This window comes from Pinus tabuliformis, chromosome 5_1 (assembly GCF_031772625.1).
Source record: "Pinus tabuliformis cultivar Carrire ecotype Pingquan chromosome 5_1, CPIR1, whole genome shotgun sequence".
NCBI lineage: Eukaryota > Viridiplantae > Streptophyta > Pinopsida > Pinales > Pinaceae > Pinus > Pinus tabuliformis.
In genome coordinates, this window is record NC_142305.1 from 341427592 (window position 1) to 341499680 (window position 72089).

The window sequence follows — 72089 nt, forward strand, 5'->3', positions numbered from 1 at the left end:
TGAAGTTGCAATCTTTGATTCTCCTCAATTCAACATTCTCTGCTTGAAGTCTCTCGTTAATTTCTTCATTTGAATGATGAGAAGACGAAGAAGAAGAAGAAGAAGAATATTCTCCCAAAGATGGAGATGGAGCATCGACCTCTGCTCTCTCTTTCTCCTCTTCCTTTTTTTCCATTTTATCCTCATATTTTGCATACATTATATGTACCATGCTTTCCATATTATTGAAGGCATCGTAGAGATCTATGTGATCCTCCATCTTCTTTTTTGCACATTCAATCTCTTATTATCATTCACACTCACTATTCGCATCAATAAGAAGACCGCTCTAATACAAACAATGATCTAGGTTCTCTCAACTACCAAAATTAACCAAGATCTTTTGCTTCTATGATGTTAAGAAAATTGCATGTGAAATATTACGAAAAACCACATGTGCATACTTTAAAGGAGACGAAACATAAAGGAAACCATCAAATCAAAAAACACACACAACTTGATAATGAAGTTTACCGAGTGTGGGTTACGTCTTTGGGCCCGGTGTTAATAGGGGGGAGGTCACTTCATTAATTTCTGCAAGATGATGAATAAATAATGTGTTCTTTGTCAATACAAGGAAGAACAACCTTAAATAGAGTGGCATGTCTCTCCATGAGACACTCTCTATAATAACTCTAACTCATAAAAACTCTCATTCAACATGAAAAAATAACAAACTCTCACATGAAGTGGCATACAAGGATCCTCCAACAAGGTAGAAAATAAGGATCTCAATATCAAATCTTCATCTCAACAAAAATCAAAAGAAGACATGGCATTAATGCATCTTATACCTCCACTTTTGGGGATGGCCTGAAAATGCACACCTTTGTTAAAGAAATAGACCACACGGTTGAATTCCTAGTGAAAAATCATGAAATATGACTCTAAACTTTATCCCTTTCTAACTCAGTCAATTTTGGGCTCCCCAAGAATCTCAAAGGTTCCTCAAAGATTCTCTTCTGCGGGCTAACTGAAATTTGGCTACTTAGACAAAGAATTTGATCACATCATCGCGTTCCATACGAAAAAATGAGAAAAATGAGTATAACATCGGTCTAGTTTTGAAACTGTCATTTTCGAGCCTTCAAGGAATCTCAAAGATTCCTCAAGATTCAACAAATCTTCTTTTCTTCACGTTGAATGAAATTTTGCTGCTCAGATAAGGAAACGGATTACTCCATCAAACTCCTTACGATATTTCAGTTAATATGAGTATAAACTTGGCATGATTCTACCATTGTCAAAAATCAACTCCAAAGAAATCTAAAGATTCCTTAAAGGTTCCAGATCATGGTTTCAACACTCCAGGTTCCCTCACTAGGAAAGGTTCTTCCCTTGATCTAATGTCAGCGTTATGGTTTTATTCACTATTTTGTAGCTCGTGGTTCCTCCATTGATTCTCAATTCAGCCTCCGTTATGGGGCGAATGGAAAATTTCGGATTTGTATGAGATTTGGTGGGTGGACTTTACAAAGCTAGACTAGTTGGTGTATTGGTGAAACTTGGTAAATGGTTGGGGGTGGCTTGGGCTCCAACCTTTGGCCCACCCGTTTCATTAAAAATGGTGTATTTGTTTTATTTAGTAGTGGTGTTTGTTTTGGTGTCGTTTTCTAATTTATTGAAAATGGTGTATTTGTTTTATTTAGTAGCGGTGTTTGTTTTGGTGTCGTTTTTTAATTTATTGAGGGGGCTTCTTGTGGGACGGGCCAACCTACGCGGTCGAATGGGTTCGATCTCCGCTAGCCGCATTAATAATAATAGATGGTTGCCCATTATAATTCATAACCATCAACATATAAATTTAAAGTTGTGTTTTATAGAACTATAGATCATATCAGCCAACCAACCGTTTATAATATACATATGGGTAGCCATAATAGTCATATGGTTATAACTATTTTGTATACATATGGTATAACACCCACCATTTTTGAAAAATGTACGTTATTAGTTTGACCATTTTAATATATGGTTAATCATATGGTTTGAAAACTATATTTTATTATATGATTTGTTTTTTTATTATATGGCTTGTGTTTTTTTATTTTTTATGATATTGTTATTGGTTTGAAACCCATATTTTGTTATATGATTTGTATTTTTCTTTTATGATATGGTTATTTTAATAATTATAATTTTGTTTTATTATAATTTTTTTAATATATGTTTTGTTTTATACAAGATTTAATATCATATTTTTTGTGTTTTCTGTAGGGGAAAGGAACCAATAATTAAGTTTTAAGTGTTAATGTTTGATGGGATTCCATATTCGCCGTGGGTCCCACCTGTTGACTGGGGTGCGATGTGGCAAATTGTGAGCTCATGTTGTTGTTTGCCTTGTCAAACTTCAAACTGCAATAAATTTCTCATACAAACTTGGATTAAGGTTCCATTTGCGTCATCGGAAAGCTCTCTCTGAGCTCTATGACTTGGTCCTTGTTTCATAACTTGTGAACACTTCAATTTTTGAGCCTTTCTTGAACCCTCTTTGGTTTTTGAGCCTTTCTTGAGCCACTTGGATCATTCCTAGTTGTTAATTTTTTTAATACATTTTTTATTTCGAGCTTCATTTTCTACCTCAAAGTTCCTCTATTTCATAAAATGATTGGTTACATATTCAAATCCATGATAAGAAAATGTCAAAACTAATGGAAATTTGCATTCATGGGATCATTAAGAGTTATATACAATTTATTGATATTATGTCCAAACTTTGCTTGAGATATTTAATTCAAGATTCCAAAATATTTGTCTTTAATAACAAGTTTTTTTTAGTCCTTTCCATTATACACTTAATATTTATGTGATAGAAAATAATGTAATGCATTGAGTTGAAAGACATTTTTTTGCATTTAAAACATAACACATTTAAGGAAAGTGAAATGTGCGCATGCTTGATAATTCTATCTCGTAAAAGAAAGCTCCTGATAATTCTATCTTGTAAAAGAAAACTATATGAATTTATTGATGTTATTTATTTTAATTAAAATTGATTATTAACAAAAGATGCATGGATAATGTTTTCAAACAAAATATTGATATTTTACTTATCTACATATGTTAAAATAAGCAAATGTTTTTTAAACAAATCCTATTGAAATTATAAAGTGAAAAAACTATCATATAACATATTTGATATATTAATACATGCATTATTAATATTTATTATTATATAGATCAAGTGGTAACGATTTTATGAGATTTGACACAAGAAAAAGGAAATAAAACTGTTTGAGATGTGAGAATTACCAAATTCTATTTTTTTCCCTTCTCTTTTTGTATACATTTTATAAATACATGTAATTTTATAATATTTATCATTTTTTATTAAAACTTTCAATTTTAGGCATGTATATGCTTGCATTCTAATACTTTTGTATATTGATGGGATGAGGAATAAATTTGTTATTAATTAAATGGTTGCGACAAGAAAGATTCTCTTCTCGCAACTTAAACAATAGAATCAAGTGTATCATTTGAAAGGGTTTTGATATATGATATATTACAATTTCATGAATCTTTACTATGATTTTGGGTTAGTATTTCAATTTCTCTATTTTTAACATTTTGATTCACATTTTGTATTTTTATAATAATTTTGAATATTTATTTAGGGTCAAAATTTGAAGTCTTTATACATTGATGTGATGCCCACATTTATAATAACAATTTCTTCTATTAAATTGAAATTATACAACACTTTTAATATATAATATAGTATATTACATTAATATAATTTTTTATATAAATATTTATATTTTTAATTATTTTTTATATAAATATTCATATTTTTTTAATTATTCCTCATTATAGATGTTTTTCTAACTATTCTTTTCTAATATTATTTGTTGGCACGAGTATGACATGTATTTTTAATCTTAATTTTAAAGAAAAAAAATAGAATGATGCATGCATAGTGTTCATAAGTCACGCATAGTGGTATAGTAAAATACATTATTAAAAAGTAGTGTGTCCACTTTAAAATGTTTTAATGCGGTGATTATGTTTTTCTCTACTTTCAATAATAAATTATTGAAAAATAATTTTTGATTAAAATTTCAAAGGTATGTTTTAATGTGGTGGTATTTTTTTAACTCGAATAACAATTTTATTATTAAAAAATAATTTTTTAATAAAACTTAAAAGATTAAAAACTATTTGTAAAAATAATACAAAATCCAATCCTAAACATTTTATTATTGAGAATAATTTTTTAATAAAACTTGAAAGATAAAAAACTATTTGTAAAAATAATACAAAATCCAATCCGTACTGTTTGGGTTCATGTATAATATTAAATAAATATTAGTAAAAAACCACATAACTTCATTAAAGATAGCTTTATCAATAATCATAATAATTATATTATAAACAATATTTATCAATAATCTAATAATTATATCATAAACAATATTTATATTAAGATAGCCCTTTAATCACTAAACCTATTTTTAAAACAAAGACTCAAAAACATTTTACCAGAAATGAAAATATGACGTGAGAAATAGAAAACAATTTATTTAAATCGGACGAATTATCTTGAGTAAGGTGATTTACCGAAACATAAAACACAAAACATCATAGCCTCCTCAATTATCAACAAGTTAAATCATCAACCATTTTTTTTAACGCGAACGAGGCAGAGGAGTTTGGAGAGTTATGGGAATTTCGGTTATATTTAGAGAAAATCCAGTAAGGATTTTTGTAAATCTAAGTTATAGTTGTTTCAAAATTTTAGGTGTTTTAGACGTTTTCGATGGTAATAAATCCATTTCCACCATCAAAAACACGATTAAAACATTAACTCTGTAAGATTTTTTAAAATTTTTTTACTCAAATTCCGACGACTTTTGGCTGTGCAATTCTTCCGCCTCGTTATACAACTCCTTTTCTTTAATAACTCCAGATTACCAAAACACAGAACATCATCTTTTGATGGAAAATTTAATGACGGTAAAATTTCCACACGTAAACTAAATTCGCAGATTGACCGCAGCAGGTGGTGAGTTTTATCTTTCTGAGCTCACCGCCGGCATTAGAAAGGGATAGGGATATTTCTTGAGTTATCGACTCGCCATCGGCCTTTAAAGCCAGGAAAGAACAAGAAACGCAAACACTACGGCCTCCACGTGTGGCCGCCCATCGATATGAAAGGGAAAGAGCGATAAAAGTTAACAGTAGGGTTCCTCTTTCTGCGGCCGTTTTGTACGTTTGGTGCAGAATGAGGAAAATAGACACCACGCCCTCCTGATCCGGCCGTGCGCCTGGTCGACTACTGAGGGACGTTAAAGCAGTTGAGCGTGACTGGTTCTTATCTATATGCTCTGCATTTGCGATTTCCGTCCCTTGGAAAATAAGTAAAACCTTACATATTTGTTTTATTCAAATGTCTGCCTCCTAACTTTTTGACCGTCTACATAATTTAAAACAATTCCACCCAATTTCAAGCATAGATACCTCGAAGCACATGCGTGTCACATCGACGCACAGTTTGAGAAAAGAAGTAAGTTCGTAGAATGTTTTAGCAAACAAAACATGCGGGAGCGAAAATATAACGTGAAATAGCCCGAACCTTTGAGGCCTTAACTTCTGGTTTATAGTATGGACAGACCCGACGGACCACCTTCATTATCGCAAAATTTGGTTGATTTTAAACACCCCATGTGCAGATGGCCCCATCACAAGAAACGAATACATCCACCGATCGCTTGAAAGTCCGTTGCATGTGCAGGCTATCATCTATTCCGGGCAAAGTCTTATTAATGTCCACATATTCTGGTAGTTACGGCTGGAAGAAAATTGACATTTTTGGAAGCAATAATAAGCATCCTCCACCGTCGATTCTATATATTTGGAGGTCTCTTACACTCAAGTATCAAGTATCAATTCAGATATCAATTCGGATTTCTTTACTAGTTAGTTTTCATGTTAGATATTAAATTCAGGTGAAGTCTACATGTCCTTGAGCGACCATTGCTTTCGGTTCTCTTTCTTTATACACTTCGCTGTGAGATTACGCTTAGTATTCTTATAACGTTTATGGCTCTTGTTGAGTTTTTAATTTTGAATAATCTGCAGTGAAATGGCGCTTGTTCAACTGGCCTCGGTGTTTTGTTTCTTGTGGATAGTTGCAGCTTATGCAATAGATAGCAGCTGGCAATCCGCGCATGCTACGTTTTATGGTGGCAGCGATGCTTCGGGCACAATGGGTAAGTCCACGGGGCAGCAAAACTCTAGTCGAATGAAAGTCTAGAAGGGAATAGTTAGAAAGACATAAATTTTCCATTGAAGTTGCCGGTTTTTCAGTTTCAGAGTTAGAGACTTTTCTTAATGCCCTATGTTTTCTAAGTAATTACATTCTTATTGATTTGACAGGAGGTGCGTGCGGCTACGGTAACTTGTACAGTCAAGGGTACGGGACAAACACCGCTGCTCTGAGCACCGCGCTTTTCAACAATGGGCTTACTTGCGGTGCCTGCTACGAAATGAAATGCAACGATGAGACGGATCCTCGGTGGTGTTTACCTGGCACTGTCACTGTTACGGCTACCAACTTTTGCCCACCGAATTATGCACTTGCCAATGATAACGGAGGATGGTGCAATCCACCTCTCCAACACTTCGACATGGCTCAACCTGCTTTTCAACAGATTGGCATTTACAAGGGTGGAATTATTCCCATAATGTTCCGAAGGTAATTAATTACTACTCTCATTAATCCTTCAACTCTGTATTCATCTTCTTCAATCCTGAAAAGCTATTCTCACTTCGCGGTAATTTGGATAAAATCCTATTTAAAAGGCTTATATATATGTATGCAGAGTACCATGTGTGAGGAAGGGAGGAGTTCGATTCACAATCAATGGGCACTCCTACTTCAATTTGGTACTCATTACCAACGTAGGAGGTGCAGGCGATGTGGAGGCCGTTTCCATAAAAGGTTCCAACACTGGTTGGCAGGAAATGTCACGCAACTGGGGACAGAATTGGCAGAGCAACTCCTATTTGAATGGGCAGAGTCTTTCCTTCCGAGTCACCACCAGCGATGGCAGGACTGTCACTTCCTATAACGTCGCCCCTACAAATTGGCAATTCGGGCAGACATTTGAAGGATTACAAATATAAACTATGCTGACTAAAATGTCCATGTTTAACGTAGTAGTAACGAAGCCGAGGTGATGCAATAATGTCTAGTTTTTGCCACGGTTATTATTCCGAGGGTTTCTTACGGTTGAATGCCATGGCGATCCGCAGGTTGTCGCCCGCTACTTATCGGTGCCGCTGAATATAATTTGTATATCAACTTCTCAATTAGGTGGAAGGTGGCCTATAATTGTATTTTTAGTCTGTAAAGCGAAGTTAAAAGATCGGTCGTCTTATAGGTACGTTAATCTGGGACGGTGATATAATGTATCAGGACATTCTTCGTTGCAAATATGGGATTTTCCCTCATTGTTAGATTATCATTAATGTTAGTGGCAGATTTTTGTGACAGAGCTGCGTTATCAATATAGAATGATCAAACTCATTGGTTTCGGAAGATGCATCGTAATTAATCTTGCTGTCGCTGAAATTGTTGCATCGTCTTCTGCGTTAAACACCATCCAATATCTCTTCCCTCTGGTGTATTTTAAGAGAAGAGGGGAAAACGATCTCATAATGTAGCTCCGCTTTACAAAGACTAATCTCTCTGTTATTCACAATTGGGAAATTAAAGTTTGTGATTGCTTTAGGAAGATGACAGGGCCGTCCGTAAATGCATTTTAATAAACGTTGTCGTTTTTATTTAAGGCAGCAAGATGCATAGATGTATATGCAGTGACATTTAGGTCCAAAATGTTTACACTCTGAATACTTAATAGCAATTGAAGGGTTCACTTTGATTCCATTGCACATAATTTTTGAAACTCCCGTAAGTAGAATTATTTCAAATATGTTGCGCTCTTTAGTAAAAACATCCGTAGTGTCAAAGCAATTGGGCAGAAAATATTTATCGAGACAAGTATGAGCCTGATCCTTCAGTTATATCCTTTAAACACGTGTACATATGGTTTCTAACAAAGTATAATATACAGTTTTGCTTTCCAGATGGACCAATGGGTATAAACTCAAAATACAAGGAATTCCAGAGGTGATTGGAGACCGGGCATACAGAGTTACATAGAAGAAATAAGGGTAGTAGATAGGATAAATAAACGGTTGTTTATATGTATATGGGTTGGTTAGAAGAATATGATGGAAATATGGATCTATGAAAATGTATTTTTTATAGTGATAAAAAGTGTTTTTTCCCTTGGAATTTTTTTTCTTTCTCCTTTGGAAATTTGGAGTTTCGATGCTGAATGCAAAAATTACAGCAAAAAAAAGTGCGATAGCCACTCTAGCAACAAATATTATAGCAAACAAAAGTGCGATTTCCACTCTAGCAACTGCAACTGGCCGCATAAGATCGTATCTATCTCCAAAGATCTCCATAAGCATTTCCTCACTTCTTGTCTCCCGGCATCAGCCATCAGCAATTCATGCGAAATATCCGCGAACTAGAACGCTATCCGAACACGGAGAGGGTAAAGCCAGTCACACCATCCCCACCACACCGGAATCCGCTGCAACGCTAAAACTACTCACCATCCAGCTGAATAAACGTAAGCGATTGGTTTTTGTCTATATGGACATGCATAGTTACCAAATTCGGCCGAATATAAACGAAAAATTCGTAAATTCAACGGTTAGATTCGATTCGGTCATTCAATTGGGTACATACGATCTACCCATTGTTGACCATTGTTCTCACAGCTGTCTCTTTGATGATGTTAAAGTCGGCGGGGTCCATTTCCTGAGGTGGAATCCTGTAACGCAGCTCTGTCGTGCCCTGGCATGTAGGATCGTCCCCACTGGTTGTCCAGCTGCAGCTGCTACTGACTCTAACGAAAGCTGAAACTGTTGCTGCCTTTGTCTACATATGAAATAGTGAAACGTCAACGATAACCATTATTATGTATGTTTGCCCTGGATCATTGCAACCAAAAGGATATAGTGCCCTGCGAAAAGGGGAGAGAAAAGTGACTGTGGAGACAGGAGTGGGTTTTGTTAATTTATTAAAATTTGTCGTCAAATAGTTTAGACAGTTGTCCTCCATTTTTCCAAAGCAAGTTCAATTTTGCATTTAGAAATGTGCATAGTGATTCGTGGAATTTCCTTCTACTTGTGTTTAATCAATCATAAGTCACTTAAACTTTTATCATGTTTAAAGTTAACAAATGTTTTAGTTTTCTACAATTTTCAAATCCAAATAACTTAAGTCATCCTTATTTTTGACCAAGGATTTTGTGTATAATATTTTATATGTTAGATTAGATAATTTTAAGCAGTTTTGTCATTCTTTTACCCTTTTCGAACAACCCAAAAATCCATCAAAATCACTATTATTAACGGGATTTGTTTCCTTCATCGCTTCTTGTTTACTGGCATTAAAAAGTACTTATATGTATTTAATTCGATTTGCAATGATTATAACATAATTGAAAATAATTTCTAAAAGATCTTTAAAATTTTGAGTATCAAAATTTTCAAATTCAATTTTCTAAAATTTTAGTATAATATATTTTTTTTTGTTAATGAGATATATACGCTCAAATTTTGTCCATAATGAATTTTTGGTAAACTAATTTTTGTCCGTACTGAACTTTTGATAAACAGCTTTTCTCTCCATATAATTGAATTCAAACTCGAATTTGAACTTGTGCTCCATTGTACTCAAACAAGAGTTTAATTAAGTTGTTTTTATTTCAGGGTGTACAAATCTCATAGTACCGTAGTGATGAAACGACCAAAATGTTTGAAAATTTTTTAGTTGTTTTATTCCGGGTGTACAAATCTCATAGTACCGTTGTGATGAAACGACGGAAATGTTTGAAAATTTTAAAATAAATACATTTTACTCCAGACGTGGATGAATAGAGACTTTGCTCACGTTGAAAGCAAGCCAGGAATTTCGCATTTGTTCTATTTGTCATTTCAAGCTGTACTCATATTCATGAGTATCCTTTCTTCTCTTAGTTTTGTTGGGTTACATGTCAAGTTCCAAGTAACAACTTTCCATATTTATTATGAAAGGTTGTGGTTATTTAATGTAAAATGTTTGGGAAAGAAGGCCAGGAATTTCGCATTTGTTCTATTTGTCATTTTAAGTTGTACTCATATTCATGAGTGTCCTTTCTTCTCTTATTTTTGCTGGGTTACACGTCAAGTTACAAGTAATACTGTTTCATATTTAATATGAAAGGTTTGTGGTTATTTAATGTAAGAGGTTTGGGGTTATTTAATGTTTAGGTTAAGTGAAATAAATTTATTTTGTTTCGGAACTCATTATCATATTTTTTCATTTTAAAGTGTCTAAGTTTTATTGTAAAGTAAGATTAAGATACTTCGGTAGAATTGGAACATCAAGAGTTAATTAAATACACTTCAAAATAAATTAATGAAAAATTTAAATTTATATTAAAACAAAATAATTGCACACAATTTTTTTTCCATATTTCATGCACAAATATGATATATATATATATATATAAAGGATTGAGATCCAATGAATTCTAATCATGGATAAGGAAGTTGAAATATTCTTTCAAAAAATTCAATCAGCGCAACTGAGCATGGAAGCATTATCTTCAAATTACTAGAGTTTTGTATTAATATCCAAGAGATTTCCCTTGGGTTTCTTAGTGGTAATTGAGAGACAAAGCTTGAGAACCGACATTGGAAAGAAGATAATAAGCAATCCTCGCATAACCACTCCTTATCATAACAAGATACAATTCTTAGCTCAGTTGAGGAGAGGAAACTTGCCTTTTTGTTCTTCTTTATTCTTTGCTGGACAAGCAATTAGATATTCAGTGAATAATTAATAGATGGGACAACTTGCTTCTTTAAAGTTTAATCCTCCTCTACACGTAAAGAGGATCCAATTCAAGTTGAATTGCAAACCCATTAAGAAGAGGCCTCTCTATAAACAATGTCAATCTATTTTTTGTGCCAGATAAAATTTTAGCTCTTTCTTTTTGTGTTCATAGAAAACTAATGGCTAATGGCCGTTAACTAGAGTTATGGCAGGCCCACAACTTTTAACTTTTTGCATTGACTTGTCAACACACTACCATACCTTCCTTTTCCTCACTCTCACGGTTGTCCATTGAGTTATTCTCTTCCATGGCCACTTATTTAAAGATGGAATGGGATGGGAGAGATAATCAGTTAAGTCATAGGAATGATATTGTGGAGTTACGGGCATCTGAGCATTTAAAAATTAAGACTTAGGAAAAGGAACAGAGAAATGCCTCACTTGATTATGACAATTTCACTTGATTATGACAATTTTTTCGACTAAGCTTACGTATTTACAACGACCATTAAAATTGATGAAATTTAATTGAAACATATGCATGTCATACAGTTTAAATTTTTCTTTAGCTATCTCAATTGAGATTGTAAAAAAATTATTAACCATAATACTTTAAATGTCAAATTCCAAACCTCGTGGAAAGGCACACAGGAGCTTCACATAACGAATCTATGACATATCATGTGTGTTCATGGCATACTAAACAATACGCCTAATTTAATTACATATTGGAAAAAACCTCTAAAAATCACATTATTTAACCCCCTACCAATATGAACCCACTACACCTTCATAATTTGAAAAACCCCTAATTTCACTAGATATTTCACGTATCCATTTTTTCATTAACATTTTTTATATCCCTTGATATTTTTTTTATTAACTTTGAGCTCCATTTTTTAAAGCTTCCAATATAAAAACCCTCTACCCCTTATTATATACTCAATATATTATGTCATTTTTCCTCAATATATATCCCCAAATATGAATGTGTGTGGTACGATATTGCTCCCTAGTGAAGCCCCCATGGAAAGGCACAGATATACCGTATATGCTACATTAATAATGTGGAAATGGTAAAAGTTTATCATCAGGCAGTATTAAAACAAATCAAGTTGCAAATATGAAAACAAAATAATTTTGGTGTACAATGGGAATGACGAATTCTTACATTTATAGTCATAGAAGAAGAACAAGAAATTATTTTAATGTCCACAAGGCTAAAGATAGCCTATGGGACGAATTTCTTCACCATCTGATTCTTATATTCAACCATTTTCCTTTGAAGTCTTACAATAAACGCTCCCAACTTCTTGACAAACCCCTCGTTGAATAGTTTATCTGAAGAGCTAGCTGCGAGAATATCTTCATAACTTTCCCTATTGTCTTAGAAGGCCTCATGTTCTAAACAAAAATCTTTTTTGTTTCCACCTTTTTGAAAGAGAAAAAAGTACACTCTTTCTTCCCACACTTTTTTTAGCCTTTTCTAGTGCCCTTTTCATAACGAAGTTGATAATAATTAGTCGTTAACTGAGAAATACGAATATTGGCTCTCCAAGAAATATTGGCCCGTATGTATGCTTTTTGTTGATGATTATGAGTGGGATTAAACTCTTCAAAATAGTACTTTTTATTTCTCCCTAGCTCTTTATCCCAAATACACTTGTGGAACTTATCCATAACAAAAGATTTTATCACTTTATTGTTTGTTGGACACATGTTCAAGCAAATAACCGAGTTACTAAACCATTTGTTACTTTTCCGCATCCAAGTCTTTGTTATTTTTCACAGTATGTCAATATAGGCAACTTTAGGCCATCTTCCCTCATCCATTTGATCATTATTTTTAAATATCTTATGACTCGCACCATGGAAATTGCTTCAATACAAACAGACCATGTTTCACTTAACAAGATAGCATAAGGAATTGCACTTTAATTTTGAATTTGTTTGTAATCAAGCACTTTTGCTTTTCTCAATTTGTTTCAACTGCATTTCAGATGTATTTCTGGTCCACAGTTCACAACCGTAAAGAATAATCAGAATCACTAAAAGCCCTAAAAGAGTTTGAGTGATTTTCCAGTCCCATAACTCTGTCTATCTACACCTATTTTGAAAAGCGCAAAATGTTTTCCAACCCCCCAAAATTCTTTTCTTTCTACATTTGTCCTAGCTTAGACTATTGAACTCAATTATGAGGTATTTGTAATCAACAACTTCTTCCACAATGTTTCCTTCAATGTATAACTTATGCTGGTTATGTTTTCTTTTGTTAGAGAAAGCCATTGCTTTCAATTTTCTAATGTTGACTTGCATCCCCAAACTTCTACAAAACTTCTCAAGGGAAATTAAGAGGCCTTGCAAATGAAGAGCAGATTTAGAAATCAAACTAAGGTCATCTGGATAAAAAAGAAGTCTTAAAACAAACTCACCCAAATGGATATCATCACCCCATTGCAATTTTAGCCACTCTTCACGTGTGTCGATATATAAACCAAAAAGGGTAGGAGACAATGGGAAACCTTGCTTGACCCCAATATCACTTCTTGAGCTTTTGGAACTGACTGCTGAAGTTCTAATTTTGACTTTCACCTCTTCATACAGCCTATGCACAACTTCTCTCAAATTCCTAGGAGCCCCAAGTTCCTCCATTATGTGCCAAAGCTTATCCTTAGGAACCATGTCAAAGAATTTTCTGAAATCAACAAAGAAACAAAAAGCTTCTTCCTTTTTCTCCCAAAATTTTTCAATGATGTGCCTTAAAGTTATACCAGGATAAATTGTGGAATGTTTAGGTATAAAACTTGCTTTCCCTTTAGCACGTTTATCTCTTTCTTCCATCCACTTGTTGATTTTATTTTCTAGAATACTTCCAAAGAACTTTGCAAAAAATGGGCTTATCATTATGGTCCTATAATTGGAGGGATTATTGACATCACCACTCTTGAAAAGAGGTATTTCAAAACTAGCTATCCAATCTTTCAAGAAACTCTATTATAATGACCCCATATAGTGATGACTTAAGACCACCATGGGTGATGTGTGGCACTGACGATATTTCATCCCAGTTATAAAATTACTCTAACCTGAATTACTCTTAACTTCAATACTTAGTCAATTTTCCAATTTCAATATTATTGATTCAATTACTTCATTCAACATTTATTCAAATATGCACTATCGTAACTTCAATACAAGCAGTAGAATAAAAATTCATTTTAACAACTTGCGATATCGTAAAGAAAAATATGAACACAAGTATATTCAATGGGAGGTGACAACTCCAAAAATAATTTTACCCTTGATTTTATTAAACTTCAAAGTAATGTTACAAAAGAGTTATAAATGGCCAGCAATGTCAAACTAATGTGCTACCCAAGTACAAAGAGTGGCATCATTGGCCTAGCCCAATGCACTTGCCCAAAATGTCAAGTTCACAACCCAGGGCATGCCCAATCTAAGCTTGGCACCTTTGCTAACCGAAACCCCAAACTTGGTGCCACAAACAACTTATAAATCTAACTCTTTCGACCTCTACTAGAAACAAACTTACTTGGGCAAGCCCCACCTCATTATGTGATATGCATCAGTTGTGATCCATTTCTGGAATGTGTGCCCCTACCCGCAGTTTTGTAATATCACACTGCTTGCAACTCTATGATATCACACTTTATATGGTTCTATGATATCACACTTTCTATGGTTCTATGATATCACACTTTTTGTAGTTTTGCGATATGACACTTTATGTGATCTTGCGATCTCACACAAACATAAACCTCTATGATTTTGGTGATGCCTCCTCCAAGTGTCTGTCTCCCTTCATTTATATGTGTCGTTTCTATATGTGCTTCAATGACCCTTCACAAAGTTTATCCAACCTTTCACTTTTGTGCAGATGTCCCTCCATGGGTGGGTGCACCCTGGGCTGACATGCCTATGGCCGGGCGAGCGCCCCTTCATTGGGTGGGTGTGCCACTACTTGGGTGTTCTACTTGCCATGTTTCCCACATCAGCTTTTGTCATAATTGCCATGTCGCACACTCCATATCGTACTCCACACTCACTTACTTGTCACGTTGCACTTTCCTTGGCTGCTACATCTTATCCATCATGTTGCACTTCCCATGATCGCTACATCCTATCGGTCATGGAGCCTGGGTGCCCCTCCATAGGGTGGGTGCACTCGTAGAAACAGGTCCACTGAGTTAGGATTACTCTATGTATTAATGTGTGTGTGGATTCTCTCCCACACTAACTCTCCTCTATGTCGTCACCAAATCATTCCTCATTGCATGGGTGGATGTCATACATTGTGTGGTTGTGCACTATCATGCAATCTACCCAACTCAGTTCCAAAATTCGTTTTTTCGACACTCCAAGTGAGAATGGCCCATCATGGATGCCCATTGGCCTTGGTGCTGACTCGAGGCTCTGACATCCTCGCCCACTTCAAAATGGTTGTTTCCCTCGACAAAAATATCTTAGAAAACTATATCACCAAGACCAATTATCGCAAAGTTCCATTAGCTCAAACGTTGATCCTTCTTACTACATGAACTCCTTGCCTTCATCACACGAACCCTCATGAAGTTTCATGACTCAATGTGGGTAAGACTGCTCAATCTCACGGTCATCAACCATAACTTGACACGATCATCCACATTGCCTCTACTCATGGAACGATGCTCCCTCCTACTCATTTGCATGCTTTGGTCACAACTCATATCATGCTAATCCATCACATATCATCATAATGTGAATTGTTGTTGCCATACTCCAACTCAAATCAAACACATATCGACACATTTCGTGACCCCATGACTCCAACTAGTTGGGTGATTAGTCCAACAATCATGTCCAAATCCATAAGAATGCACCTCCTCATGCCATAATTAGTTGTCTCTCCAACACTTCGTCACATCTTTAACTTTGATCAAGAAATCTTCCCATCTGCTTGCGTCAATCCTTCAACCAATGCTCATTGTGCCATATCTAGGTCCATGGAGAAAACTCCATCTCATCTGTGATATGTTCGTCATCAATGCTATCAAAGGGGGAAGTATTCACTTTCATCATAATATCGTCCATGTTCTTACCATGTTCATAGACCAACAACCTCCATATCCACGAAAATGTTTAGCTCTCATCAGAATCAACCCATGCCTAAATGCTCCCATGAAGGAATCTCCATTGTTGCAACTCCATCCAACTCCAAGGTGTCTCATTCCTATTGCATCCATCAAGTCACTGCTCACGAACACAACCCATATTGTGCCCAAGGTATGTCTCCCATACCGCATCAAAGTCAAGTTAAAATTGAACCCACCTCCTCAATGAATCAGATACTCCAAGGTTGCCATCATACAAATTCTTCATCAACTACAACATCCTTCTAATTATCATAGGATCCTTTTAACCATCTTCATTCAACACTTCAGGAAAGCACACTTGTCTCTATCGTAAGTCCCATCACAAGTTTCCTCTACCTTCTTCGTTGCATGAATTCTCTCATAGGTTGCCCATGTCTTCCTTCAAAATGAAAATGGCTTTATTGTTCGAATATGACCAACATCCCCATCGGCCCACCTGCAAAACATCATCATGTCACATTGGAAATTCCATCATGCATAACATTCTCACTTGTCACTTCTACTTGATGCCCATATGTGACATCTCTACAATTTCCCTTGCTTGATGTCCCTACATGAAGTCTAAAATGCCCTTCTCTTCTACTCAATGCACACAACTTTAGTTTCCTAACTCATCTACTTCAACAAAACCAATGCAACTTCATTCACCACATCCTTGCCTTTAGTCAGGTTAGCTCCCTCAGTTTCCCTACCCTCGTATCGTCATTTCAGGTTCCTTCTATCATCACTCCCTCCCCCACTAAATTTTCACCAAGGACTTCTCCTTGTCCCAATGAGGCTTTAATGATGAATTCCACCCAAGTATGTGTTGTATTTCCTTCCACTTCAGTGTTCCCTTTCTTCCATCTTTCCATGAGTCATGTCGGGCACTTATCCAGTTCTCCACTCGACTAAGAATGACTCACCAATCACATAGGTTCATCACGTTCCACCCTTGTCTCGGGAACTCACACTTTATTCTCTAGAGTCACATACCACCCAAACAAGTCTTGCAAAATCTAAAATAATCCATCGCAAAACTAAACATAAACATTCATTAACCTTGTAATTGAAAGTCATCCATCGAACGTTCCTCTAAATCAACATAATGGGAATCATAACATGAATTCCATCAACAACTTATTTTTTCTTCCAAGGTTTTGATATCAACGAATCTAGGCCAACCTCTGCAAGATCGACCTCACCAAGTTCTCATTATTTCATTATTAATCTCGCAACACTTTTCTCTTCATGATCGTCCCTATGACCAACTTTTTCCATCAATCGACTCGACATGCCCAAATATGGTTTAGCTATGGTAGGAATCATCCCACCAAACTCCTCCTCTTTTGGCTCCTTGTTCATAGTACTTACTTTAGACTTGAACATCGAGCCAACTCTTTTTCATGCATAACAACATCTTCTACATCATCACGACTAACATCCGCAACCTGCCCAACCACCCAACTAAGTCAAAGAATCTCAACACTAATCTTATCTTACAAAACATCAAGTTCATTTCACAATCGTGGCCTCTCTTCATTCATGCGACCCAGTCTTTCCATGAATTGAATAAGTCTATTGTGACCCTCTTGAAAACCTACCATTGTACTACAAAAGTCTTAACAAGCTCACAACCTTGATCATAGTTCTCCTTCCAAACTTTAACTTCGCCAAATGACGACCTTTGCAAAGTAGGTTCTAATACCATCTACTCATGGCTTTAGAGCCTACTTTGCAAACATATGTGTCACTGACTTCTGTCAGTGCCCTCTTTCTTCAAAAAAAAGGCTCTGATACTATATGTCATGATCCCACGTTGTGATGTCTTAAGACCATCGTGGGCGTTGTGCAACACCAATGATATTTCATTGTAGTTATACAACTACTCTAAATTGGACTATGCCTAACTTCAATGCTTAGTCAATTTTCCAATTCCAATCTTCTTTATTCAATTATTTCATTCAATAGGTATTTAATTATGCAATATTGTAACTTCAATATAAGAAACGAAATAAAACTTCATTAATAGTCTGCGATATGTTAAGAAATTATTCAAGAACATAAATTAATTACGGAGAATTACTGAGAGGAACAAATATAAAAAATAACCAGCAACAACCATAATCACATAAACACAGATGTTTATCTGGGAAAACCCCAAATCTGGGGAAAAACCCAACCCAATAAGATATCTCATTAGCATTGGCCAAAAAAAACCTTAGCCAATCTGATCAAGTGAGCCTTCACCACTCACCTCCAGGCCTTACATTACAATGAAGTCCTTCCAGCCTTTTATAAGCTCCATTACATATAATACCATGGGCAGAATACTATGGGTGCACAATACCATGTGCCCCAAAACCATCACTGTTTAACCTGGTCAACTTTGACTCTATCCTGAGTCAAGTTTACCTAACAATTCACCCCTTAAACTTGACTTGGGGTTCCTTGACTAACTCTAGCCAAACCTGCTAAGTGAGACAATCCCGCTCACTCTAGCCCTTACCCCCTCAGAGTTTTTACCCAGGGTATTGTTAACCCAACATCCCCCCCCTATCACCTAGCTCTAACCCAAACTTTACCAGTGATTACCCAGGGGTACACATGCCTTACCAAGCCATACAGTAGTATGCCCATTTACATGCAATAATTTTGACTTCATTAATTTTTATTTTTTTTAATTATTATTGCTGCTGCTATTCTGACCCATCCTCTTTCAATTTGATTTTCTCAAAAAACTTCTATCAAACTGCTGGATAGAAGCATCTTTTATCAGGGCATCACCGCCTCTCTCCAATTTAGCTGAGGAACAAGCTCAACATTGGTAACATCAATTCCAGGCCTGTATACATTTGTCTGCTTCATCGCCTCGGCCTCTTTCTTAACCTCGACATTATTCGTCTCATCCCCCTGGTTCGATATCCCATGCGGCACAGGTGCTACCGCCCACATGGCCGCCGCCGGCATTGACATAGACATTCCTATTCCTATACCTGAGGGGCTCGACATCATCTCAAACTATCTCTGCACAATGCCCTCAGTGGCTTTGCAGAGGCTTCTTGACCAGTCTTGTTCCTGAGCTTAGCAAAATACTGACAAAACAACTAGAACTGATAAATAAACTCATTGATCATATCCCAGAGCCATTGATTCGGCAAATGCATGTTAACCACACTGTGAACAATGACATGAAATAGACTACAATAATTGTCCCATGATTCGACCTGCTGCTTCAGATTTTGGGACAGCCTCGCATAAAGATGGCTGAACCACATTTCTCTGTAAAGAAAATAGAATACATGATCGTTGTCGACAAATGGAGCAATGGCCTCCACTGAGGGCCACGAATATTCCTTTGAACATTCGTTCGCTCAGCTTCTCGAAGCTACCCTCGTACATCTGGCGGATTTCGTAGACATTTTTTTTCTCTGATATCTCTGTAGAGAAATAGCACGAAGGTCCTCATAGCATCTGGAACGAATAGAGGATCGTAGGTGGATTCCTACTGCTCCACACCGTCGTCGTAAGTCTCCTCGTAGTCGCGCCCATAGCTTTCATACGCCATGAATATATGAAACTAAGCAAGTGGTTTACCTGTCACTGTTGAAAAACGAAATGGGTTGTGCCTTGTCTCTCAAGCTTGAGGAACTACCATGGGGGCTAAACAATACCAGGGTTTGAACGATGTGCCTTCAAACACTATATTGAGGTTTCGTTGTGTTTGGGTGTACCTGTTTCAACAACCATTCAATGGTTTCTCCATTCGACTTATGCCCCAGTTCCCGCGTGAGCTAAAAAACCCTCACCACATAGGTCGCAGGCATACAAATCTTCCTCCCTCAACCATCAACCTTAGTGTGTTGATCTTTGGTGGACGATTTCTTCGTCGATGGTTTTTTATTGGGATCCACTACGCTTCCACTCTCGCATTGGGAAGTCCTCGCGACCACAACCATGCTCGATCCCTCAGTCATTAGCAATTATCTCCACCCGATCTTGCTGCCACACTCCCACGCAACTATATGTGGTGCCCAGATCGATTCCAATGGCCTTGCCTTTAGTCTTCTTCAAATACAAATCTTGTACCATTATTTTCTAGACCTAGATCTGTAAAAGGCTGCATTGATCTCATCAGGCCCTATAAACCCCTGGCATCAAATATTTCCTTTGAAGCCAATATCTAGCTATGATACCAATTGTTAAGAAATTATTCAGAGAACATAAATTAATTACAGAGAATTACTGAGAGGAACAAATATAAAAAATAACCAGAAAAACCATAATCACATAAACACACATGTTTATCTGAGAAAACCCCAAATCTAGGGAAAAACCCAACCCAATAAGGTATCTCATTAATATTGGCCAAAAAAAACCTTGGCCAATCTGACCAAGTGAGCCTTCACCGCTCACCTCCAGGCCTTACATTTTAATGAAGTCCTTCTAGTCTTTTATAAGCTCCATTACATATAATACCACGGGCAAAATACTATGGTTGAACAATACCATGTGCCCCAAAACCTGTTGGCATTATGATTCAAGTGTTGTCCTTGATGGCAACTCACTCAGAGGTTGGTACAGGTGCTCAGAGGTTGGTACAGGTGATGGCAACTTAATCAGGAGACAGATCTTAGTACAGCATGCTAAGGAAGTTCATATACGCAGGTTCGTTAAGCCCAAGTCGCGTGTACACGCAAGTTGGATTCAGAAAAAACGCGTGTATGTGGAAAAGTACCTTTGGTCCATGGTGGTTAGTCCTTGGAAGTTGTGCCTATGGTTTCGGACCATTGTGTCTCGACGGGCGTGTCGATCCCTAGTTTTGAAGTTGATGGTATTGTGTTACTATGGTTTTGGCTCTTGGTATTGAGCAAGGCCTAAGGCTATATAAGGAGAAGAAGATCATTAGGCAAAATAATCTTTCGACAAGGCTTGAATATCTAAGAGAGAAAGAGATCTGATGTGCAGGGTCTGGGTTGCTTGATATGAGCTAAGGAGAAATCACATCGGTGGATGGAAGACTTGATCTAAGGATAAATCGGGATCTAACGGTTTGAAATGCTCTATTATGATATGGTTGATTATGCGTATTTCTAGATCTGCATACTGTCGCAATATTATGTTCTGGATCTAACTGATGTCTGGTACAGCTGCAAGTTGAGAGAATCTATTTTTAGATCTGTACGCAGGTTGGCTTAGGTAAAAGCGCGTGTATACGCGGGTTTCGCTCATTGAAGTAGTGTATATCTCTTAAAGCTTGATTTTTGGGTTTGCAGTTGGATCTGACTGTTATTGCAGAGTTCTGTAGACTGCTCTGTGTTCTGGTATCTGGTGATTGACAGGGTTCAGTGGTTCAGTGATTCAAAGTTTGATAATACTAGTATTGGTTGTTTTATGCTTCATTGATCTGTTGTGAAAGTTGAATGAATTGGGGTCTACAGATTGTAATGTTGTGCTTCAGGAATATCCAGTCTGAAAATGTATGAAAGGTGGTACCTGAAGGAAAGAAGATTGTAGGTCAGCACCTACGTACTAGTATCTTGACTAGTACAAGAGCAAAGGGGGTTGGAGCTCCCTTCCAAGGAAGTTTGGAGAACGAGAGAAGGTTGTAGCTTTCTGCAGGTTGTAGCCTGCGTACTGGTATAAGGCTGCACCAGTACAAAAGATTGTAAACTGAAGTTTCATATTAAAGAAAGATAGAGACAACTTGCAGCAGGTGGTTTTCATGTGTGTGGCTTTTGATCTGTTCTGTTATACTGCATCTGTTTACTGTTAATGTGGTGAATAATGTCCTGATGAACTTAACTGAAGAATAAGCTAACTAAATTATGAGTTTTCTTCTTATACGCTATTTTATTTAATCACAGTAGCGTGTACACGCTGGTTCACCTAACTGAAGTAGCGTATATGTTTCTGAGCATTGAAAAAGTTTGATTGATCTGATAATACTGATTCACCCCCCCTCTCAGTATTATTTCCAACAATTGGTATCAGAGCAGGTCCTTCAGAGAAGCTTGATCGCTTGAAGGTAGATCATTCATCATGAGCAACTACGAGAAAGAAGCATCAATCAGGCCACCGATTTTTGATGGGACAAATTTCAATTATTGGAAGGTAAGAGTTACTGCATATCTTCAATCTCTTGGTACAGAAGTTTGGAACATTGTAGAAACAGGCTATGCTTTTCCTTCAGCTACTCCTACAGATCCAGCTGAGAAAAAGCAGTATGAAACAAATGCAAAAGCAGTCAGTACTCTATTAGGAAGTATATCCCAAACAGAATTCATGAAGGTCATGCACTTCAAATCAGCAAAAGAGATATGGGACAAAATGATCACTAGCTATGAAGGAGATGAACAGGTAAAGCAAGCTAAACTTCAAACTCTCAGGATTCAATATGAGACTCTCAAGATGTATAATGATGAAAGTGTGGCTAATTATTTTCTTCGGGTAGATGAGATTGTTAATTGTATGAAAAATTTGGGTGAAGAAATAAAAGAGACTATAGTAGTTCAAAAGATTCTAAGATCATTATCCCCCAAGTTTGAATCTAAAGTATCTGCAATAGAAGAAAAAGAAAATCTCCGTGTTCTCACTATGTCTCAGCTACATGGAATTCTAACCGCTTATGAAATGAGAAAGGGAGGTCCATCTGACAGAAGGGAAGCTGCTTTTAAGGCATCAGGAAAAGAAGATTACTATGAAGCAAGCCATGTTCCAGAAGAAGAGGAAGAAGAATCAAATTTTGTCAGAAATCTTCAAAGGGGTTCTGGAAGGTTCAGAGGTAAGCTACCTTTCAAATGCTTTGCTTGTGGAAGAGTAGGTCATTATGCTGCAAAATGTCCTTATAAGGATAAAGGAAAAGAACCTGCTAGATGGAACAAGAAACAAAGTGCAAATAAGAAAAGCTACTACACCCATGAAGATAGTGATGGCTTATCAAACAGTGATGAAGATGAACAAGGTAATAAATATAAGCTGTTAATGGCATTTGAAGATGATGATTATGAGGATGCTGTAGATGTGGATAATCTCTATAATGAAATTACTAGACTCAAGAGATGCATAGAATAAAAGAATGTGATCATTGATACTTTGCAATTTCAAATTGATGAAAAGGAAAAACATCTTGAAAAACTAGAAGGTGAAATTGTTGGTCTCAGAAAAGAAATTGAGAAAACAAAAGCTATTAATCTTAAGTTTGTCAAAGGATCTGAAACTTTGGATGAGATTATCAATGTGCAGTGGTCTCCTCTAAACAAGACAAGTTTGGGCTATAATGGAGAAACCTCTCAAGCATCCACCTCAAAAAGTTATCTTGATGCAGCAAGAAGAAATGAGCAGAAGAACAATGAAGATAATCAGGTAAAGCAGGGACGAATTACAAACAGAAACTATCAGGGACAATCCTTCTTAAGGGTGAACAAAAGCTACAACCAACCACAGGTAAAATCTTCTCAGTTTGGCTCAAGAATAGATGAAAATAGAAATTACAATCAGTTGGCTGGTAGATTCAATAACCGCAGAAGCTTCTTCAATGGACAATGCTTTTCTTGCCATAACTTTGGTCACAAAGCAGCTCAATGTGTTGCATATAAAACAATCATGACTAGGGAAGCTCAAAAACAAAGAAGTATGACAGGGATTACAAAAAGGACCTATAACAACTTTTCGGTTCTTGAAAATGAAGTTGAATGTTCTATTTGCAATAATTTTGGTCATAAAGACTCTGAATGCAGGAGCAGGTTTCAGGAGAAAAAGGAACAAGCCACGAGCACCAAAACATGGAGAATAAAGGAACCTCAAACAGAAAGATGTGGGATAGCATTTTATGCAGAAGGACAGGAAAATCTATGGTACATTGACAGTGGATGTTCGAAACATATGACAGGTGATAAAGAAAAACTTGAATCTTATTCTACTTTAGAAAAGGGAAAGAAAGTTTCTTTTGGAAATGATACTCCTACAACTATAAAAGGAAAAGGTATTGCTCCTTTGAAAGAAAAGGTCAAGGCTGGAAATGTTTTGTATGTTGATGGATTGAAGCATAATCTACTAAGTGTCAGCCAGATGTGTGATCAAAAAACCGAGGTTATTTTCAGATCGAATGGATGTCTTGTTCGTGATCTTGATACAGGTAAAACAGTTCTCAAAGGCAAAAGAACTCCAAATAATCTGTACATATTTGAAGAAGGACAACAACAATGCTATCTTAGCAAGGATGAAGAGCACTGGTTATGGCATCGAAGGTTGGGACATCTAAGCTTCTCACAAATAAGGAAAGCATGCAACTATCAGGCAGTTCGCGATCTTCCAGATATCAAAATTCCAGACAACACCATATGCAAATCTTGTCAGTTTGGAAAGAAAACCAGAACTAACTTTCCAGAGAAGGAAGGATCAGCTAGCTTTCCTCTTGAGCTAGTCCATACAGATGTATGTGGTCCGTTTAGGAAAAGGACACCTCGAGGAGAAGAATATCTAATATTATTCATTGATGATTTCTCAAGGTTTGTTTGGTTAGGGCTTATGAAGCACAAAGATGAAGCATTCGAAAAATTCAAATCCTTCAAAGCATTGGCTGAAAATGAATCAGGACACAAAATTAAGTGCCTCAGATCTGACAGAGGTGGGGAATTCACATCAAATGAATTTTTCGATTTCTGCAATGAACATGGGATAAGAAGAGAATTCTCTACAGCTAGAACTCCTAAGCAAAATGGGGTTGTGGAAAGAATGAACAGAACTATCCAACAAATGGCTCGTGCTATGCTCGATGAATCAGGTACTCCTGCAACCTTCTGGGGTGAAGCTGCACATGCTGCTGTTATTATTCTTAACAAAACAAATGTCCGAGTAAACAACACTCAAACACCTCATGAGCTTTGGAGTGGTAAAACTCCTTCCGTGAAGCACTTCAAAATCTTTGGGAGCAAATGTTATATTAAGAATACTGATGAGAAACTTGGCAAACTTGAACCAAGAGCAGATGAGGGCATTCTTCTTGGTTATTCTCCACATAGCAAAGCATACAAGTGCTACAATAAAAGACTTGGTAGAATTGTTGACAGTATTGATATAGTGGTTGATGAGAAGGGATATATTCCTAGGCAAGTTCATCATGAAGACATTGAAGAAGATGAAGGTTACTCTCAAAGGCGAAATGATGAAGAAGAAGAACCTCAAGAAGAAGAAGAATCTCAAGAAGAACCAGAGGAGCAGACAAGAATAGAAGAGAAGACTCCATCCAGATATGTTCAAAAGAATCATCCAGAAACTCAGATTGTGGGGCAGAAAGAAGCAGGAGTACAAACAAGAAGGACGCTTGCAGAAGCTTCAAGCTACTTGGCATTACTCTCCTCCACTGAACCACAAAATGTGAAAGAGGCATGCAAAGATGAATGTTGGGTCAAAGCAATGGATGAAGAACTTGAGCAAATCGAAAAGAACAACACTTGGGAATTAGTTCCTAGACCAAAAGATAAGAATGTAATAGGAACAAAATGGGTCTTCAAGAATAAATTAAATGAAAATGGAGAAGTAATTAGAAACAAGGCCAGACTTGTTTGTAAAGGGTATGCACAGCAAGAAGGAATAGATTTTGAAGAGACCTTTGCTCCTGTGGCAAGACTTGAGGCCATTCGAATGTTCCTTGCTCTCTCAAGCTTTCAAAACTTCAAGGTATTTCAAATGGACGTGAAATCAGCCTTCCTGAATGGAGACTTAGAAGAAGAAGTATATATTGAGCAGCCAGATGGTTTCATTCTTGGGAATGATCCAAACCTTGTATGCAGATTGAAAAAGGCACTCTATGGACTCAAACAAGCTCCAAGGGCTTGGTACTATCGGTTGGACAAATATCTTCACCAACAAGGCTTTTCAAAAGGATCAGCAGATAGCAATCTCTATATAAAAGTTGAAAATAACAAATTGCTAATTCTTGTTGTCTATGTAGATGATATTATTTTTGGCAGCAATGAAGAGACTATGAGTCAAAACTTTGCCTTGGTTATGCAGAAAGAATTCAAAATGTCACTTCTTGGAGAATTAACATATTTTCTTGGATTGCAAATCCAACAAAATGAAGGAGGTATCTTCTTGTCTCAAACCAAATACCTCAAGAAGATCTTGAAGAAGTATGGCATGGAAGAGTCAAAACCAGTATGTACACCCATGGTTACAGGATGCAGCCTCAGTGCAAATGATGAATCAGCAGCAGTTCACCAACCCACTTATAGATCCATGATTGGGAGTTTGCTTTATTTGACAGGTACTCGACTAGATATTACACATGCAGTAGGAATGGTTGGAAGATTTCAAGCCAACCCAAAGGAAACTCATCTTCAGGCAGTCAAAAGAATCTTCAAATATCTTCAAGGGACCCAAAACTATGGCTTATGGTATCCTAGAAATACAGATCTCACTCTTCATGCTTACACAGATGCAGATTGGGCTGGAAGTGTGGATGATAGGAAAAGCACAAGTGGTGGTGCTTTCTTCATGGGTTCCAGATTAGTATCTTGGTTCAGCAAGAAACAGAGTTCAATTGCCTTATCTACAGCTGAAGCAGAATATGTGGCTGCAGCATCTTGTTGCACACAACTTCTTTGGATGATGCAGACCTTGCAGGACTTTCAAATCACTTGCACTCCACCCGTCTCTATCTTATGTGATAATACAAGTGCAATCAGCATTTCAAAGAATCCAGTCATGCACTCAAAGACTAAGCACATACCAATCAAGTACCATTTTCTTCGGGAACAAGTGCTTGAGCAGAAGGTCAAGATGGAGTATGTTCCTTCTAAGGAACAAGTTGCTGATATTCTCACAAAACCACTGCCCAGGGAAACTTTTGAATATCTCAGACAAAAGCTGGGAGTAGTTGATGCTTCATCCTGCTGTTGAAGCTTGTCTGTTCTACAGAAAAGTTGGTACACGCAAGTTACGAAAGGTATATACGCGTATACACGCGGATTTATGATGGGAAAGTCACGTGTATGGTGTACGCTTGTTGCAGGATTATATCCGCGTCCATACGCTGTTTCATGCAGGAGAAATCGCGTATATTAAGATCTGAACAGCAAGGGCAAACTTTGGAGTTCTGAACAGCAATGGATATGTCAGAATTCTTCAGGCACAGGTTCAGGGGGAGCAGCTTAAAAGTCTCATAAAGTATTGTTGGCATTCAGATGTTTTTTTGATTTCAGGATAAGGAGCTCAGAAAGAAATCCTGGTTGCTGATCTAAAAAGATGTTTATCATATGCTGCTGGTGACTTTCATAAGTCTTGGTCTAGATCTGTTGTCTCTATGTCATGTATCTCTCTTGTGATATCTCTTTTATGGTGTCAAGGTCATGTAACGGCCTATGTTGGTTTCCCCACTATGCCTGGGATGAATGCTGTAATATAATTGTTTGTTTTTGATATGTCCCCTCTTGGTAGGGAGTATGGATGTATGTATTGAGTCTTTTGGTGATAGAAAGGTCCCTTATGGTGTATAAGTCTTGGTTCTTGTTGAAGAACATCTTTTGCAGATCTGGCCTACTGTCAGGGGGAGCATGAGTCAGCACAGCCAAGCAGAGGTATCAGCATGTCCTCAGGGGGAGCACAGCCCTTTGCCCTTGATGTCAAAGGGGGAGAATGACTTGGTGTGGTGGTTGCCATCAAGTCCAAAGGGGGAGATTGTTGGCATTATGATTCAAGTGTTGTCCTTGATGGCAACTCACTCAGAGGTTGGTACAGGTGCTCAGAGGTTGGTACAGGTGATGGCAACTTAATCAGAAGACAGATCTTAGTACAGCATGCTAAGGAAGTTCATATACGCAGGTTCGTTAAGCCCAAGTCGCGTGTACACGCAAGTTGGATTCAGAAAAAACGCGTGTATGTGGAAAAGTACCTTTGGTCCATGGTGGTTAGTCCTTGGAAGTTGTGCCTATGGTTTCGGACCATTGTGTCTCGACGGGCATGTCGATCCCTAGTTTTGAAGTTGATGGTATTGTGTTACTATGGTTTTGGCTCTTGGTATTGAGCAAGGCCTAAGGCTATATAAGGAGAAGAAGATCATTAGGCAAAATAATCTTTCGACAAGGCTTGAATATCTAAGAGAGAAAGAGATCTGATGTGCAGGGTCTGGGTTGCTTGATATGAGCTAAGGAGAAATCACATCGGTGGATGGAAGACTAGATCTAAGGATAAATCGGGATCTAACGGTTTGAAATGCTCTATTATGATATGGTTGATTATGCGTATTTCTAGATCTGCATACTGTCGCAATATTATGTTCTGGATCTAACTGATGTCTGGTACAGCTGCAAGTTGAGAGAATCTATTTTTAGATCTGTACGCAGGTTGGCTTAGGTAAAAGCGCGTGTATACGCGGGTTTCGCTCATTGAAGTAGCGTATATCTCTTAAAGCTTGATTTTTGGGTTTGCAGTTGGATCTGACTGTTATTGCAGAGTTCTGTAGACTGCTCTGTGTTCTGGTATCTGGTGATTGACAGGGTTCAGTGGTTCAGTGATTCAAAGTTTGATAATACTAGTATTGGTTGTTTTATGCTTCATTGATCTGTTGTGAAAGTTGAATGAATTGGGGTCTACAGATTGTAATGTTGTGCTTCAGGAATATCCAGTCTGAAAATGTATGAAAGGTGGTACCTGAAGGAAAGAAGATTGTAGGTCAGCACCTACGTACTAGTATCTTGACTAGTACAAGAGCAAGGGGGTTGGAGCTCCCTTCCAAGGAAGTTTGGAGAACGAGAGAAGGTTGTAGCTTTCTGCAGGTTGTAGCCTGCGTACTGGTATAAGGCTGCACCAGTACAAAAGATTGTAAACTGAAGTTTCATATTAAAGAAAGATAGAGACAACTTGCAGCAGGTGGTTTTCACCCACATTGGGTTTCCACCTTATATCTTGGTGTTCATGTGTGTGGCTTTTGATCTGTTCTGTTATACTGCATCTGTTTACTGTTAATGTGGTGAATAATGTCCTGATGAACTTAACTGAAGAATAAGCTAACTAAATTATGAGTTTTCTTCTTATACGCTGTTTTATTTAATCACAGTAGCGTGTACACGCTGGTTCACCTAACTGAAGTAGCGTATATGTTTCTGAGCATTGAAAAAGTTTGATTGATCTGATAATACTGATTCACCCCCCCTCTCAGTATTATTTCCAACAAAACCATCATTGTTTAACCTGGTCAACTTTGACTCTATCCCGAGTCAAGTTTACCTAACACGATATCATAAAGAAAATTATTAACACAAGTATATTCGACAGGAGGGGCCAAATCCAAAAACACTTTTCCCCTTACTTCTATTAAACTTCAAAGTAATGTTGTAAGAGAGTTACAAAGTGCTAGCCATGCCCAAACACGTGCGTTTCCTAAGTACAAAGTGTGGCAATCATTGGCCCAACCCAATGCGCTTACCCAAAATGTCAAGTTTCGCAACCTAGGGCATACCTAACCTAAGGTTGGCACCTTGCTCAATAGAAACCCCAAACTTGGCACCACAAACAAATCATAAATAGAACTCTTTCGACCTATATCAGAAATAAGCTCACTTGGGAAAACCACACCTTTTTACGGTATGTCTCAACTGCGATCCATTTCTATTATGTGCACCCCTCCCTATGGTTCTGGGATAACACACTTCCTGCGACTCTACGATATTTCAATTTTTGTCACTCTACGATATCGCTCTTTGATTCTCCAATATCGCACGAAATTTCATATCTGTGATTTCGATGATGCCTCCTCCAAGTGTCGAGCTCCATTCATTTATAAGCATCCTTTCCCTTATATTTATGTTGATCGATGCCACTTCAAAAAGTTGAGCCGACCTTTCAATTTTATGTGGGAAACCCTCCATGGGTGGGCACACCTCTGAGCCGACTTACCTATAGGTGGGAAGGCACGCCCCTACATGGGCGTTTCACCTGCCGTGCTACCCATGTCACCTCCTGCCATCACTACCATGTCACACACTCCATATCATGTTGCTTTCTCTCTCACTTGTCATGTCCGTCACATTTCACTTCCTTTGGTCGCTATGTCCTTCCCATCACGACATCAGGCCATCCCTCCTTGGTGTGGGCACGCTTGTAGGAATGGGCCCGCTGAGTTAGGTGTCCTCTATGTATGAATGTGTGTGCACGACCTCTCCCACTTTCACCCTCTGCTATGTCTTCACCAAGTCATTCCCTGTCGCATGGGTGGGCATCCGGCTTTGTGCGATTGTGCCCCATCATGCAATCTCCTCGAATTCATTCCAAGTTTTAGTTTTTCGATGATCCAAGTGATCATTGGACTTCGGTGAATGAAGAGTTTTAAAAAGTTAGCACAACTTCGTGTGAAAATATTTTTGATTTGTATATATTGGAAAGAGGGTGTTATATATATATTTGTTTATTATAGATATTATGTGTATGTTTTATGTTTAATAAAATAAAAATAAAAATGTTGCTTTTGTTTAGAGAAAAACTGTAATTAATTTTATTAAGTTATTTATATTTTATATATAGAAATTTGTGATTATTTGTGTAATTAAAAATCTATTTTAGCTATCTAATTAATTTCAATCTTAAGATTTTAATAATTCTTTCCAACTTTATTGTCATAATAATCTTTTTAGTTTATATATCCTAAACCTATCAATGTTTATCAACCATTTAACTTATATAACTATACTAATAATGTGTAGAAATACATATAATAATTTTTTTTAATTTATAATTGATTTTTTAAATCTATATTTCAATGTAAATAGGAAAAATCCGTTGATTCTTGATATTCATAATTAGTTTTTAATCCATATCTCAATGTGAAAATGACCAAATTTTACACGTCAACGAAATAATAGCAAAGAAACAAAATGGATGGAATTGATAATTTTAAAGGAAAACGTAGCCAATTTATGTAATTTTTTCAAAGTGTAGCATTAAAAGATTTAAAAAAAAATAGAAATTATGCAGTGGGGAAATTAATTATCAAAATTTTCCAGAACCATATTTAGGAAAACATAATTTTGTTTTTCTGGTAGATTTCGTTAATTGTTATATCCTAACATGTCTCATGTTTCCTTGTGGCCTTCATAAAATGGGTTTTATAAGAAGTCCCTCGATGCATTTTTCACTTCCCTCTTATTCTATATGATCATGGTGAGATTGGTTGATAATAATTGTATTAAAGGTGAGAAGTATCAGGGATGGATGGTGAGGGGTTGCGAGAGTAGGGGTTATACATGAGACTAAAGGAAAACATAATTTCTCCTACTCATGGAAGTTAGGAACCATTTATAACAATCAAAATAAAGCTTATGCTCTCTTATCTAGCCTTCATTTAGCTTCATCAAAAGGTCTGAGTAATTTGAAAGTTGTCGGGGACACAAATAACACCATTTGGCATTTTATACAAGCCTATATCCCTAAAGATGTAGCCTTGTAATATATTTTCTCTCACATTAGATCTTTCCTCTGTAAATACACTTATATTTTGTTCTTCTTCACTCTGAGGTGTAGTAATACCTTAGCATATCACAAAGTCAACAAGGCATTATTCAAAAATGTAGTGGCAAGGGTAATTAATGAAAAAACCTCATTTATGCCCATCTCTTGGTTAGATCACTTATTAAAGTCCCACTCAAACTTATCAATCACATGTGCATCATCCAACATGGATTCCACACATAGCTTATTTTTTCTGTCATACCATATTGACATTAATTAAGTTGCATATTGTTGTACAACTTTTTCACATCAATCTCCTACTATAGCTAGGATATTACATGCTCTAGCAATCAAGGTAGTTTGATTTCTTCATTAATTCCTTAGAAGGCATTGGATTTGTGAGGTATTAGTTGTTAATACCATTTTCTCACATGTTTTCCATTTATGGGAAAGTCGTCCTCATCCTTGTCCATCTAGCATTCATATAGTTTTATCTGCATTTCTCCCCACCATCCCTCATCTCATCCTAAGATCCCATCATTTCCTCCTCTACTACCCATGTTCCTTCTATTTTCCCTCTTTGAAGGTTTATGTTTTCCTTTATCCCCATAACACTATTAAGAGATGGATCTATGTAGCTCTCTAATAGTCAATTCATCTCTCACCCTTCTGGAAGAAGCAGTTCAAGAACTAAGAAATGCCATCAAAATTTTCTATGTCTATTTGAGAAGTTTAGAGATCTAGCTAGACACCACATTGGAGATATTGGTCTAACATCAAGAGCTCTTGCAACCACTTCAGAAAGAGGTGGACATATTTGAAGGCTCACTCTCAAATCAATGCTCAACACAATGTTTGAGTTCCTTTGTCAACTAGTCTGCAGTCAATTCTAGTTCTCATCTAGTGCAAGTAAATCAAATCGGCCTCCCAGACCTTAATTATCTCACGGACAATGATACTTGTGAATAGTGGGAACTCTTTCACAACACCTCCCATTCATGTTTTTAAAGTATGCATTATTTTTATTTTATACTTAGGTTTTTCTGTTGGTTGTATGATATAAATAACTCTAATATTCCCTTACGAATATATATGCTTCAGAAGTTAAGAAAATTCAATAGCATACCATCAGTATATGGGTTCCCTATTTTACATGAAACATATTTTCTTCTCTTGTGTCACCTTTGGCACATAGATTTTTTCATAAATACAAATTTTATTGTTTGTGCAAAACAAGAAGTATCATCAATGGTCAAGGTTTCTCTCACTAGAATCATATCAATGACAAATAATGTTTTGTGGGAGGTTAATTCATTAAAGCGTTAAAGTGTTGGAAGTGGCATTAATGGTGGATTTGTACACCATTAAGACTAGATTAGTGACTCAAGTTCATGATCCAAAGAAATATTTTTATGGAGTGATAAAGTTAAGAAGTGTGGAAATTGGTGTGGATGTGTTCCATTAAAAGGATCAAGGGCTCACATTGCATAATATCAAGCAATTTTTTCGAAGAATATAAAGTTAAAATGTGTTGTGAATCATAGAAGGTTTCTCTATTAGAGGATAAAAGAGTCATAGAGTTGAGAATGATATATCTTTTCCCTACCAAAAATAATTGATTACTCATATCTTATCATGAGTGTGGTGGCCAATAGAGACCTTAAAAATTATCAGTTGTCATGAATGACTAATATTGGCCCCAATAAATCCATACTAATGGCCTAAATTCATCTCAGGTTGAAATTTCATCAATGATTGAAAATATAAGATTTTTTGGGAAGGATAAGATGAGGTTTGCTCGAAGAGATTAATAGTCCGAATCTAATCATAGAGAATAGACCCGACAAAGAATGAAAGTACCTCAAATTATAGATTATTGGTAAGAAACAAAAGATAGTTTGGAAATTATTGATTCATTGTATTGTCTATACCACTAAAAATATTTTATAATTATTAAATCTAAACCATCCATAAATTTTTATATTTTAAATAATAAAAATTCTAAAATTCCTATTCTAAAATAAAAAAAATATCTATATAAAAAATTATTGAACTTTATATTCCATATTATTAGAATTAGAATCATTGTCAAACACTATTCTATATCAAACCCGTATTGGTAATGAAAATTGAAATGAGAATCAAACTCCAATTATAATTATAATTAATTACTCTATAATATTTATTAAATTGATTATTAATTACTAAATATTTTTGGAATAGGAAAAAAATATTTTAACATGTTAAATACATATCATATCATTTTTTATTATGATAAAAATTATAAAATTAAAGGAATAAAAAAGCGTATTATTATTTACCTTTGATTCAAATATTCATATTTTTAATATTGTGTTTAACATCTCCAAATTGAAATAAATTAGACTTCCTTATTAGCTTCATATGGTTGGTAGTATATTGCACTAGATTAAAAGATGAATATAAGCTATAAATTTGAATGGATGCTGATTTAGTTAATAAAGAATGCATATAGAGGAAGTATATTTTGATAAAGGTTGAGTTCTTGACATGAGTCTATGCAAAGGAGAGGCTGTGATAGAGGAACAAGCGAGATCCTGATAGAACTTAGAATGAGCTTCAATAGCAAGGATAACTCTTCGTCTTTGTATTTCATCTAATGGATTATATTCGTTCTCAAACCATGGATTCTTCAAGAGAAATGAGGTTCAATGGTCATAAGCCAAGTACCCTCAAGAAACAAGATCTCATAGACACCTTCCAAGGGCTTCTCTCCATTCCTAAGAATCAATATCATGAGCTATGACAACCCAAGATTACTCCAATTCAACAAGAGAGTTGGAGTTGTCAAATATGAAATTAAATAATGAATGAGAAATACTGCTTTGATCATCTAGAGGATTACTGAGGCCGAGATGACTCACAGATGGTATGGTCAAGTAGGAAGGAAAAGCTACAAACCAGATGTTAATTAATCAAATCCCTAGTACAATCGCTAAAAGTTCTTGATGAGCGAAGTTTTTTATGATTTATTGACAACTTCCTTGAATATAATTGGGTGGGTGAGATAATGGGACAATGCCTGATATTTGTTGCCCAAATTGTGTTTTAAATTCAAATATGTATAGTGAGTCTGTATAATTAAAGAAAGAGAAAACTAGGTACAATAATGAAATAAGTTAGAGAATAAGGATAAATAAAATATGTACATTAAACTATTAAACTAAAAATAAAACACTTTCATTAGGGGAATTTTGAGATCTAAGATGGGCCTCCTAGGAAAAATGTACAACCAAAATGAAATTTATAGGAACCAATAGGATTCAAGATGATGGCATCAACCATGTGGGATGATTCACCATTTTTGGTGTAAAAAGATTTAAAAAATAAAAAAATAATAAAAATACTTTTTAACTCGTATTTTCAACTTATCTACCTAAGGTTTTACTCAAATTTCGAGTGAGAGTACTCATTGGATGCAAAATTTAATTCCTCATCCGAAGAGTACCCATGTTGCATACTTTTGATGGATCTGCTACACGAAAAAAGAGAAATAGATGAAAAACATGATTGCAATCATGTTTTTCATGTATTTCTCAATTTTCCTATAGCAGGGTCCATCAAAAGTATGCAACATTGGTACTCCTTAGATGAGGAATCAAATTCTACATCCAACAAGAATTGTCAATCGAAATTTGAGTAAACCCATAGGGAGATAAGTTGAAAATATGAGCTGAAAAAATAGTTCTTTATTTTTTCCCTCTAAAATTTAATCATGTAATCTAATCTCATTTTATTATTTCCACTATTATTTTATAATTTCCATAGGAGGCCCATTTTAGACCTTAAAATTCCGCTAGTGAAAAACAAACTACTAGGCAAAATTATCAGTATATTTATAATACTACTTTGTTAGCCATAACATGACACAAGTACGTAATGAAACTGAAATAAATCATGTCATAGTTTTGGATATATATTCCAATTGATCTTCTTATGAAACTTAGGAAATATTAAATAATTTTTTATAGATGTATGGTGAAAAAGAAAGGTTGTGAAATGTTGATTTTATTAAAAATCTGTAACAATAAAAAATACTATTTGGCCGATTACACTAAGAACCAAGACCAAAAATCTATTCTGAAATGTCTAAGATATTATAAATTCATATATAGACATCCAAATTTAAAAAAATAAGAAAGACAATATAGTTTTGCAAACTTGGACATTTCTCATAAGATTGAGTCAGCATGACATTCTCCAAATAGTGCACCATTTGGCATTGATATAATATTACATATAAGGCCTTATAATAGCACGACATGATTCAAGAAATAAAGAAAAACCATAATGGAAATGATCTAAAATTGACATACTCACGTTCTTCTTTTCACTCCTTGAAAGATTATACTATCACCAAAACATGTAAGCCTTTTTACTCAAGAGTACATTTATCAAGGGAAATTGACAACGTAGAACTTATGCATACCTCCCTTCATTTTTTTGTCCTGCTTCTTTCTGTGCCCTTTGGATGATTTTGTATTATCCATCGGTAGTTAGAGGGTATAAATATTTTATAATTAATCTGCTTATTATGATAAACTTTCCTTTTTAAATTTGGGAGAGAGATTTTAGAAGGCATTTTTCATTAGTTTTGGTAGGTGGGATCCCTGATTATGTCTATATTCATAACATGTTTTCATCAAACCTTGTAACTCACATGGAAATAAAACATTTGTAAATATGACATCACTAAGAAATACCATTACCATAAAAATTATGAACATAAAGCATCACATCATCCACCATCATATATAAACAAGTTTATGAAATACCACTTGTGTTTTCCATTAGAAGTAATATCATCAAAATATATAACATAGTCCAAACTACTATGATATCCCAAAAAAACATAATAATGTATGATAACTTAATTTATGTCCAAGTAAAATCAAGTAAAAGCATCATGATAAAGTAAATAACTTATGTCAACTCAGGGGGTCTGCTAGGACTAATCATGTAGAATTATCCTTTTTGTTCCTTTTTTCATTCGCCTTGTACCTTTAGATGCATGTCTTGAAAGGATATTTCTCTTCCCCTCCATTTCATTCCCCTTGATGTGTCAGTATGTGTGTGTGATGAAGTGGCCTAAATTGGGGAGCATGTAGGCACAATTGACATACAAAATTTCTCCATTATAATGTGAGCAGGGGAGATGGTTGGTTGATGATAATGAAAAGACAGGGTCTGTGAAAGTGCTTAGGGTGCCTGATGAGCAATAATCAGTGGATTAATTGAGTGATGTGAAACAATAGGCCAACTTGAAAAATTAGATAATGTCCTAATAGGATTTCACTCCCAACCATGGTTTCTACTCAGGTGGATGGGATTCAAGGCTTTCCATGATGATGGGGTGAAAACGAGGTAAATTCTATAAGCATGTAAAGTAGGATGAGGAGGAGGAGGACCATTGAGATATAAATGGTTTGTCTAAGTCAATTATTTAATTCCTCAAAGTCTACATCAAAGTGTATTGAAAATATGATCATCTTGTTTCTATTTTTCCTCTTAGCACAACCTCTTCGGTCACCTTGAGAAAATTTGCTAAAGAATCTCATTTATAACTGTAACCGAGGAAATCTATTAGGAAACCATTAATTTATGGCAAGGAAAATTTTAGGGGATAATATTCGCAGGTGGGCTAATGTTCCATGCGTTTAAAAAAACGATTCGTGAATTTCCAAATTTTTAGAATATAATTCGCTCAAAATTTATAGTATAATAATATTTTACCTTAGCAACTGCCACCATTTTATAGAAACTATACAAAATTATTAGGAATATGAATATTTTTACAAAAGTATCACCAATTCTTTTATAATTTGCATATTAGGGACTAGTAATATTCGCCAAGATTTCTAAACTTTAAGATGAATTTCTATCCTTAAAAATTTCCTTGATTTATGGGCATGAATAAGTAATCAAAAAAGTGAGTAATATATGAAATCATGTTTTTTCATAAATGCTGGAGTGCTTTAAAATCACACACATGAAAATATATGTTATGCAAGGGAAGGGAATTGTGTATACATGTAACAAGAAGAAGTTCTTCAGATAACCTGAAGATAGGATGAAGATGGAAAATAAAATGAAAATTTTTTATGCTCATGTTAATCGTTGATCATGAACATTTATGGAAGGGATCACATATGTGATGTTGTGAAAAATTCTAAGATTTAGTCTTCTTAAATATGTCACAATTTAAAGAATAACTAAGTGAATATACAAACATGGTATGCATAGAGGTTTTCTTTTACTACTGAATAATTATCATATAGAATATTGGTGATCATATGAATTCAAATTACCAGACAACATTTAAAATAATATTTGAGTGCTTGATATTGTTTAATGGACAACTATAGAGAAGTGAACAAGAATATACAATTCGTCATACGTTATGGAGATATATGTGATTGGAGTTGGAAATGAGAGGCAAAGAAAGATACCTTTCGTTCAACTATATTTTTTAACAAGATCATTTTATCACTTGTGGATGAAACTTTTGATAGAAGTGGTATTTAGGACTACAGACGGTGATGAGATCAGATTAAGCACTAAGGTTCTCCTTTTTGTACAATATAAACTACATTACCTGAATCTCTTTGTGTGTTTGTGTGTGTGTGTGTGTATATATATATATATATATATATATATATATATAGCATACTCATTAGGAAAATTGTTGATGCCATGAGATTTGCTAGGATTTTCCATGATAATTTTTTATACTCATGGTTTTGAGAATGAGCTAAGGTAAAGAATGTTGTAGAAACATGGTAAATGTAAAATGGTATGGCATGTGCATTGAATCAATTATCAAAACTTGACCATTTTTGTCCTTATAGAGTGAAAAATATCGAGTTGGTTTAACACAAAAGCAAAGGTGCCTCATGATGAGCATGCTTGAAAGTATCATGAATTTATATGGTGAAAACTAGAAGCCAAAATTGACAAAAAACCCTTTTAAATTTTTTCGCAAAGAGTTAGTAGGATAGCCCAAAATGGACTCAAGGTAAAATGATGTTGGAGTGTAATTTATATATGATACAAAATGGTACTGTAGGTATTACATAGAGAAAGGAATACATAATGGATGAGTTGTTTACGACCTTGTACCCAAACAATAACTAGAAAATTGACAAGATGTTATTAGCTACTAGAGTTTGCACCTTTAGATTCCAGCCATGGTCAGGGTTTCACTTCATTGTATAGAAATTTGGGGTTTCACTTCATTTTATAGTGACAAAAAACTCCTTTTCAAATTTTCACAAAGGGTTACAAAGACGGCCCAACATGATTTCAAGGTAAAAGGACATTGGAGTGTAATTTGTATATGATACAAAATAATAATGTAGCTATGACATAGAGAATACAGAGGAAGAGTTGAATATGACCTTGAACCCAAATCTTAACTAGCAAGTCGACAAGGTGTTATTGGTTGCTAGAGTTTGCACCTGCATATTCTAGACATGGGTATGGGTTTCACTTGATTGTATAGATATTTGGTGTCTAATATATAACATGCAATCACATCTTCTAGGAGATATAACTTTTTAAGAAATGTGGGCATAGACCTAGGTTAGATAATGTAGTCTAAATGAGTTAAAGAATAGGTGACAACTTCATATACCGTAACAAGGTGACAAAGTTGGCATGATTGTGTGAAGATGGATTTCCCATTCATATATTGAAGGAGCTTCTTAGAAAACATAGAAACTTATTTTCTTTGCATGTAAAACAATAAAGAACATTATGGGAAGAAACTATAGAGAAAAGGAATTGGAACAAGGTTAACTCTTAACAATAATGCTCAAGAGACTTAAACAAACCAAAATTTGTAGAGAGAAGCCATAAACCAACTACGATTGAGTCGAAATTTCTCTTGTACCTATTGCAAATTGGTCTTTACTTTCCTAGGAGTTAGTTATCAATAGTTCCTTGTAGCAATTGTAAGTGCTAAGTTAGGGTTTCGAGTGAATTATAGAGTTAAACCTCTCCACATGAGCTACAATTTTGACAAGAAAAATAAAGGTATGTTGGTGATCTCTCTACCAAATACATTCATGTCATTGAGAATCCTGATGTGGCCCTTGAATGACATTGTATTAATCTCAGGTTGTTTCACATAAATGCCCCCAACTCACTATCCCCCTTGTCATACATTGTTTACAAACCATATACCATACTATTAGAACTATATACCATATCTTTTGTGCAATTCACCAATATTTGGTTTATACATATATAGGTAAGTAAGCATGGGTTGTATAATATTTCATGGAAGTATTTGTGTTTGAATGTGCAACCAAATATGAAAGATACACACGAATTTCTCTATTATTCCAAAAGATAGTACATATGAAAATAACATTGTGACCATTGGATTCATATTCCAAGGTCTCTTGGAATCCTCTTGATGTCTCACCTTCCAAACCATAACCCTTAGTGGATTAGGTGTCCAACATTCTCCCTCTTAATCCAAAGTGGTATATATGAGTCTAAGAAGACGGTTGGAATACAAAAATACAAAAGTCATTAGAATAAATCTGAGCCTAAAAGTGACCATGAAAATTTCATGTAACTTCCATGCCATAATATGTAAACCAATCAAAATCCTTTAAATTTAAAAAGAGGTACGTGTAAATATTTTGGAGGGAAAATAATAAAAATTACTTTTTTAAATTGTATTTTTGGCTTATCTCCTTATAATTTTACTCAAATTTCAAGTGTATATTGTCATTGGATGGGTAATCAAAGTTCACATCCAACGAGTACCCATTATGCATACTTTTGAGAAGACCCACATTGATAAAAATTGAAGATACATTAAGAAAACGTGTTGAAAATGTTTTTTTAATGTATCTGAATTTTTTTTATCAATATGGGTCTTCTATAAATTATACATAGTAGGTATTCCTTAGATGTGAAATTTAATTCCGCATCCAACGAGTGTCTACACTCGAAATTTTAGTAAACCTATAAGGAGATAAACTAAAAATACAATTAGAAAAAATAATTTTCTTCTTTTCCCTCCAAATTCATAACTCTTATTTTATTGTTTTAACTATTATTTTATTATTTTTCCTTAGGAGGCCACTTTTACGCTGAAATTTCATCTAATGGCATAGCAAGAATTGGGTCAAAGTGCTCTCTTAAATTGTGGTATAAGGTGGGTTAACTCGAAGTCTCAATAAACGGTGGTTTAAGGATGGCCACCAACACTCAAATGCTTAGTGCAATTCCTGGAACAATTCCAAATATGGCTAGAAGATAAAGTCTTCTATTAGAGGAAGTGATCCCTAATTCTTGGAAAATGGAGACCATTGGTGTCTCAACCTGGAAGATTGATGATGTTCATAGAACAATTCCAAATCTTACTAGAAGTTGAAGTCTTCTCACTAGTACAAAATGAGAGATTAGTGACCACGCAACTAAAAAATTTAGTTTCCGCAATTATTTCAAGTGAATTACTACTAAATTTCAGCAATTTTAAGTGACACAACTAAAAATGACTAATTTAGTCTAGGGATAAAATATATGACTAGATAATAACTAACAAAATTAAAAATTATTAACATAAATGACTACTATAGTCCAAGAAATAAAATATGACCAAGTAACAAATACAACAATTATATTATTAGTCATTTTTGCTAGTCATTTTTAATTGTCAATCTAGAAATGGAAAATAACAGTTTTCGTACGAAAGTGTTACATTTCATAACCTTTCTTCCAATGAAAGCATTACTATGTTTACATGTCAAATGTATGAGAAGAAAATTTACAACATGGAAGCTAATAGGTTCTCCAAAATTGCTTCTAACTCTAGCCAAATCCCCAACATCCGTCTCAAGTGAGGCTGGCATAAGGATGCCTAGTCTTGGCTCGACCATTGGAATATAAAGGAGGAGATCATCTTGGAAATAAGGATAATTTAAAAAATGTTATTACCTCCACATTTAAGGATAAGGCTTAATGGGTTGATAAGGAGCTAAAGGGGAAATGAAGCTAAGTTATTATAAAGAGGTGATAAACCCCACTCTTGCTAACTAGAATTATCTTTCTGCCTTGACCAATACTAAGAAGAAACTGAACATTGCAAAGATAAGAACTAACTCCTATGAGCTTTGATGTCAAACCAGACATTGGTCTATTCCCAAAACACCCTAGGACAAAACAATCAGTCATCTTTGCAATACTAAGAGAGTTAAAGATGAAAAATACTTTCTCTTGGATTACCTGACTCTTACTCACATCTATTCTCATTTCCAACACATTTGCTACACTACCAACCTTCTTGAATTGTTTTGTGAACAAAAGTATAATGATCTAGGAGAACTTCATTCCATTTTTTTTAATCATAGAAATAAAATATTAAAAAGTTGCAATTAATCACTTACTTTTATAAGGTTCGATAAACCACAATGGTCTTAATAAACATGAATCATTAAAATTGTATATATATTTATTTATTTTTTTATCATTAATAATAATAATTTTCAAAATAAATTATATATATATTTCATATGTTAAATATAATATGACATATTAATATTTACGATTCATTTATTTTATGTATTCTTTAGTTAATAATCATAATCAAACTTCAATATCTAGAAACCCTATTTTAGAAACACATTTTCCAGGAAACAATAATAAAATAAAAAATAGTTCAAAGTGAACATGACCGTGACTTTTTCATTGGCATTTCATCTTGGACAACCCTCACTAATATTAGGAATTTATAACAAAAGTACTTCGTATTTAACCTAGTGTTGTAGCGGCTACAACCGCCCTCCAAAATTTTGCCTTAGCTTTGTTTTGGAGCCTCCCTAACAACCATCCTTAGCAGCATGTCTTGCATTGTCTAGGTACATATGTTTTAGTTGAGTTTCAGTGGCTTATCGGCTTGTGTTCGCTAGCTTGTTTTCCTCCCACCCACAAGACGGCATTCCAGAACTTGGTCATTTTCTGGTTGTTGTTCTCACTTGGAAAATTGCGTAGAACTAGATGGGAACCAACCTTAATCTCTAGAATTTCATAGATCATCAAGGTAGCCTGTTGATCTCCATAAATGCGTAGAGAAAGTAGGAAGCCTTCCCTCTAGAAATTTCACAGAGCATCCCATCACTGGACTTGCTCTCAAATTTTTCTCACTTCTGGCTGACAGCCAGGGCTTCAGTCCAGAGATCGTTTAGAGCCTGAGGGGCAGTTAGAGCCACTTAACCCATAAACTTCGCAGAAGTAATCCATGACTTGCAATCCGTTACATGTGCTCCCAAGTTGATTGGTTCCCTCTGGGATTGACAAATCATTGATTTGCATGCATGAGATGCTTTTTCCCAAAAAAGAAAGAATCAAAAAGCAAAAAACATCCCTAGTTTTTAGCGATCCATTTTTAGCAGCTAGAGGTTACATGCAAAAGCCATTGTAGAAACCTCCCGCCAAGTGTCACATTTTCCTATAATTGTGGCATGCGTGTCATAAACCTTGAACTTATAAAACTTATTTATTTGACAATTCAGATCTCATTCTTCACTTTGATCTTGGAGCTATGACACCCCCCATCGCATGTAGGAGCATTGAGCACACTCAACTTAGCTTTTTCCGTGTAAGTCTGCTTTTCATACCTTTTTCTGCTTTTTTGTCACTTTTTGTATTTCGGATTGTGTGAGTGTTGTTTTCTTGGTTTTTTCAAACACTTTCTATAGTTTTAATGCATGTTAGGTTGTAGAAGTATTGTTTAAAGTTTTTCATTGGATCTCATTGTTGTCACATGCATGACATTGTTTCTGCACTGACGATCGTTGTTGCAGCGACTTGCTTCACACGCTTACCTATTTTCCCATTCACTGAATGTTGTACTCACATTTTCATGCATGATCATTCACTCTTGTCTGCACTCACCTTTGCACATGCATTCATCCTTTTCATGCTTTCAGTCGCTTGTCGATGAGTCTGGCCTATCATGGCCCGGACCTTGCCTTGACCAGCTTTCACTACGCATTTATGAGAGTGAAGGCTATGCCTTCCTCCCAGGAATTTGTAGAGCTTGCCTAAGAATGGCATCCCAAGATTTCTCTATGCAAATCTAAGAGGAATTGCTCTGTTGGCCCCCAGAATCACGCAGTTGCAGTTGACCAGGTTGCAGTCATTGTTGACTAAAACTGCGCATTGTGCAATTTCAGTCCTTAGCAGGCCAAGATGGATCGTTCTCTATGTTGTTTCAATAGTTAGTCAACCCTGTGATGGTCCATGCTGTGTTCTGCACAATTTTGGTAGTCAGTCTCCTAGCCTCTCAATGAAAATTGCGCAAACTTTCCAGCTAGTCACTAAGGTGTGTTGCATGTCATTCCTCAAGTTGTTTTGGTTTTCAACTGACATTGTGTTTTCCATGAGTGTTTCTCTATCTCAAGTGTTTTTCAGTATCTCAGTAGTAAAGGTACAATTGCTTCCAAGAGAGCAGGGTCAAAGGACATCGTTGAGAGTGTGACCAAAGATGCATTTGAGCAAGTGTCTATGAGCTTGTCGATCTATGAAGACACTAAGTTGTTCATAGAAAATGAGATAAAGATTAAATGGTAGGACATGAATGACATATTCTTATGCACATTTGAGGAGAATCTGGAGAACCGCAAAGTCTACATCAACATACACAAGTCTGGCTTGTACTAGATTGCATGCAGATATCCCGTGTTTCCATGCATGGACATGATCTACTGGATTGTCTCGCATACTAATCCAGAGACAATGGTGTTAAGCAGTATCAGTGGCACAGAAATTGTGACCTTCAAGGCAAAGGACTTTCAAGAGATATATCACTTGCTGTAGCTAGTGATAACGATGGATACACCCTTCACCAGACCCAGCAACAGAGAAAACTCAAGAGACATCTTGAAGAGCTCAGTGAAAGATCCATCTAAATTCACAATGACACCCAACCAAGTGTACAAGACAAGGATACTATGGAAGTCATATTAGCTCCTATCCATCTTCGTATGTCTCTTATAAGGCCAAGAGAGCACAAAAACCTTCCCATAGAGTTGGGTGATTGTGTTGGATAAACTAGCGAGCGAAGGAAGACCTTTCAACTAGTCCAACAAGTTGGCTGTCAACTTGAAGGAAAAAGTAACAGAACCCTGGCATCTGCCCAAGGGTCAACAAGTAAAGCTTTTCATTTCCGCTTACATACTTGATGCAATTTGTGCCCATCAACAGTTCCCATGCTTGGGTTGGGCATGAACACCTTCGAAAACCTCTATGCACACTTATTGTAAGCTGTTCTCTAAATGCAACTTTCTTGGAGTTATCATACAATTATCATACCACTTCATCACCCTAGTATACAAGATGAGCTTTGAGAAAGATTTGCCTTGCATGTGACAAGCATCGATGGAGGCATTGGTTGACATAGTAGATTGGTACGCATCACCCCTTGACACCTTCATCTGGATGTACAACGTCGAGAAGGATCTAAATGTTTTACTGAAGTTTTCCATGGATAAGTTGATCATGCAAGAAGTGTCATATCACATCTTGATAGGGTTGTCAACTAGACTACATAGGAAGAAGAAGGCACCATGATCCACTCTTCCTTTGCAAATTGGATCGTATGAGATCCAGAATCTCAAGCGTACTCAGCCCAAGATGGAGGAATTTACCTTCGACACAAGACGTTTCAATACATATGACCTACATCACTTAGTATAAGACCACTGTGTGAGAGTGTATCATCCTTGGATCCCCAGGCCACGTCCTTTGCTAGAGGAAGACCCATGGATATATTGCTAAAACTTCTCTAGGCTTAATGAACCAATGAGAATAGATGTAGAGTGGTTAGCAATGTAGAAGGCATCATCATCTCATAGAGTAGCATAATCAATAGCAATAGAGGGTAGTAGACCTTTGCTTGACAAAGGCAAGAGGAAAGTTTTTGGCAGCGTAGAGGTGGAACAATGCTGAAATTTTAAAGAAGATCCACTTGTGTTAAGATAAGCTTTGGAGATTGAGGCGTAGAGGTGACAACACAATATAAGGATCACATAAAGGTAGAGGGAGAAGCAGAACCTAGAGGAAGGAGAAAAGGAGTTGTAGTAGTTGAAGAAAAAACTTAGGGAAGAACAAGAGCTACACAGAAGAGAGAAGGAAGCGCAATAGGAACATGAATAGCAAGAGGCACATCATGCACATATTGATGAAGCTAAGCCCATTCAACTTATTGACTCATTCGAGCAGCTGGCACAGAGAAGACAGGGTAAGCATTCACAGGAGCAGGACTTTGCTAAATAGATTGAGAGATGCTAGAGCAGATAGACACAAATGTGGTTCGGCCAGAGTTAGATCATGATATTGACCTCATGCCTCAAGACCAAGAGGTCACCCCATCGTCTTCACCAGATTTGGAAGTAGAGAAATTCGAAAGCGATCAAGGAGACACTAAAATCCTTGATGACAATCTGGAAGAAAAGATGCACAACATCTCTATCGATGAGTCACAACATAGAGTTGTGAAGTCATGTAGGGTGCCTACTATGGATGCCCATGTATCTATTACGCAGTTTGAAGAGTGAGTGATTGTATCTAATGTGCACAGTAATCCAACCGCATTGACTGATGCTACAAAATCATATGCCAAATCCACAAGCTCAAGTGTTAGATTCTTGGTAGTTGAGAACGAGCGCATGGCTAAGGAGTTACAAGCAACCAAGCAAGGAGGAGAAAATTTACACCATTTGCCAAAGCTAAGTTGAGGAAAGTTATACTAGATGAAGTATCATCTCTCAAGATAGTAATGCAGAAATTGTACCTTAGATTCGTCATTGTGCATAAGTTAGTTTTCCATCTCAACAGTTGGCAGCAACATTGTGCTAGGAGAGAATGCATCTTGTCATACTTGAACACTATTGAAAATCACATGAAGATATGGACAATGAGGTATAAGGGATCCCTATTTCACTTGCCAAAGATGATGAAGCCAAAGGTTGTAGAGTTGAAGGCACACAAACATAGTCAGATCTGGAACTATGAGGAACTCCTATAGCTCATCACCATCTTGCAAGCCTCACATGCATGAGTGTTCAAAAGTATGGATGTCATTATGTGCACCCATGCAATCCAATCCATTGGCACACTGACTGAGGCAAAGTCAAAGAAAAAAGTCCAACTGGAGACAGACATGTACTTTGATCAGTGGATGTGCATAGCCACCAGCACAAACTTGCAGATGAGTGTAGACGATATGCACTAGTATGTCGTTGGTGTGGCTACACTCAAGACTATGATGCGCATGCTATTAGACGTGTCAGGCAGAGGTGCAAAACCTGTGTACCTGGATGCAACGGAGGCAAGAGTTTGATTTCAGAAGGATGTCACCACCGAGTAAGTGGACACCATAATAGACTACTAAACTTGGAATTTGTTCGCCATCATTGATCATCATGAGGATGTTGAAGTGTTAGTCTTCCCACAACTGTCTAACTCTTAGTGATGCCTTGCATGGATTACTCAACCCTATTTTTGTCTCACATGGGTACATGTGTATATTTTAATGTAAACATGTTTTAAAAGTGAAAGACCAAGTGTCAATAGTAGAATGTAATAGTCATGTAGTAGTTGAAGAGTCATAAGGGTAGATGAAGAGTCACAAAGGGGAATGTTAAGGGTCACCCCACCCTTTGCTATTTATAGAACCTCATAAATAATCATACAGGCTTTTGGGAGCCGATATTAGTATAGGTAAAACTTAGAGAAAGCTTGGAATGTATTGTAACGAGCCTTGGCTTCTCCACAGTGCAGAGCTAGTACATCTCTTTAGAGGAGCAGGCGACAGTGACTATAACGTTCCACTATCGGGGCTAGTGGAATTCATGGTTGTATGTATGATTCAATATTTCACTCTTTTAATATAATAGAGCCAACACTTCAGTGATCTAATTGAATTTTTTTCCATCATTTTGATCCTGAAGCTCTTAACCAAAAAACATTAAAACAACAGAAGGCCCCACATGAATCGCCTATTGATTTTTGGCAGCCCTTCTATTTACTTATGTTTGGAGCTCCAAAAATTCAGATGGAATTCCAATATCTCATGGAAATATTTGAATATTTCCTTACCAAATCACTCTGTCCCAAAATGAAGTTAAAGTTCAAACCCCGCTCAACATACTACGGTGATGGAGCTGCACAATCACAAGTGGATACCGTTGTTGTCACAAATGACTCTCTGCCTTTCCCTCATCAAGTAACTCCACCCCCATAGAGTGATGTGGGAGAGCATGCACACACATTTGTTCAACTGTCACATCCTCCCACCGTCACTACTCTTAATTTCTCCATAGATTTGGTTGGGAAACCCATGGGTTGTCATACACACTTGTTACCTCAACCTCCATCTTCACATTATTTTGATCCTATGGATTTCACTTTCTTTGTTCTTCCATCCTCGACTTTACATCTATTGTGAATGAGGATCAAGCCATCGACAAAGTTGATGTTTCACAACCAACCTGCGTTGTCATTTATGATGAGTATGGTTGGGGATATGAACATCAACCCGCAATGAAGGATGACCTCCTTCTGTTCGTGCCTCCTCCACTTTTTCCTGACATCTTTGGTGAGTCTGTTATCTCTAATTTTCCTTGTGTGAAACCATCCATGGATGTATCTACCTCCGATCATTTGCAGAACACACCGAATGTCATTCCATCATTCGAAATTGGAGAGGAAAAATTATTCATTGAAAATGTACTTTATTTTTCATCTTCTTTTTCTGGAAACGCAGAGTGTGAACATTTTTCTTCACATCTACCCCTCTATTTGATTCATCAGATCACAAGGATGTCAATGAAATCATTGATTTTTTTGATCGCAACTATTGTGATCTATTTACTCTTGTATTTGATTACAATGTTGATTCTATCGTCGTCGATCTTTCAAAGCCACATGTTTATGAAGATCTATCTGTTAATGAAGTCAAAACCCCGCAGGCTGTCGAGCCACTTCAGCCTGAGATGATGGTTATGTCAGGCCCTCATTCTCCTGGGCTTCATTTCACTTCCAATCATGAAATTGTTGAACTACCCAAGGCTCCTCATCACTCATTTGTATGCATTGAAGATCTATCCAACACACATATTTCTCTTCCTCCATCTAAACCACATGATACTATCACTCATGCATTGGATGAATCTTACATAGCAGGCAATCCTGCAATAAATGAGTTATCTCTTTTTCTCACATTTTCTTGCATGTCACAGTCAAGAGATTGCATATGCTTAACATCTGCATGCAGTGTATTACAACACCATGGTAAGTCCACAGAGTGCATGTCGTGTGCTTTCACTTTTTTCTTTTCTATGAAGGCATTTAAACTCTGTTGGGTTGTGTTATATTCTTTCCACGACTAGCCCACGTAGTTAACTGGGGGGTTAGAGGGGGGGCGGAGCCCCCCCTTTGTTGCACTGATTGTGTAGCGGGGGGGTCACATGGGGTTTAAGGGGTGCAGGTAACCCCACTCTATGGGGTTCAGGGCACCGTCCCGGAAAATTTTGTTTTTGGACCCTATATTAGGTTGGGTGGACCTACCTATGGTTTTTCACATGATTTTTTGCACATGGTTTTGTCTGCGATGGTTTTCGTTCCATGGTTTTGGACGCGATGGTTTTTGGTCCATGGTATTGGATGCTTTGGCATGTATAAATATGTATTGTAACATTGAAAGGAACATAATGAAAAATCAAGATAGTACTCCGGGTTTTGGGACTCAGGGGAAAATCTCTATGTATATGTGTTTTATGTGTTATGCTCTCGCATTGCTTATTTTCTGTGTTTTAGAATTCGTATGCAGGGAATTTCTGTATGAGGTCAAAACCTACATTTGGTATCGGAGTTGTTTTGGCTTCAAGGGGACGCCTTTGTTGCTGAGGCGTTTCATTCGAGCCTGTGGTAGACCCTGTTTAGTGGGAGATCTGTAGGATCAATTCTGGTGGTGAAAGAGGATGGTGAGCAGTGGAAAGATAGAGATCGAGAAATTTAATGGTCAGGGTTTTGAGTTATGGAAACTAAATATGGAGGATCTGTTGGTGGACAAAGATCAGTGGGTCGTGGTAGATCCAGGTACTAAACCAACATGAGTGTCCGATGAATAATGGAAGAAGTTGGATCGGAAGGCTAAGAACACAATATGATTGTGTGTCTTAGATTCAGTATTGCTGAGTGTATCAGGGGAAGATACGACGAAGGCTTTGTGGGACAAATTAGGGACTTTGTACCAATCCAAGTCTCTGGTGAATAAATTGTTCCTACGGAAAAAGTTGTATAACCTTAGGATGAAAGACGGAGACTCAGTGACAGAACATCTGAATGCATTTAGTATTGTGTTTGATGAAATAGTGTCATCCTTGTTGACGGAGGAGATGAGACGGAAAAATATGAAGAGCTAGAATGGTGATGCCTTGTCTATATGAGGATGGTCCCAGAATAGAAACAAAAATAAGTCATCGAGTGGGAGATCTAAATATAGAGGGAGGTCTAAATCTCCAAGAAAACCTGTAAAGGTGGTGTGCTAGAAATGCGGAAACGAAGGGCACTACAAAAGGGATTGTAAATCTAAAGCTCCCAACAAAGGAAAGGGATCTGATGTTACTCCTTCCGCAGAGGTGAAAACCACCTCAGATGAAGGTGGGGATGTGTACTTGGCTTCTTCAAGTACACATGTCGATCATGAGGCATGGTTGATTGACTCAGGTGCATCCTTTCACTTCACTCCCCATAGAGAGTGGTTCTACGAATATGAGAAATATGATAGTGGTGATGTCTTCTTGGGGGATGATAGGAAGTCTAGAATCTTTGGTCACAGAAAAGTAAAGTTGAAGTTGCAAGGTGGTAGGGTTAGAACACTTCCAGGTGTTCTGCATATTCCTGCATTGGCTAGAAATCTGATTTTCATAAGCAAGCTGGATGATGTAGGTGTAAAAACAGTGTTCGAGAAAGATACCTGCAAAATGGTTCGGTGACCACTGGTATTGATGTAGGGAGTTCAGATTGGAACTTTGTATAAGATGCAAGGTAGCATTTTTATTGATGGGTGTAATAGTTCTGTAGTTCCTGAAAGTGGAGCAGAAAGTCTAGTGGTCTTTGGAGAGAAGACCATGCTGTGGCATTAAAGGCTTGGACATATTGGAGAGAAGGGCCTTCGAATACTTCATGGTAAAGGTATGGTAGAGGGTATGAACAATAACTCTCTGGATTTTGATTTCTGTGAAAATTGTGTATATGGGAAGCGAAAACAGGTGAGTTTCCCCTCTGGTGGTAAGAGGGAGAAACATATATTAGAGCTCGTGCACAGTGATGTGTTTGGACCTATGAAGGTTCCATCATTGGGTAAGTCTGTGTATTATGTATTATTTATAGATGACTTCTCAAGGAATACATGGATATATTTCCTTAAGAAGAAATCTGATGTCTTTGAGAGGTTTAAAGAATATAAGGCTCTGGTGGAAAACCAAAGAGAGAAGAAGATAAAAGCGCTGAGGATAGATAACGGTGGAGAGTTTTACAGTAAGGAATTTGAAGAAGACTACTCCATACACACCTCAACAAATGGAGTTGCAGAAGGAATGAACAAAACGTTGATGGAAAGGGCAAGAAGCATGCTGAGTGGTTCCGGGTTAGGAAAAGAATTCTAGGCAGAGGCGGTGGAGACTACGTGTTACCTAGTCAATTGATCACCTTCATCAACATTGGAAGATAAGACTACATAAGAGGTATGGACTAGTAAGAAACCTTCTCTTTTAGATTTGAGGGTATTTGGATGTGATGCATATGTACATGTTCCAAAGGAGAAAAGAAACAAGTTGGATAGTAAATTTGAAAAGTGCATCTTTATTGGGTATAAGGATGGTTTAAAGGGTTATAAGGTTTGGAACCCAGTAACAAGGTATTTGGTCAATTTAGTGTCCTAAATTTCTCTACATAAATTATCAATCCGGGTATCATAAACTGATGAAGTGTAGTGCACTGTTTGTGCTAGATAACCCTTCTTACTTCGTTGTTTTTGTGTTTTATGTTGTTTTGGGGGTTTTTGGTCCTTTAATCCCTAATGATTTACAATGTAATTATCAAAAACTTAAGTCTAACTTTTGTAAAGACTGCTCAAAATCTAAAAATGGAAAAAAAAAAGCTTAAGAAAGACTTGGAAGCAAAGTTTAAGCAAGAAATGAAAACAAAGTTTCTATTCCTGTTTTACCATTATTTCCAAATCATGAATTAAAAACTGAAAGTGAAATTTGCAATTGATGTCTAATTAATTACAAAAATAAAACTAAATGAAATACTTAGTTACTCTGCCTCTCAATTTTGGGAGAAAGTCTCCTTGTGATGACATTTGAGGAATTCTGTACTTCCTTATTCTAAGAGAAAACAAATATAGAGATGTGGCAAAGACTCATTGCATAAATGAACTGTTCAACCACTTAGTTTAGGATGAATTATCAACTTGAAGGGTTTTTCAGAAACATTCATTAACACCATGAGTCAGTAAACTAGAAATAGAATGGCAAGGGCAATGAATGGCACTGATCAGTCTAATTGAGAATTTAAAGACTAGTAAAACAGTAAATGAAGTAAACTAAATTACATTACTGAGTTTCAACTTATAACTACTAATAAAAACTAGAAAGAGATCATGCAAAAAGAAGCTACTCTAAATTATGAATACTATTAGTAAGAAAATGATGAAACTTGCATTATAAACATTGCTAGTACAAAAATGATTATAAACACTGTGAAAGGAAATGATGAATTTATAGTTTAACTAGAAGAGAAAAAATAAAATGAAATGAAACCTTCTTTAGTGCAAACGCCCTCTACAACTGACTAGGCTATGCTTGCTTAATCAACTCCAAGAAAACTCCTTCAGATTTCCATAAAACATGCAGTCTTCATATTAGAAATAGGAACACAAAACAACCAGGAATTACAGAGTTTAAAACTCCAGCTTCACAATACAACTATCACCATTACTACTAACTTCTTCGGTCCTTTACACAGGTATTTATTTATAAGAAAAACTATACAACTGTTTGTGGAGAAAAACATGTTGTAGCTAAACACCTAGAAGACAAATGTGCAGAATTTCTTCCTCAGCTGCTGGAGAGGTAAATCCAAGACATGGTGGCTGTTGGATTCGGTTGTACAGGTGGCTATTGGAGTCCGTAGGTACAAGTAGTTGTTCTGGATAATGCTTCTCATCACTGTGAAATGTGTAATTAACCATGAAACATAGTCCTGTTACCTTTGGTCTCTGCGTTTGACTTCTTCATTGACCGTAGTCTTATGCCATCTTCTTTGTCGACTTAAGCTAGGTGAATAGGACAGGGTCCATGTCACGATGGTTTCTAAGCTGCCCATGTAGCTAGTTTCTCCTTCTGACACCTAGAACCTGTTAAAGCATGAAGGTAGCTGCGGAACAGATGATTAGCTGCAAAATAGGTTGTGTTCCGTAACTAATATACAAAAATTTACTCAAATAGCAAAACATAAAAGCATAACATGTAAATCACTAAATGTCCTCCTCAAGACAGTATATACCAGTCATTGATGATGAGAAGGCATCATTGTCATGGAAAAACAAAGAAAAGGAATAAGAAGAGTTGTTGGGGAAAGAGTAATTTTTAGGCTCAACATACCCCCACTACAAAATCATTGCATGTCCCCATGTAGTTTTCAAAAATGTGAACTTGTTTCTCCTATTGCATCTATTCTGACACTTCTGTTGGCACATCCAAGTTCCTTTTCTTACTTATCTTTACACTAAATTCCATCCTGGGCTTCTTCATAAGAAGTCTGTATTTGAGGTTGATATGTGTTCTTCTCAGCTTCCTAGTTTTCCTTTTCAGCTTCCTATTTTTCTTATACCATAACCCCAAATGTAGCATTGTTTTGTCATGAATGGCTATATCTAGCTTGTCTGTTCCCTCAAGGTTTCATTTTCTTTTTTAATGTGCATGTTCAAGATCTCTAACTCAAATATTTATTGTTTGAGAGAGCTAGTTTGAGATTCTTGTGGATTGAAAGGCTTCTCTAGATTGGTTGAGGATCCTGGATCCATTGAGGTATTCTTTTTCTCTAATGACTCTATGTAGTCATATATTTGCTATTGTATTGGATCTGTGCCAGGAGAAGCTCTGCTTGGGATGCCTTCAAAATTCTGTGGAAGAGAGTTTTGTGGACTATGTTCAGATGGAATACTATCAGGAGATTTAACTGGGGTTTCTTCCTCTAAGTTTATGAAATGGGCTTCTTTTGATGTTACCTTCTTCACCTTACCTCAGAGTCTAGAGCTCCTTCTCAGGTTTTGGAAGCTTATGGTTTCTTCTCTTGTGTCCTTCTTCCTCTTCCCTATCTCATTATTTTTTCTTTATTTGCTCCTTAATCTTGGTCAGTCTTTCAGAGAGTAATGTTCATCTTCTTGTGGTGATGAAGGTTCAGGAATGTCTTCATTGATTTCTTCAGCCCTCTCTTTCATTTTTCCTTTCTGTTTAGTCTGCTTCCTAACCTCTAGTTTAGAAGTTGTCTCTGCATCATTCTTTTGTGAGGAGGTTTGAATATTAATGCTGATCTTTCTCCTCCTACTTTTCTTAACATGACTCTCATCAGGTGACTCTGGAGCATCCTAGAAAGATTTCTTACCAAGAAATCTTATCCCCTATACTTCTCAAATGGAATTCAACTAATATTTTCACTAATCCATGATGATACATAGTTGTTTCTATGGATTCAATTTTCTTTTGGACATTTGTAGCCATCCTTTTCAGGTTGTTTGGAAGATAGAAGGGAAGGTTGATGGTTCCATTTTCTAAAAAAATCATTAATAAGTGTATATGGTAAACATACATAGACCCAAATCTTCCTTCACATGTAATGAATTTTTGCAATATTAACAACATATTACTCCATTTGTTCTTGAGTGCTGAAATAGGAATTCCCTTTCTAAATATTGTAACATCCATACCTAGGTTTCTAAGGATCACTTTCCAAGATTCACCATGAAATTCCTTGTTTTTAAACCATCTTTCTCCTTGTCTTGGAAGCTCTATTGCTTCTACTATGAAGGATTTTGTGACTGCAAATTTTATATCTCCTATCTCCACTTCTGTGCCATCAAATGACCTTGCAAAAGACTTGGTAATTTCCTTGTGGTAGCCATCAAAATTTTCAATAAAATTTAACCATCTAGCCTTTTGTAGCATCCCTTTAAGCTGTGGATACCCCTCCATATACTTTACCCCTACGGGCTCTGTTCTGACAATAAGCCCCATATCCCCTGTTTTCGGTTAACCTTCAAAATTACTCTCACTGTCTATAAAACGAGTGCTATTTAAGAAATGGAATGACTGCGTATATGGAAAGACTGTGTGTATATGAAAAATGGAATGATTGTTTATATAGAAATGGAAAGACTGTGTATATGGAATGACTACGTGAATATGAGATAAAAACTTAAGAGTTTGCATGTAATAAATAGACAGTAAGTGTTTAGAGAGTTGTAGATAGGTAGGTCACATCGTTGTCTTGACTGTTAACAGGTGTAGTTGTGGAGGACTGTTTGAGTACAAGTTATGGAATTTGAAACGGAGATTTGTTATGAAAGAATCATTGAGACGGTTTGTCATTAAAGACAGAAGATATGGCAGAGACATCATGGTGGTCAAATCAAATGATGGTTGATTAAGAAGACATGTGATTATACATACTATACAAACTTATACTTTCAAATTGCTTTTTGAAATAAATTTTTGCATTTACCTTTAGAACCTTTACCTTTCGCTTGCTATTTTTTTTGATGTTGATCCATAGGTACCTTGAGCATGATTGGTCTTCAAAAATTGATTTTTCTTCAATTCCCTGCATACATGGTTTTATTATGAACTGTACACTTGTGCCTGAACTGATAAACAAATTGTAGCTGTAGAATCAGATTAGCTGCAGAACAGAATCAGCTACAGAACGTGAAACAGAAAGTGAAATATGGCTTATGGATCATGAATGAAATGGAAATGGCTATGTAAGTGAAAATAAAATGAGATGTAAGACAAGATGATAAATGAAATGGAGATGGAATGAATACTGAAAAAGGAAAAATTTATTGATGAAATATGACAATGGGATGAAGTGAAACTGTAAAAATAAAATAGAGTGAGGTGAGATGAGATGATGAATTTTGCAGAATCTAAACTACAAAGTGACTGTGGCTTTTTGTCACTACTTATTACAGAAAGAAAATGGAAAATATAGGGTGTCAGAAACCTCTGATTTTCACCCTATATTTTCTGTATAAGTATGCCAATCAATGATTGGTTTTCAACCTTATACAATATATATATATATATATATATATATATATATATATATATATATATATATATATATATATATATATATATATATATAGGAAAAATAAAGACTAAGTTAGTGGAGAAGAAGGATTCTTCTTCACTAACTTCATTTTAGAATTGTCTTGGAAAATCTTGATGAACTCCTCCTTTGAAATTGGTTTCTGATATATTTTTAATCTATGACCATTCACAAGAAGAGGAGTTTTACTTTCATCTATTGTTCTGATGAGCACTGATCCATTACTAAAGACTTTTTCAATCTCATATGGCCCAAGCCAATGAGTTTGAAACTTCCCTTGAAAATCTTTAAACTTTGAATCAAATAACAACGCCCAATCTCCCACTTGAAACTTCTTGTCCTTGATATATTTGTCATGCCATTTAGCCCTCTGTTGTTGGACTATACCAGTCCTTTGAACTACCTCTTACCTGATTTCATCAAGTTCATTTAATTGCTCCAGCCTATGCTTTTGTGCCTCTGATAAATCTAGTCCCAGTTGGATTGCCATCTTGAAAGTTCTGATTTGGAACTTTATAGGGAACAGGAATTGTTTCCCATAAACAAGTTCATAGGGTGTATGTCCCATTGCATTCCTCCATGTAGTTCTATAGGCCCATAAGGCTTTAGGAATCCTTTCTGCCCAATCTCTTCTATGTAGATGCACAGTCTTAGTGAGGATTCCTTCAATCACTTTATTTGTAGATTCCACTTGACCATTTGCTTGTGGATGATAGCGAGTAGATTTCCTATGCTTGATCTTGTATTCTTCCACAAGCCCTTCCACCATGTTAGATGTGAATTGAGATCCCCGATCTGTGACAATTTCTCTTGGAACACCAAAACGAGTGAAGATGTCCTCAAAAAGAAAATTAATTACAGATTTTTCATTAGCAAAAGGTAATGCTTTGGCTTCAACCCACTTAGTGACATAATCAGTGCACACCAATATATACTTTTTTTGCTTAGATGGAGGATTAATTGGTCCAATAAAGTCTAAGGCCCATTTTTCAAAAGGTTCGATGAGCACCTGAGTTTGTAATGGCATTTCATTTCAGAGAGCAGGTTTCCCTACTCTTTGGTAGCTGTCACATCTCCTGACATATTCTTTAGCATCTTTGAAGATGGATGGCCAATAATATCCTAAAGAAAGGATTTTATAGGTTGTCCTCTTGCCAGAAAAGTGTCCACCACACCGCTCATCATGACATGCTTTAAGAATCTCGAGCATTTCATCTTCCCTGACACACCTTCTGATCATAAGATCTGGCCCTGTTTTATAGAATTCATTAGTGATCCATGAATATCTTACACTTTCCTAAATAATTTTTCTTTTCTCTCTAGGAAACAAATGTGAAGGTAACTTTCCTGTGACCAAGTAATTAGCAACATCTGCGAACCAAGGAGTTTGAGTAGTTATTGCAAAAAGATATTCATCAGGAAACTTATCTTCAACCAGAGAATCTTCTTTGATATTATGAATCCTAGACAAGAAATCAGCAACTGTGTTTTGCTTTCTAGGTCTATCTAGCACATTAATGTTGAATTATTGCAAAAGTAAAAGCCATCTTGTAACTCTGCCATTATTAATAGGTTTATTCATCAAATATTTAATTTCAGAGTGATCCGTATGAACAAAGGTTTCATAGCCTGTTATATAGTGTCTAAACTTGTTAATTGCATGAACAATAGCTAAAAATTCCTTTCCAGTCACAATATAATTCAACTCAGTGGGAGTCAAATTCTTATTTGTATAGTAAATGGCATAAGGAATCAAAACTTTTTGTCCCAATACAGCTCCCACAGTTGTATATGAAGCATCTGTGGAAATATGGAAAGGAAGTTTCCAATTTGGACCTCTTAAAATAGGTGCTTCAGAAATTTTTTCTTTCAAAGTTTCAAATTCCAATTGGAAATCAAAATTCCAATTGAATTCACAATCTTTGGTAAGAAATTTGAAGTGTGGGGATGCTATTTTAGTGAAGTTTTCTATAAATCTTCTATAGTACTCTGTAAATCCCAGAAAACTTCTAACATCCTTTTGGCAATTTGGAATTGATAATTTAGAGATGACTTCAACTTTAGATTTGTCAACTTTAATCCCATCTCCTGAAATGTGATGTCCTAAAACAATACCTTCTGTAAACATCATAAAAAAAAATTCATGGCTTAGTGAAAGGTTTGTTTCCTTACATCTTTTAAAAACTTTTTCCAAATTTTCCAAAGCTTCTTCAAATGTATTCTCATAGACTGTAAAATCATCCATATATACCTCTACACAATCATGTATTAGATCAGAAAAAATCAATAGTACTGCTCTTTGGAATGTTGTAGGTGCATTACATAACCTAAAAGGAAGTACTCAGTAGGCATAAGTTCCCCATGGACAAGTAAATGTGGTCTTATCCTGATCTTCAGGTGCTACTTGAATTTGATTATAACGACTAAAACCATCCAAGAATGAGAAATACTTCTTACCTGGTAATGTATCTAACACTTGATCTATAAAAGGCAAAGGAAAATGATCTTTAAGGGTTGCTTTATTCAATTCTCGGTAATCAATCCACACCCTCCATTTACCATTATTTTTAGGCATAATTACCAAAGGAGAAACCCATTGGCTATCTGAAATTGGGTAAATGAAGTTTACATTCAGTGATTTTTGGAGCTCTTCTTTTACAATCTCCCTAAGATTTGGATTCATCCTTCTCTAAGGTTGTCTAATAGGTCTAATATTTTCCTAAATATAGATGTGATGGATACAAGTCTTAGGATCAATGCCTTTCATGTCGGTGTATTCCCATGCAAATGAAACATAATGTTTTTGTAATGTTTTGATTAGCTCTTCTTGTTGTAGTTTCTCCAAGTTTTTGTTTATGTTCAATGTCCTACCTAGGAAAATTTCAATTGTAGAGCTACCAAACTCTTCCATAGAATAGAGAGACATCTGCCTAGATGAAAAATATTCAACATTAGATTTTTCTTGAAATTGCTCATGATCATATTCTGAAGATGATTCAAAATTTGACTATCTTCACTAATTTCTGAAATAGTAAAGAGAGGCTGAATATCATCTTCATCATCAATCCATTTTTTGTCATCTATTTTTGTGATTGATTTTGTTGGAGGATACAAAGTAAATTTCTTTGTTGAATTACCATCAGAAATATACATGTCACCAGATCTATAGCTAATAAAAGCATCAACTATCGCCAACCAAGGTCTTCCTAGTATGAGTGGATTTCCTCCTAGATTGTTCTTGGGAGTTACGATCATGAAATCAACAGGATATTCCCAAGAATCTAAGGATACTAAAATATCTTCTAGCACACCATCTGGTTTGATTACTGATCTATCTGCTAGTTGCAGTAAGGTAGGTGTTTAGAGAAGATTAGGAAGTTTAAGTTGCTCCATAGTTTGTTTACTCATGATGCTTATTGTTGCCCCTAAGTCAATCAATGTATTTGGAATTTCAATTCCATTAATATGTGTTTTGACAATTGGACTTCCTAGATCCACATATTTTTGTAAGGCAATTTTTCCCATCATTATGTCTGCTATTTTTCCTACCAGGTGAATTCTTTTTGTTTCTTTTGCTTTTATTCCTAGTTTTTTTATGCTCAAATCCTTTATCGTTTTGGCTAGAATTAGAATTTCTCTAATGGTTTGTAGCAAAGGAATTTTGATACAGACATTCTTCAATTCATCTAGAAAATCATACTTGGGCAACAAGATCTATTTTTCTACCCCTCTATCAATTTATAGTCTTTCAGGAAAAGGAGGTGTAGAAGTAGATGTTGTTTTCTCAATGATATGAGTTGTGTTCTATTTTAATTTTTCAATGTTTTGGTTTTGGAGAGATGTTCCCTCAAAACATTTATTGACTTTTAGAGAATCTTCCTCAGAACTATCTTGTTCCTAAATAACTACAGAAGGTCTTTCCTTTTCTAATATCCTTCCAGATCTTAGTTGAACATCATTAAGATCTAGAGGAGTAATCATGTAAGTTGGAAATTGTTGTCCTTCTACTATGTAAGCATTCTGAGGGTTTTATTGTTGGGGTTTGGTAATGGTTGGGCAGGTAGCTGATTTGGTTTCTGCTAAAATGGCAGTAAGAGTTGAGGATTTTGGTTTTGTTGTGGAGGTTGTTGTGAAAATGGCAATGAAAGTTGAGGGTTTTGATTTTGAAGTTGTGGCTGCTGATTTTGTTGTTGAAGATGTGAGGGAGGATAATTCTGATATGATGGAGGATATTGGTAATATTGAGAAAATATCCCATAAGGATTTTGTACTCCTTGTTCCCACAATTGAGATTAAGGTTGAGGTTAAGGCCAAGGTTTCTGCCAAGAATTCCAGTTTGGTTGGGGCTAAAGATACATTAGATTGTTAAATCCCTAATTTTGTGGGCCCTACCAAGGTCTTCTAGCAACAGGAGAAAGCGGTTCTACAGAATTTGGGACTATTTCTTCTTGAAAGATAGCCTTAAGACCTGGGATTGAAGGACAACCCTTTGTCTCATGGTTTTCTGAGAAAATCATACAAGTTTCTACAATTTTTACATCTAAAGGGCATTCCCTTAGAGCATGTCTTTTCTGCATTTTGGACAAAAAATTGCTAAAGCATCAGCCTCAATTTTCTGCTTGTTTTGTATTTTAAGGGTGTCTAATTGCTTAGTAAGGCTCCCTAGAATGTCAGTTTTAAATTCATCAAGCATATTGCTAATTTCTGCCCTACATACAAATCCAGTTGCAGATTTGTTTACTCTAATAACAGAAGGATCTCTTGGATCTTTCCCTATTTTAGATTTCCCTCTTGAGAGATGAACACACAGTTCTCCTATATCATTTAATGGAAGTTGAGAGATATCTCCCTTCCCCATCATGTTAAGGATATCTATCCACTCATCTCTAATGGATTTTAATAAAATATCTTTCAAGGTTTCTTCATCTAAACTATTCATCTTTGCTCTTTTCAAATTATAGTTGAATATCTCAATCAAATCTTCTGAGTTTTCATCCTCTCTTTGCATCATTTTGAACACTTCATGTTTGTGATTGGTAGACATGCAATAATCCAAGTACCTATCCAAAAACGCCTTTTTCATGTCATTCCATGTTCTAATGGATTGAGTGACTAACCCCATGAACCATTTCAAAGTAACTCCTTTCAGTGTTGAAGGAAACAATTTAAGTTTTTGAGAGTCTTCTAGATAGTCATAAGTTCTGCACAAGACTTCAAACTCAAACAAAAATGTTTCAAGATCCTCACTTTTCAACCCATAGAAGTTTGGGAGGACAGAAGGTGAGATATTTTTCATTGTGGCATTTGTTTCCTCATCCACTATAGGGAATCCAAAAGAATTATCTATTTCCCTATTTCCTCTGCCTCCTCCATTATTTCCTCTACCTCCTCCATTATTTCCGCTACCTCTCCCTATACCCTCTCCTCTAAACAGTGAGAATTCTCCATCTTGTTCTTCTTCTACCATTATAGTTTCTTCAGAGTTAGTATAGGGTTCAACCTGCAAGGTTACTTCCTCCTCCTTTGGTTCTTCTATTAATGGAATATGGGAGAGAGGTTCTACTTCTTCTTCCTCACTAGGTATTCCTAATTATTCAACTACAATGTGCTCTCCTATGGAGGTGAAAAAGGCTATTCCTGCTGTTGGAGATTCAAAAATTTTCTCCCCTAGGGCTGTCTTGGTAGATGAAGTAGGAGATTCTTCTAATTGGTTTTTTTCCCCTAGAGCCCTATGGTTGGGAGTATGAGTTTGGGATGGAGGTGTGTCTTTTCTTGTTCTTATTGGAGTAGGTGGTGTTGTAGGAATTGAACTTTTGCCCCTAGCTATAAATCTACCCCTAGAGTCTCTTTCTCTATGCATGTCATTGTTTTTTTTTTTTGAATGTAAGAGATAATGCTACCTAGTTACACTTCCCCAGCAATGACGCCAAAATGTTTGGTCAATTTAGTGTCCTAAATTGCTCTACATAAATTATCAATCCGATTATCGTAAACTAATGAAGTGTAATGCATTGTTTGTGCTAGATAACCCTTCTTACTTCATTGTTTTTGTGTTTTATGTTGTTTTGGGAGTTTTTGGTCCTTTAATTCCTAATTATTTACAATGTAATTATCAAAAGCTTAAGTCTAACTTTCGTAAAGACTGCTTAAAATCTAAAAATGGAAAAAACGAGCTTAAGAAAGACTTGGAAGAAAAGTTTAAGTAAGAAATGAAAACAAAGTTTCTATTCCTATTTTACCATTATTTCCAAATCATGAATTAAAAACTGAAAGTGAAATTTGCAACTGATGTCTAATTAATTACAGAAATAAAACTAAATGAAATACTTAGTTACTCTGCCTCTCAATTTTGGGAGAAAGTCTCCTTGTGATGACATTTGAGGAATTTTGTACTTCATTATTCTAAGAGAAAACAAATATAGAGATGTAGCAAAGATTCATTACATAAATGAAATGTTCAACCACTTAGTTTAGGATGAATTATCAACTTGAAGGGTTTTTCAGAAACATTCATTAACACCATGAGTCAGTAAACTAGAAATAAAATGGCAATGACAGTAAATGGCACTAATTAGTCTAATTGAGAATTTAAAGACTAGTAAATGAAGTAAACTAAATTACATTACTGAGTTTCAACTTCTAACTACTGATAAAAACTAGAAAGAGATCAAGAAAAAAGAAGCTACTCTAAATTATGAATACTATTAGTAAGAAAATGATGAAAATTGCATTATAAACATTGTTAGTACGAAAATGATTATAAACATTGTGAAAGGAAATGATGAATTTACAGTTTAACTAGAAGAGGAAAAATAAAATGAAATGAAACCTTCTTCAGTGCAAGGGCCCTCTGCAACTGATTAGGCTATGCTTGCTTAATCAACTCCAAGAAAACTCCTTCATATTTCCATAAAACATGCGGTCTTCATATTAAAAATGGGGACACAAAACGCCTAGGAATTATATAGTTTAAAACTTCGGCTTAATAATAAAACTATCACCATTACTACTAACTTCTTCAGTCCTTTGCACAGGTATTTATAAGAAAAACTATACAACTATTTGTGGAGAAAAAAATGTTGTAGCTAAACTCCTAGAAGACAAATGTGCAGAATTTCTTCCTCAGCTGCTAGAGACATAAATCCAAGATATGGTGGCTGTTGGATTCAGTTGTACAGGTGGCTGTTGGAGTCCATAGGTACAGGTGGTTGTTCCAGATAACGCTTCCCATCACTGTGAAACGTGTAATTAACCACAAAACAGAGTCCTGTTACCTTCGGTCTCTGCGTTTGAATTCTTCATTGACCGTAGTCTTATGCCATCTTCTTTGTCGACTTAGGCTAGGTGAATAGGACAAGGTCCATGTCACGATGATTTCCAAGCTACCCATCTAGCTAGTTTCTCCTTCTGACACCTAGAACCTGTTAAAGCATGAAGGTAGTTGTAAAACAGCCGATTAGCTGCAGAATAGGCTGCGTTCCATAGCTAATATACAAAAATTTATTCAAACAGCAAAACATAAAATCATAACATGTAAATCACTAAATGTCCTCCTCAAGAAAATATATATCGGTCATTGATGATGAGAATGCATATTTTTCATGGAAAAACAAAGAAAAGGAATGAGAAGAGTTTCTAGGGAAAGAGTAATTTTGAGGCTCAACACAAGGAAGGTTGTGTACAACCGAGATGTGGTGTTCAGAGAGGTGAAAGATGTTATGAAACATGAATTCCAACCAAAGGAACCTGAGAAGATAGAGTTTGAGCTAAAGGAGGAAGAATTAGACTCTACAGCAGAGGAGGAATCAGATGATGAAGAGCCACAAACTCTGGGTGTGAGAAGATGAGTTCGAGAAAGAAGGCAGCCAGAAAGGTTTAGTCCATCTACTTTCTATTCAAATTTTTCTTTATCGATTACTAATGATGATCTCGGAACTATGAAGGAAGCAGTAGATTCAGGGATGGAAAACTCTAGAAAGAGGTCATGGTTGATGAAATGGCATCTTTGCACAAAAATGAGGCTTGAGATGTGGTGGAGTTGTCGGCTAGAAGGAAACCCATTGGCAGCAAATGGGTGTTCAAGAAGAAGACAAATGCAGAGGGAAAGGTGGAGAAATACAAAACTTGGTTGGTAGCAAAAGGTTATTCCCTGGTCTTGGGAATTGATTTTGGTGATATTATTTCTCCTGTTACCAAGGTAATTTCTATTAGATTACTTTTATCTATTGCCACTGCTTTTGATTTTGAGGTAGAACAGATGCATGTGAAGACAACATTTCTTCATGGGGATCTGGAAGAGGAGATCTACATGAAGCAACCTGAAGGTTTTGCAATGATGGGTAAGAAAGAACTGGTATGCAAGTTAAAGAAGTCTCTTTATGGGTTAAAATAGTCACCAAGGATGTGGTATCAGAAATTTGATACATTTATACGGGGACTTAGCTTCACCAGAAGCAAAGCAGATCACTTTGTGTATTTTAAATTAATTGGTGACCGTGTTATTTATCTGGTCTTGTATGTGGATGATATGTGGTTGGTTGGTAATGACAAAGAAATTCTCTAGGATTTGAAGACTCATTTGCCCTCCAAATTTAACATGAAAGATCTTGGTGTTGCAAACTATATTTTGGGCATGGAAATTAAAAGAGATCAGACAAAGAGGAAGCTCTGGTTAAACTAGAGGAAGTATGTCGAGACAATATTATAAAGGTTTAATATGTAGGATAGTAAGATGGTGAAGGTTCCTATTCCTGTAGGTGTAAAGTTATCTGCTGAACAGTGTCCCAAGACACAAGAAGAGGAAGAGGACATGTCCCATGTTCCATATGCAAGTGCAGTTGATAGCCTGATGTATGCGATGGTCTGTACTAGACCAGACATTGCACATGCAATGGGAGTATTGAGAATGTCAAAACCAGGGAAGGAGCACTGGACAGTAGTGAAGCGGGTTTTCAGGTATTTGCGTGGCACTAATGATTATGGTTTGTGCTACCAAGGAAGACCAATATTGGACAAAGTGTTGGATATTCATGGCTTTGTTGATGCAGACTGGGTCGGAGATCTGGATCAAAGAAGAACTACAAGTGGGTAGTTGTTTAACCTATTTGGAGGTGCAGTCCGTTGGATGAGTAAGAAACAATCTGTAGTGGCACTGTTATGAAACCAGCTCAAGAAAAAGATAGAAAAGATAGATCAATGCCTTAAAATTCAGCCTCTTTGAGGGGGCAACCTCCTTTACATTACATAAATGAACAATTCTTGGATGATACAAATGAAAAGACCTTCTTCCTATATATAGGAGTCTAAGGGGTCATAACATAATCAAAGCCGACATAACAATAATTATGTAAGGGCACAATAATAACAATAGTGGGTTTCTATGGGGCACAATAGTAACAATATGGGCACTACATGGGTACATCAATATAATAAGTGGGTTGTACTAATAACAATAACGGGTTACACTAGCAGTATAGGGGCCTAACATGCCCCTCTCCTTCAAAAAGTGTTGTCCTCAACACTTGAGTAGTTCTCGATGATTCTGTATAAAATTATTGTCCTACCATGTGGAATCTTCAGCGGGTAAGTTCTTCCACTTGATGAGATACTCTGAAATTGATCGATTTCGTAGCTGTCGGGTTCTTGTTTCTGTGACTGCTCCAGGTTCCAATATGATTTTTCCTTCCTCTTCAATTTCTGGCAATATTGTTTGAATTGGGATCTTTTGCAACTTTTCAATAAGTGGCCATACTTCTTCGTCCTTCTTCCATTCATCCCTTGTTTCGTTTATCCAATCTGGTTGGATAATAGAAATAGCACAAAACAATGCTTCCACATCCTCATCCTTGAAGAGTCTTCCCATTCGGTAAGGTTGCCATTTTTTAAGTGCGTGTAGTATTGCCAACGTTTCCTTCTCATAAATAGATTGCTTGAGATGTAGCTGTAAAAATACCCAATCACCTACATCAAAACATTTTTCACTACAATGTTGATCTACTTGTTGTTTCGTTTGATTTTGCATTGAAGTGGCGTTATCATTTAAAACCCATGGCTACCATGGCATAGGTGGATTCCAATTATTTTATGAAGATTGTGGAAATTGTTGAGGATTAAAGTCTTGAGTTTGATTTGTATGAAGATATTTCCATGGTATTTTGGCAATAAAGTAAAGAGGGTCTACTTGATTTGGTATTCCTTCATCACTAAACACAGCCTTAAGGCCTGGTATAGAGAGACATTCTTTTGTATCGTTAATTTCCGCACATATAATACAGGTTTCTATGCATTTTAAATCTAAAGTACATTATCTCAGAGCATGTTTCTTTCTACACATAGGAAAAAAGATGGATAATGCATCATTTTCATCTTTCTACTTGTTCTATAGTTTAAGGGTGTCAGTTTTCTCACTGAGACTGCCTAAAATATTTGTCTTAAGATTGTTAAGAAAACTACCTAATTCTGTCCTACTTACTGTCCTGACTGCATATTTATTTACTCTAGATAAAAGAGGATCCCTTGGACTTTTCCCTATTATTTTTGTACCTCTTAAAATATGTACACATAGATCACAAATATCTGCAAATGGTAACTGAGAAATATCACCTTGTCCCATTATATTGAGAAGATCAATCCACTCATCTTTAATGGATTTTAGTAAGAGAGATTTCAAAGTTTCTTCCTCCAGATTACTCATTTTTCCCTTTTGATATTATAAACAAATCTTTCGACAAAATCTTCAAGATTTTCATATTATTTTTGTACCATCTTAAATAGTACATCTTTAATGCTATGAGGCATACAATAATCCTTGTATTTATCCAAGAATTCTTCTTTCATTTGTTCCCATGTTCTTATAGAATTTGTTCCTAAACTCATAAATGATTTTAATGTTGAATCCTTTAAGGTAGCAGGGAACAATTTTAGTTTTTGGGCATCATGCAGATAATCATATGATCTACATAATACTTCAAATTAAAAGATAAATGTCTCTGGGTATTCAATTCCTATTCCATGGAAATTAGGGAGGATAGAAGGCGAGATGCTTTTTACTGTTAATTTTGTATCCTCATCAAGGATAGGGAATCCAAAAGGTTAATGATCTCCTCTTCCTCTACCTCTACCACCACCTCTTCCACCTCCTCTATTTACGCCCCCTCCTCCTCCAATCCTATGTTTTTCACCATTGACATTATGTATTTCTCCTTATTCCACTTCATCCATGACGGATTTCTCAGAATAAATATCTGGTTCTACAATAGGATTATCTAGCTTTTCTTCCAGTTCTTCTGGTTCCTCTATCAATGGTTTGAAGTAGGTTTCTTCTTCTTCTTCTTCAATAGGAACTTCCATCTCTTGAGCTAGAAGTTTCTCTCCAATTGAAGATAGGAAAATTACTTTAGTGTTGGAGATGTGGGATCTACTTCGATTACAACTTCTGTTGATGAAGTTGGTGAATTTTTAGGTTGGATTTCAGATCTCAAGACTTCAGGAAGTCTATATTGGCCTGTTATGGATGGAGTTCGAGTTTGTATGGGTGGTTTGGCAATACGTGGTCATGGTGGAGTGAGTGATGATGTGGGAATTAGATTTCTCCCTCAACCTATAAATCTACCTCTAGAGTCTCTTTCCCTATGCATATCATTTTTTTATTTGAATTACTTTTAAGGATTTTATTTACACTTCCACAACAATGATGCCAAAATGTTTGGTCAATTTAATGTTCTTAAATTGAAAGCATAAATTATCGAGTGGAGTTCATAAACTTATGAAGTACAAGTGCACTATATATGCTAGAAGCCTTTCTTTTAATTTGAAAGGTCAAGGTTATATTTGTTTTGGGGATTTTCGTCGTTATCTAGGTTCCTATTTGTAAGCATTAGATTTCTACAAATTAATGAGTGGAATTGAAGTGATTGTTAGACTAATATACCAGGTCATATCTATATTGAGTATCATTCCTATGATTAATTTTCAATAAATTGTGTTAGAACAAAAGAGATCTATCTGTCAGTGCTTTCTAAAACATCATATGTTAACCATTCTAAAATTAGTAGCCTATCCTAAACACCTTGCTGCAATCAAACATAGTATTGAGATTCAAATGATTCTAAGAGCAAGAAAATGATCCTTTAAAAGTTGTCTACAAAATATATACAAATTTTGATTCTAAAAAGTATGAGGGTAATCTTCTAACATTGACTACAGAGTATATACAAGTTTTGATTCTAAAAGCATGAAAAAAATCTTTAACACTAACTATAATTAAGTGAAAAACTTTGAAGAAGCTAAAAAATTAAACGACTGTGAAGACATTTGAGTGCAAACGAAATAATGAGATTTAACTGAGTTACAATGAAATGATAAAATAGTGAATTAAGGAAACTAAGTTAGAACAGAATGACAATGCGATAATGGAAAGTGATAAAATGAAATAAACTTAACCTCAACTATCTGCAGGGACCCTCCACATACATTTGGTGTAAAACAGGGTCAAATACACATCGAATAACAAAAATGTAACTTTAATTCAATATGAGAACAAAGGTTTGTTTCACACAATTTCTTCAGAGATTAACTATTACTTCATTTTTTTTTCTTTACAGAGGATACATATTTATATAAAATGTGTGCTGAACAATTTGAGACTTCTACGCCTACATGTCTTTTAATCAATACTTATTCAAATTTGAAACTTAAACATAAAAAGTGTTATCTCGAAGATTTTCTACTTGGAAATAAAATCAGAGAAACGTGATGCATTCAAACTTCTGCTATTATGTCTTTGACCCATGCCTTTGACCATGCCACTGTGTGATTCCTTCAAAGAATTGCATCGAGCGAATAGGAGGAGATCCATGAGGGAACCGATCCTCAAGGAGCCATGCCCTTCCTTGCTTTGTTGGCACACCAAAACCCCGCAAACCATGGAGATAGCTGCAGATTTGTAAAATAGTTGCAAAATCATGTTAATTATGTAGCTAATGCAATATTTGACATAATAATAAGGTACATTAATGAATTTGAAAAATACGACATATGAGAGTTTTTACCTTATCAAAATCTATGGTTTTACTGCTTTTATTGAGTTGATAGCGATGATGAAAAGAGGACAATGGAGGGAAAAGGGTGTCAAAACAAAACAGTTATGGAACTCTACAATCCCCTCAGATGTTGGCAGGTCCAGCATTGTCAACACCTAGACAGGGTTATTTTAAGTGATAAAATAAAATCATAGCCAACAAGTATTAGTGCCTTGATAATTCTCAAAACCCCAAAATACCCTATCTTAGATTTTGCTATATCAGATAGTCTTTGTGAAGATTTTTTCATTCGTAATAATAGAACAATACTGATGATGCAGAGAGAGAGATCGATCGATAGTGTATAGCAACAAATTCCTTACACATTGTGTAGCTAATGGCTATGAACACTTACATTCCTGACCTTCTCCTCACTTGGAAGCCTACGTCCAAGAACAGGTATCATTTTTTTCTATTTTGGACTTGCATTGAAATGAGTTACTGGTTAGAAGGATTTATGTATAAACTTAAATTACTAATAAGGGTTTTTCTTCTCTTATTCTTCTACAAATTTATATCCATATCTTCGTGGAATATCTGTCATTTTCAAGGATTGTAGGACTCTTTTGATCTTTGTACATCTTCCAACCCGCCTGTAAAAAGATTTGGAATTTTCAAAGCAAAGCTAGGACAATATTTATTTAGAGAAAAATAGATTTAGAAGACTTATTGGAAACATAGTTACACACTCATTGTTTTATGCTCATTACATTATTTATAAATATAATAGGGTATACTATAAAGATGGCATCTATCCATCGACCTATATTTATGTAAACAAGTTCTTTGAGGAATTTTTTCATTTTTAGTTGTCATTTTTTTTGTATTTATAAATAAATAGTTATTGTTGAAACATACACATTCCTCGGAAAACCTTATACAAAAACTTAAAGCATGCTTCCCCATGTTTGTGGATGTCATCAATAGCAAACTTATTGGCATAGACTAGTACACCTTCTTATCAAACAAACTCACACTTTAGGAGATGAAGCCCAAAAACCTCATGTGTGATCCGAGTGAAACTAAAAGGGGGCCATGTCACCTCACCAACCCTCTTCTCCACTTTAGGCCATCTCTCCTTGGGCTCAAGGGGGGCTTCCCTAGGTTAATATTGGTAAGATTTAAGGCTATGAATATGAAGGTGTCATGAAGGTTATATCCATCAAAATGGTTTTGGTAAAATTTTAGGGTATGAATGTTTATGGGATGACTGGACACCAATTCCTTCCCCTACCAATATTTTTTGGGGGCATATGAGTTTAACTAAGGATTCCTATGGGAGAAGGAAAATGGATATAGGGTGATATCTAGAGCTTCCCACTATTAACCTTGGAAGATCCAAAAATCCTAGAATCTTACCAAATCCATGAAGTTCAATGGAAGACTCTCAACTAGAAACCTTCATAGTGTTTTCAAGAAGGGATATATCTAAAATAAACCAAGTGAATGCACCATATCCACTAGAAAAATACAATTACACATGATAATCATCCATAATCTACAAACCCTAGCCATGAAAATCCAAAAAATGTTGAAAACATCCACAAGACCATCCCCACAAAAAATCGCTCTTATCATCCTTCCACACCCTCTTTTATAATGAGAAAAGTAATAGAAATTTAAGAACAAGCTAAGGGTTTTCTCCCCCAATCCCACCATAATAAAATTATATGAAGTACATCCTTTTTTAGGGACATGCTCAACTTATTTTTAAAATAAAATATTAATTTCTTAATCAGAATCCTGTAGTATAGCCTATGGAGGGGTTAAAAGATCGATTCTCTAATTAACTATTCATAAATAAAAAAATATGTGCTTCTTAAGCCTCTTGTATTGTAATTAAGGGGTACAAGGCCTCAAATTTTACTCATATCCATAAATGAGGGGAATAGTGGGGCTTTGTTGCACAACATCCCACATCCATAGGCCCTTGAAGATCTATTGCTTCACAAAACATGCAGTTCCATTCTCCATGGGTGGATAAGTGGGCTTAAATAATGTAGCATTCAGTATTCAAAGATATTCATCCTCCTTAAATCATGTGATCCAAACCCAATTCCTCTTTAAATGGTGAATGTATGGACTTTAGACTGGGCACTCCAACCTTAAAGGGGAATAGATGGGTTTGTACATGCATGTAGTCTTTGAAAGAGAATAAATGGGTTTTCACATACAATATGTAGTCTATAAAATATGAATGAAAACTCCATGCAAGGGGATTCTCCTCAAAGAAGGACCAAGAAGCAAGTGTGAAATATCCATGTCATGAATACCAACAGTCCTTGGGTTTCTATAATGGAATTGTGTCATAGACCCCACAAAAGGTGGGAAATCTTTCAAATTAGCTGAAAAAATAATGTGTAATAAATCCAAAGCAAGGTATACAAGTTGACTTCCAAAATGAATAGGTTGGTCTAGTCCAATTTTGTAGGTTGGCTCATCAAAATATTTTCCAATGTGGCACATGTACACATATTTATATATACACCCTAATTCCCGTTATCACCATAATTATGGATCAATATGAGAGCATTCCTCTCTCTTTGAGGTATGTGCTATTGAACAAGGGTTGTTTGGGATCCATTTTCCTCTATGGATTATTCTCTCAAAAGGAACTAAAATCTACCAACGAGTCTACCACTTGACCTTTGCTAAATGTATGGAAGAGGCATCAGTTTCATCTTTTTAATCCTCAACATCTTTGAAAACTTATCCTTATTTCACATAGTAAGATGAAGGTCTTTCAAAAAAATATATAATAAGCATATTCGACAATTCTAGTACTGTTTTTCCTAAGAGCCTCAATTCCAAGTCTGCTATAGGTGAACAATCATTGCTTGTCCTAGAACATCAAGTGTTATAATGATGCCACTATCTCCACTTAGAAGGAAATACTTAATGTGATCTAAGGTTTGTATAAAAACACCATTTCCAAACACCACTCATAATGCGAAGAGTCTCATGTAGAGTGCATCTATGTACACGTTTCTTGATTCAATGATTACAATCTATTTTCTCAACAAGGCTTTATTT

The 72089-nt window shown here is 35.9% G+C and overlaps 1 protein-coding gene across 1 annotated transcript; it reads left to right on the forward strand.

Moving 5' to 3' along the window:
* Nucleotides 1–5883: 5883 nt before the first annotated feature.
* LOC149164846 (expansin-A2-like) lies at nucleotides 5884–7674 on the forward strand. The gene is made up of 4 exons (XM_089431009.1): nucleotides 5884–5987; nucleotides 6121–6251; nucleotides 6418–6736; nucleotides 6864–7674. The coding sequence occupies exons 1-4, from the start codon at nucleotides 5968–5970 to the stop codon at nucleotides 7165–7167; spliced, it is 774 nt and encodes a 257-aa protein (XP_089287135.1). The 5' UTR covers nucleotides 5884–5967; the 3' UTR covers nucleotides 7168–7674.
* The last annotated feature ends 64415 nt before the right edge of the window (nucleotides 7675–72089 follow it).

Excerpts from the sequence above, each read along its gene's own strand:
- LOC149164846 (XM_089431009.1), top strand. The coding sequence starts at position 5,968 with ATGTTAGATATTAAATTCAG. Across the intron at positions 5,988-6,120 it reads ATGTTAGATATTAAATTCAG|TGAAATGGCGCTTGTTCAAC; the intron begins GTGAAGTCTACA and ends AATAATCTGCAG. Across the intron at positions 6,737-6,863 it reads ATTCCCATAATGTTCCGAAG|AGTACCATGTGTGAGGAAGG; the intron begins GTAATTAATTAC and ends ATATGTATGCAG.